Here is a 72,089-nt window from a genome sequence, read left to right as displayed (position 1 = left end):
TCTTATTTACCAAAAGGCTGATATCATCTGACAGTGACGTTCAGCCCTTATTAAAGTCCGTGCTGCTCAGAAGCCTCACACTGGATATGTGCACTTAGTTAATTATGTAAAGGGTTCCACTGACTTCAATCAAACTACACGGATGTGAAACTGCTTTGCTGTCAGTGGCCTGTATGCTAATACGCTCACAATCCACGCTGATCATGTTCACAAAGATAATAAAAGAAAAATATTTGCAGACTTTTACACCTCACTGAAAGATAATTTCACTAAGACAATGATGATAACTGTAATTTGTTTAATGTAGTGCAGCAAGGTATAGTGACAAAACCTGAAATTACATTTGTTTTCCAATTTTTTCATTATGTGTTTATTGGGATGGGTATCGAAGACCGGTTCTTGTTGAGAACCGGTTCCCACTGTTTCAATTCCTTGGAGTTGTTTGCCATTTTTACAAACGATTCTCTTATCGACTCCAGTCGCCCCGAATGACGTCACCACGTTGCGGAGCGTCATTTACCTGGCAGGAAACACGGCGCCAGCGGCTCAAAAGCTCAAAAGTTTGGTTATACTTTACGAGAACGGATGACAACAGGACAACTTGCAATACTTGCAAAGTAAATATTTCATTTAAGGGAGGAAACACTACGAACATGCAAAAGCATTTGCTCACAAAACACGCGATGACCTTAAATGAATGTCGTGTTTTTAATTCCGCTCAACTCGTGAATCTCAACCCAGCAGCAGCGGTAACGTTTGCACGTCCTCTCCCGTTAATGCAGCAGGTAAATAATCAACTAACAGTCCATATTATGTTAGCGCGATCTGCCTTATTACAAACCTGCCATTACTGTGCATTTAGTGACCATGATGAGAGACAGAGTCTGGCTCAGATGCTGGCAGCTCTCGCTGCAGTCTACCGGTAGCGTCTCCTTTCAGGCCAGGATAGACGAATGTCACCGAGCAGTGACTCAGTTTGTGGTCAAAGGCTTGCACCCATTTGCCACAGCAGATGCCCCGATTTCACTTTGGTAAGTGAATGTGTTTAATTGTAGGCAGGGACATTACTGGATATTCTTGTGTAATTGCTACAGAACAATTTATGTTATACTTTGTTATTGCTACAGAAGAATATTTATTTTATTATTTTACATTTACAATTTTATTTCCTGGGGACCCTGTGACACCCCATTGAAGAGCTGTAGGCTGGATCTCTTAAGATCTCACTGTTGGGTTTCTAAGGCCATACTCCTAAATTACTCCTAAATTTCTATCTTGTTCAAAGAGAAGATATAAAACAAAGTTCTGAGCTAATCGACCTTAGTGTTCTCCTTTTTAAAAAATAAGAATTGATAAGAGAATCGATAAAGAATCGAATCGTTAAACAGAATCGAAAATGGAATCGGAATCGTTAAAATCTTATCAATACCCATCCCTATGTGTTTAGAATGATGTTTTATGTAGGGCGGATGTTATTTATTCCCTCTTTTCGATTTTAAAGTCTTTAACTCTATATGTTGGTACATTTAAACCTTTTATCACTTGCATAAAATCAATATGATAAAACAGACAGACTCATGTCAGGAGAGAATCAGTAGCTTTTAATATCAGACGTGTTGTAATGTTGTGGTTTTTTCTTTTTTTTCAAAAATCATCAGTAATTGGAAGCATACGTCCTTATTTTAACATTTAATACCTGTAAATGCTGTTCCACCCTATAAGTAAAAACATTAGCACCCCCCAAAAACAAACTCATGATTGCAGATTTTTAAACCCACAGGAAAACGTGTGATTGTTTTCATTTCATTTAGCCATTTCAAAAAATTCAGAAATATTCAAAATCTCAGAAAATCGAAGGAGCAGAAAGCAGCATCGTGAGCAGGCTCAGGACAGTCATTGTATGCAGCAGCAGGACTGGGACAGTGAGAAACAGCTTAAAGCGTCTCCTGAGCTGCTCTATTCCCCTTACTGAATCACGATAACAATTCTGGCTCTCCTCCTCCTCCTCGTGTCCCCCTCTGCCCAAACCACCCACCAACAGGCAGGATAATGTGGTTTCCGCCAACAAACCCTGTCTGCAGTATTAATCAATTGGAAATGTGCTGCATTTCCTCTCTTCCTGAGACAAAAGCACGTTGATGTTTGTCTTTTCTTCTTTTTCCCTTCTTTCGCTAGCTGTAGCATAATATTGACTCTAACGAAGTACCTAGTGGAGCTACAAAATTATCTTGCAGTTAATAACTATGTTTTGGATTTTCCATTGAAGGATGGCCTCCCACCTCCCCCGACATGTCTATAATGTGTCTTTGACTATTTTTTACATTTATTTCTGACGTCCAATAAAGGATGAGTGCCAGTACCAGTATTGTAGCCCTAATAACCGTAAGTGGCTCTGCTATCAAATATGCTGGCACTCATTTAAACAAGGGCCACTATGAAATGTGTCCACATCAGTGGCTCCAAGATAGAGACCTAAGCGATCTATTTAAAAAGCAATCTATTTCTCGCTGTTGTGGAGATTGCACAGATTGACTGGGGGAGTCTGAACCTCAATGGAAGGCCCACTCGATCCACCCTCCACTTTTATCTCACAGCTCTTCTCCAACTCTCTGCTCTGGGCTGCTTATAAAGAAAAGGGGAGAAGGGGGAGCTTTTCCTGTAATGCATCCATTAAAAAAACAACCCAAAATGAGCTCAGCACTGATGAGAGCTTCTTATAAAGCCGCTGTGCTCACGTTTCATAGCAAACACCACGACTATAAACTCTTAACCAGAGAACAGAATTATTTTTTTTAAGATTAACATGGCCACAGCTTGAGAAGAAAATCATTTCAATAGTTGTCTCAACAATATATGAAATTAAATAAATCTATAATGCATACAAAGAAAATCAACTTTTAGTTTTTAGTTATGAATATTTCCTTTTTTCATTTTTGTCCACTGACAAGCTTTGAAAAGCTTTACACATCCAGAATAATCTTTATTTATCTTATATTGGGCTTCATTTGATCATCTAAAATAAGGCATCTTATCTTCAACCCTACACCAAAGTCTCTCTGGTTCTGATTAGCCACATGAGCCATCCATGCTTTCATTTTGCTATTTTATTTGCTCTTGTTGCTGATGGACCAGCAAAAATGCTGGTGAGAGACTTCAATTGTATCTCATCTACTTGTCATTTAGTCAAATATAGTTTCTGCATAAATAAAACAACTCTGGATTATTTTTGAGCAGAGAAACAGACAAAATGAGACGTATGCTGTAGATGTTGGTGAAGACTTGGAGCGCTCAAGTCTTGGGCTGCAGTCATCTGAGAAACCGATGAAGGTAAATTGAAAAAGAAAAAAAACAACAACTTTTAAAATAGTGAAGTGGTTTAGTCATTAATAATTTTGTATTCATTCCATTATTATTCATGCATTTCCTTTGAAATGAACTAAATTTTTAAAGCAATATTCTATCCTTACTGAACAATCCAAGTTTTACTTTTACCTGGCAACTTAAAAACAGGTGATTTTTTTATGTCACCCAATGTGATCCAATAGTTTTTTTCAATCTATTTTTAGCTTTATTAAGATCTCATAATCATCCCACAGATGTAATATTATCTACAGCTACTCTTAGTACCATTGATGTTAAGTTAGACTCTTTTTCTCTAATTGATCTTTCTAAGTTAACTTCAATAATTACTTCCTCCAAACCATCAACGTGTCTTTTAGACCCCATTCCTACAAAACTGCTCAAAGAAGTCCTGCCATTAATTAATTCTTCGATCTTAAATATGATCAACCTATCTCTAATGATCAGCTATGTACCACAGGCCTTCAAGCTGGCTGTAGTTAAACCTTTACTCAAAAAGCATCTCTAGACCCAGCAGTCTTAGCTAATTATAGGCCAATCTCCAACCTTCCTTTCATATCAAACATCCTTGAAAGAGTAGTTGTCAAACAGCTAACAGATCATCTGCAGAGGTTTATTTGAAGAGTTTCAGTCAGGTTTCAGAGCTCATCACAGCACAGAAACAGCTTTAGTGAAGGTTACAAATGATCTTCTTATGGCCTCTGACAGTGGACTCATCTCTGTGCTTGTCCTGCTAGACCTCAGTGCAGCGTTCGATACTGTCGACCATAATATCCTATTAGAGCGATTAGAACATGCTGTAGGTATTACAGGTACTGCACTGCAGTGGTTTGTATCATATCTATCTAATAGACTCCAATTTGTTCATGTAAATGGAGAGTCCTCTTCACACACTGAGGTTAATTATGGAGTTCCACAGGGTTCAGTGCTAGGACCAATTCTGTTTACATTATACATGCTTCCCTTAGGCAGCATCATTAGAAGACATAGCATACATTTTCACTGCTATGCAGATGACACCCAGCTCTATCTGTCCATGAAGCCAGATAACACACACCAATGAGTTAAACTGCAGGAATGTCTTAAAGACATAAAGACCTGGATGGCCGCTAACTTTCTACTTCTTAATTCAGATCAAACTGAGGTTATTGTACTCGGCCCTGAAAAGCTTAGAAATATGGTATCTAAGCAGATTCTTACTCTGGATGGCATTACCTTGGCCTCCAGTAACACTGTGAGGAACCTTGGAGTCATTTTTGACCAGGATATCAAACAATCAATCAATCAATCTTTATTTATAAAGCACTTTTCATACAGAAATGTAGCACAAAGTGCTTTACATGGTTAAAAGCACCCCACCCCACCCCGTCCTCCAACTCACTCCCCACACTCTCATTAACATAAACGATCATGGATACATACATACACACACACAAACACACACACACTTAAAGAGTAAAATTGGGCTGCGCACACATGAGCCAGGTGAGGAAACACTATCATGGGGAGCTGTCTGCACCGGGAGCCGGTCACAGACCGCAGCCTCCAGGCTGGGCACACAGCAGGAGGGAGGCAAAGGAGCCCCCCAGCCAGGCTGAGAGGACCCCCAGAGCCCCAGCAGCCCCGGTCGATCACAGCCCCGGTGCAGAGAGCCCCCTCCGAGGAAACACTGGAGATATGACCTAATAAGGATATATACAGGATAAAAAGATAAAATAAATAAGAACGGGATACAATATAAATATAAATATATTTATGAATATAAATAGAGTAAGAAGATAAAAAATGAATAACAATAAAATCAATAAATATTAGGTAAAGTCTAAATTAATAATAGAATAACAGGATAGAGTAAATAAGCATAAAATAAATAAACGTTAGGTAAAAGCTAAATTAAAAAGGTGGGTCTTGAGCCTGTTCTTAAAAACATGTACGTTCTCTGCGGCCCTGAGCTCCTCCGGCAGGCTGTTCCACAGACGAGGACCATACCACTGAAAAGCTGCCTCTCCGTGAGTATGTGTCCTGACTTTAGGGACAATCAAAAGGCCAGTGCCAGAGGACCTCAGGGTCCGCGAGGGTTCATATGGTAAAAGCAGATCTGAGAGAGCCAATGCAGGGATTCTAAAACCGGTGTAATGTGGGCCCGCCCTCTGGTCTTCATCAGCACACGAGCTGCCGAGTTTTGTAAAAGTTGTAAAGTTGAAATATTCTTCTTAGGAAGACCAGAGAGCAGGGCATTACAGTAATCAATACGACTGGTAATAAAAGCATGCATCAGCATCTCCGTGTTGGCCCGAGAGAGAATAGGGCGGACTCTTGCTATATTTTTTAGATGATAAAAAGATGTTGTTTTATTACAAGAAACTCACAGACCTGTCACAGGTTTAAACGAACTTAAAACACCTGAGTTTCCTAACGTGTTTGCAGCCTGTTATAATTCTAGACAAAGGGGAGTAGCAATTTTAATACATAAAAATGTTAATTTTACAGTACTTGATACAGTTATAGATCCAGAGGGTAGATTTCTAATCATTAAACTATCAATATTGAACAAAAAGCTATGTATTGTAAGTATATATGGTCCAAATGTTGATGAACCCTCATTCTTCCACGGATTTTTTAGTGCACTCTCTGAAAACCTTGTTGCACACTCATTCTTGGCGGTGACCTCAACCTTGGACTAAATGAAGACATGGATAGGCTCAACACAACAGGAACTCAGCGCAATTGGCAATCCACAAATATAATCAAACAGTATATGAGCAACTATGGTCTTTGCGATGCACGGCTCTCCTTTCACCCCACCAGTAAGGAATATTCTTTCTTCTCACATGTCCATCACTCCTACTTTCGTCTGGATTATTTTTTGGTCGGCAGCTCACTGCTGAGTGACATTTCAGACACTGAGATTCACCCTATAGCTGTCAGCGATCACGGTCCTGTATCTCTAACACTAATGCACAAGAATAATACTACGCAAAGTAAAAACTGTAGAGTTAATATATCACTGCTTAAAGATGAAGACTTTATTAAATATTTTAAAAAAGAGTGGACTTCATATTTAGACTTTAATGACACTCCCAGAACTTCAGCATCTGTTCTATGGGAAGCAGGGAAAGCTGTGATGAGAGGTAAAATAATTTCTTTCTCATCACACAAAAAGAAAAAAGAAAACAAAAATATTCAGGAATTAGAAAAAAACATCAAATCACTAGAAGAAGCCTACGTGTCCCACCAAGATCAGGAAACATTGAACAAAATACTCAAAACAAAACTAGAATTAAATGAAACTATTAATAAAAAAACACAATTCCTTGTACAAAGACTTTGCTTGCAGAATTTTGAACACAGTAACAAATCAGGTCGATTTCTAGCTAACCAGTTAAAAATAAAGAAAGAAAAAAACAACTATATGTGCTGTTCAAGATTAATCTGGGAACACAATATATGAACCGATACAAATAAACAACATTTTCAGGGATTTCTATAAAACGTTGTATTCACCACAAATAAACCCATCTAAAAAAGAAATTGATCAGAATTATTGGACACTCAAGCAATGGCACTGGATTCACCACTGACACCAGGTGAACTCCAGGAAGCCCTGATAAGTATGCCCAATAATAAGGCTCCAGGTCCAGACGGCTTTCCTGCAGAATTCTACAAAGAATTCTGGTCGATTCTAGCACCAGTTTTCTACAGAACGTTGTTGGAAATCAAAGAAAAGGGCAGACTTCTGTTTGAATTCTGCAAACATTAATCTCCTGCTAAAACCAGGCAAAGACCCTGTATATCCCTCAAGCTATCGTCCAATATCCCTTATAAATGTAGACCTTAAAATAATCTGCAAAGCTCTCTCAAAGAGACTAAAGAAAATAACCCCCCTCTTAATTCATCCTGACCAAACTGGTTTCATAAAAGGTCGGCACTCATCAACAAACACTCGTAGATTACTTAATTTAATAGACTACTCATACAATAAAAACATCGAAACCATAATATTATCTCTAGATGCAGAAAAAGCATTTGATAGAGTTAACTGGAAATTTTTATTCGCAACTTTACACAAATTTGGTTTTGGAAACTCTTTCATAAACTGGCTAAGAATATTATATAATTCCCCAACAGCTCGTATCAGAACAAATGACCAGATATCCTCCAGCTTCTGTCTCTTGAGGGGCACCAGACAGGGATGCCCACTCTCCCCTTCACTTTTTGCAATTTTTATCGAACCTCTAGCAGCAGCATTTAGACAGGCTACAACAATTAAGGGCATAAAATGTAAGAACATAGAACATAAAATCAGTCTCTATGCGGATGATGTGTTGCTTTTTCTGCAAAACACACAAACCAACCTCTCTGAGGTAATTACTCTAATAAACTGGTTTTCAAGAGTTTCAGATTATTCAATTAACTGGCCAAAATCTACAGTTCTTCCCATTAACTGCTCCTTCCATAATTCTTCCTCTGCCCCACTACAATCTGGAAATGTTAAATATTTAATGGATTGGATTTATATAGCGCTTTTCTAGGCACCCAAAGCGCTTTACAATACCACTATTCATTCACTCTCACATTCACACACTGGTGGAGGCAGCTACAGTTGTAGCCACAGCTGCCCTGGGGCAGACTGACAGAAGCGAGGCTGCCATATCGCACCATCGACCCCTCTGGCCAACACCAGTAGGCATATTTAAGTATTAATGTCTCTCCTAAGCTTTCAGACTTAACAAATTAAACCACATCCCACTTCTAAAGAAAGTAGAAGGCGATTTGACTAGATGGAAATCTTTACCCATATCACTCATGGGAAGGGTCGCCACTATAAAAATGATGATCTTGCCAAAAATAAATTACTTATTTTTGATGATCCCTAACAAACCATCACAAGATTGGTTCAGATCTCTGGATTCATATATTTCCAAATTCCTTTGGAAAGATAAACCCCCGCGTATCAGCTTAAAAACGCTACAAAGAACCAAGGATAGAGGAGGATTAGATCTGCCTAATTTTCACCAATACTTCTTAGCCAACAGGCTTCACTTCATCTCAGAATGGTTAAAATTAAAAATTAAAAATTAAACCATTACATGTGGAAACCATTTGAATACAAGCGCGCTGATCCACACAGGTATGCACACGGGTGTTCACTGTTCGTAGAGTTAAATTACACCTTTCTTGGCTGCTACTTCAAAGCACATTGTGCGCTGTCTGTCCTGCGTGCTGCACAACAACATTGAATATTTAGTATTTACTGCTGTTTACACTTAGCTAGATTAATGCGATGGTGTTGTATTTAGTATGTTGCTTTGGGTTTTTTTTGCTTGTTTTCTATTCTTTCTCTCTCAACAGGTGATCCAGGAGATTTTTTTTCCCCCTTTCTCACTGTCCCTCTCCCCTTCTGTTTTTCTTTTCCTTCCTCTTTCTCTCTCCTTTTCCTATCCCTCACTCATGTCTGTCCCGTCTGTAACAACTGAAAATAAAATAAAATAAATAATAAAAACAAAGGTCGATCAAATGGACCAATACGGCAATGCCACGATGATCCATTTGGCAAAATAAATCCATTGGGTATCCTTGTTGGTCTTCAGACAACAATTCTGATGGCTAAAGAACCAAATGGGACAGGCGAAGAAAAAAAAAAAGATGATAAAATCCAGTTTTGGTTACATGTTTAATATGTGGGATAAAACCAAGCTCAGAGTCAAAAATAACACCCAGGTTTTTCACTTGTAGCGAAGGACATAGTGAAAATGTCTGTAATTTAGACAGGAGTTTCTCTCTATGAGCCTCAGGACGACGATTAAAACTTCAGTTTTGTCCTGGTTAAGCTGTAAAAAGTTTTCTGCCATCCAAGATCTTATATCTAAAATACAGTTAAAAAGGGCATCCATTGGTCTGGTGTCATCAGGAGACACGGAGATGTACAGCTGCGTGTCATCAGCGTAACTGTGGAAGTTCACTCCATGCCTCCTGATGACACCGCCGAGAGGGAGCATATACAAATTAAAAAGTACAGGGCCTAGAACCGACCCTTGAGGCACACCTCATGTCATTCTATGGGTCTTAGAGGAGCATGTATCCATACTCACCATAAAAGTTCTGTCTGAGAGAGCTGTGGTTCACCCTAAATCCAGACTGGAATATCTCCAGGATCTGTTTATCATTCAAAAAGTCATTAATCTGATTAAAAACAAGTTTTTCTAAGATTTTACTTAAAAATGGTGAGTTGGATGCAGGTCTGTAGTTATTAAAATCATTACAATCCAAACTGCTCTTCTTCAGAAGGGGCCTCACCACCGCCGTTTTAAAGGCAGCAGGGAAGACACCCAACTGAAGAGAGCAATTCATCATGTATAAAAGCTCAGCCTCAAAAAATCCATAAAGTGTTTTAAAAAGTGAAGAAGGGATTGGATCTAAAAGACATGTGGTGAGTCTCACTGTGGAGAAAACTTTCTGAAGGTTCTCAGCATTAACCAGGACAAAGCTGTCCAGTGTCTCCTCAGGTACAATCGAGGCCTCAGATGTGTTTACAATCGTTTAGATAAAATATCAGATCTGATGGCGCTGATCTTTCCCCTGAAGTGGTCTGCAAACTGCTCACAGAGCGAGTCTGTGGGCTTCTTTGGGAGCTGTTAAAATCAGGGTTAAATAAATGATCTATGGTGGAAAAGAGGGCCTTGGGATTATTTTTGTTATTACTGATTATTTTGGCAAAGTATGAATTTCTTGAATTCCTTAATGTATTATTGTACATTTTAAGTTGCTTGCAAAGTATTTGATGGTTGATAGTATTTTTATTTTTCCTCCACCTCCTTTCTGCTGCCCTGAAATTTCTTTTGAGTGTTTTGATTTCTTCGTTTCTCCAGGGTGATGCATGTTTTACGTTAATCTTTTTGGTGGTGAGTGGAGCAACAGAGTCACGGCTTTTCTTCAGTTTGCTGTTAAAATGATTAAAAATCAAATCACAAGGTGCAGGTAAAATCACAGGGGGACATTCGTCTAAAACCCTGGTATAATTTGCAGCCACTTCAGAGGTTAGATAGCGCCGCCTCACAGTTCGCACCGAGGTCTCCCGCTGAATAAAACCGGTGATGTTAAAAAACACACAGTAGTGGTCAGAGACAGCCAAGCCAACAACAGAGGACACGCTGGTGGACAGCCCATGGGTGATGACCAGGTCCAGAGTGTGTCCTCTGTTGTGAGTCGGCTGCGTGACGTGCAGGTAAAATCCAAACAGTGAAGAATGTTTAAGAATTCTTTTGCTGCAGGGTCAGAAGGATTATCTATGTGCAGGTTAAAATCACCGGTTAAAATTATCATATTATATTCTGAATGTATGTTTGTTAAAAATTCTGAGAATTCCTTGATAAAAGCAGCGCTGTCTTTAGGTGGTCTATAAACTGTGACAGATAAAACTGGAGGGCTGCTGAAAACAATAGCATGGAATTCAAAAGTGGTAAAATGATCAAATAAAATTTGTTTTGTGGTGAGTGTGTTGTTGGCTAAAGATGCAGTCCCACCACCTCTCGTACCACTTCTAATAGAAAAAGAGAGGACGCTGAAGATATCTACCTATTCGGAACCATGATAACAGGATTCTTGCTGATTGGAGCTGGCTTGGCCCTGGCTTATCGGAGAATTAAGAGAGCGGAACCAGCTGTTCAAACCCCCCCAAGGCTGCCCGCTGGGATTGAAATGATGGGACAAGGCACGACCTCTCACAACGAACGCAGCATGGTTAACACCTTGGAGACGCTTACAGCTGCCGTGAAGACTCAAAATAACACCATTGAGCGTATGATGGGATACATCAGAGAGAGGCCTGCTCAAAATGAGACCCTTGAGCGAAGGTTGGATCACATCGCAGAACGGCTCACTGCAGTTGTGGGGTCTCAGAATCACAAGAATGACAACACCACGGACCAGAAGTTTGATACCATCATGAGGAGGCTCGCGGCTCTCCAACGGGAGATTGAGAGACCAGTGTCGGAGTGTTAAAGATCAGCTTTGAAATTCTCCTGAGCTGCTCGCATAAAAGAAAAATCAACGACATCAACATGCGGACACCACGGCGCTGCTCAGGCCCAAGGCTGGAGCCGAACAAAAACTCCCTGATAACGACTGTGTGATGACTCTTCTTCCCATTCCATGCAACGCCACCTGGGTTGGCTAGCATTAGCCTGATAGGGTGAAGGACACTTTCTCAGCTGAACTAAGGACACGCACACACATACACTTACACTGATAAGCACTCACACATCCCCCTCCCCTTCCAACGCCTTCGATGCTTGTTGCCTCCTGGGAACACGAGGCGGGTCTGAGCCCGCGCTGGAGAGTCGGCGCAGTGGCAGGATGGCTGCTGTGTTGCCTGGGATTACTCCTCACCCCCTACCCAACCCTGTTGCTGGTCACGTGCTCTATAATGTTGTACTGTGGACGTTTATGTGCTTTTCTGTGCAGAGGAGTTTTTTGTTTCCTCTTCTCATGCTGTCCTCCTGTAGCCCAGCATGAGAAGAGGTCTCTTTTTTTCCTCTTGTACTTTCCCATTGTAGTGTACATTTCAGTGTTTTTCTGTAATGCAACCGTTCTCTGACTTGTATCCCTATGTGATGTCTGTGTTGTGTGTGTAAGGTCGGGGGGCAGGTTCATTCCACTGCAGGGCAACCTGCTTGTGGCGAATAAACTTTGAACTTGAACTTGAACCCTGGGAGACACAGGCGGCTGAGCAGCCGGCTGAAACGGCCTATCCCTCTGCCACAGGTGGGGGTGGGCCCGGAGATAAAAGCACTCACCTGCAACTGACCAAGGAGGCTGAAGAGTTGGAGGAAGTCCAGCTTCAGCAGCTCAGTTTGCTGTTTGGGGATGTCATTGGTGCCGATGTAGATGATGAGCCGGTTGGCCTGTGAGTGGGATGCAAGGATGTTGGGAATTCTGTCCACTATGTCAACAACGGTGGCTCCCGGGAACGACAGCGTGAGCGCCCCCCTCATCCGCACATTCCTGACGATGGAATCCCCGAGGACCAACGTGGAGAGAGGAGGTGCTACCGGGGGCTGCTGGCCATCTGCGACGCCCGTGCCGCGGCACCAGGGATGTTCAAATTGAGATGCACCAGCCAGACCACGTGAGTGACAGGATCCAGGACATTGAATTTATTCTCCAGTACTACCGCACCGGAGGGGTGAGGGTGCGAGAGACGAATCCTCCTGGCCCCTCTGCAGCCACCGCGCATCTCAACCACGGTCCATGGCGCTGTTTGGAGTGGAGTGGAGCTGACCAGAGCCTTGGGTCTGGCCCCTAGTTGAAACCAGCAGTTCTCGACCATGACAGAAACACCAGCGACGCAAGTTGAGAGCCTGGGTTGACTGTTGGCGGGATCTTGGGACACAACAGCTGGGTGGTGCACTGTGTCGGCTAGCTCAGCGCTAGTAGCGGTGGTTTCAGCTTTGCCAAGGAGGATCGTGTCAAGTTCGTGTTCAGCCCCCTGGATTTGGTATAGCATGGATATCCTTTGTTTCAGCTCAATCACTTTTTGGCTCAGGTTGATGCAGCTTTCACAACTGGATGTTGAGGTAAGTGGTACCATTCTGAAATCTTGTACCGGTGACAAGATCTTGTTTTGGCTTCCCTTCATTGGCTTCCTGTTAAATCCAGAATTCAAAATCCTGCTCCTCACATACAAGGTCTTAAATAATCAGGCCCCATCTTATCTTAATGACCTTGTAGTACCATATCACCCTATTAGAGCACTTCGCTCTCACACTGCAGGCCTACTTGTTGTTCCTAGAGTATTTAAAAGTAGAATGGGAGGGAGAGCCTTCAGTTTTCAGGCCCCTCTTCTGTGGAACCTCTTTTAAGATTAGGCTTCAAACTTTCCTTTTTGCTAAAGCATATAGTTAGGGCTGGATCAGGTGACCCTGAATCCTCCCTTAGTTATGCTGTGATAGGCGTAAGGTGTTGGGGGATCCCTTTGATGCATTGAGTGTCTTCTTCAGTCACCTTTTTAACTTACTATGTTTATACACCTCTCAGCATTTAATCATCAGCTATCGTTAATATCTGGCTGGTTAATATCTGGCTGGTTAATATCCAGTGATGGGAATAACGGTGTTACTTTTTTCAGTAACGAGTAATCTAACTAATTACTATTCCTATCGTTGCAACACCATTACCGTTACTAACAAGAAAATGCGGTGCAGTCGCGTTACTATTTTTCAACAAACAGACGGTTGAAGCTGTCTTTAGCTTACTGCACCTTATTTCAGTTGCATGGAAGGAGCTGTAAGTAATCGACCAATCAAAAAATGATATGGCAACATGACATTTGGTTGTTTAGGAAGAGGGGGAAGTTTTAGGAGTGACGGCGAGAGAGAGAGATAGAGAGAGAGAGTGCAGAAAAAGAGAGAGAGAGAGTTTTGAGATATGAGACATTTGTGATGTTTAGCGTGTTTAGAGTGTGTAGTTAATGTGTAGTGTTGTGGATAGTTTTGTGTTGTCTGTCAGAACAATGCTGTCTCCAGCAGTCAACTCATTTTTTTTCGAGTGGCACAAATAATTTGTGCGGCATCTGCTTGAATGCAGAACAGAATATTTGTTCTGTAAATAGTTTGAAATGGTTATTTAAAAAAAAGGTAAAACTTGTGCATATGATTTTAAAATTGACAATTTATATTTGCATTTAACATTATGAAATATGATTCATTAAACATGTTTGTGGTTGTTACAGTAAAAAATATAACTTTTTCTACTCGGATTTTATGTTTTTTGTCTGATTTTAGATCAATTGTGTCAATACAGTTTGTCAAAATGAAAACATAACTGTAAATTCAGACACGTGAGGTTGTGCTGAAAAGAATGACACCAAACAAGGCAAAGTAAAGAGTTTTTAAAGGTGAAATGTAGAGAAAACATCAAAAGTAGTTAAAAATGGCCAATTATACCCTGGACCCCTGAGGGTTCAACATTTTTTTTAAAGTAACACAGTAGTAATTAATTACTTTTAGAATCTTGTAATTCAGTTACTAACTACTTTTTTGAAGAAGTAACTACTAACTATAATTAATTAGTTTTTCAAAGTAACTTGCCGAACACTGTTAATATCCACTGCGTGTCTGCCCCTCCCTGAGCCTGGTTCTGCTGGAGGTTTCTTCCTGTTAAAAGGGAGTTTTTCCTTCCCACTGTCGCCGAAGTGCTGCTCATAGGGGGTCATATGATCATATGATTGTTGGGATTTTCTTTCTTTCTCTGTATTATTGTTGGAGTTTCTGACAGAGCAGTAAAACATGGCATTAGGTGACTTCTGGAATTGTCTTTTTTTCTCCAGAATAATTTTCTCTTTCTTCAATTCAATTCAATTCAATTCAATTTTATTTATATAGCGCCAAATCACAACATAAGTCGCCTCAAGGTGCTTCATAGATACAGAGAAAAACCCAACAATCATATGACCCCCTATGAGCAAGCACTTTGGCAACAGTGGGAAGGAAAAACTCCCTTTTAACAGGAAGAAACCTCCGGCAGAACTAGGCTCAGGGAGGGGCGGGGCCATCTGCTGTGATTGGTTGGGGTTCAAAGTGTATTTTCAGTACAGTGCACCCTCCAAAGAAAATTAAAAAAATAAAATAAGCTAATCACCGAGTTACTAATGAGCTTATCCAGAGAATATTATATCTTTGTGATTAGTTTGACTAGAAGCCTTTCATACTGCATGCTGCTGAAGCCAATCTCAATCCAATTATTTCTGTTAAGACTGATGCATTCAAGTCAGCACAATTAATCACTGATGCAGGGAACATGTTTTCACAGCTCTATACAGCAGTTTTGTGCACGTGAACCTGTGATAGAACAAAAAATATATGTTTGATTTAAATAACCAGTTTAGTCCACGAGGTCAAAGGTGAGTGCAATGGTTTTTGTGACCTCGGGTAAGGACAGAGATGTCTATACTTGCATGTACTTCTTTGTGAGTGATTTAGACTGGATGTTTTTTTTTTCAGACTGTCTAATGGTGTGTGCTCTGGCTGTGTGCTCACTGTTGCAGTCAGTTCAACACTTTGCAGTCAAATCTTTCTGCTGATATGCTTTGTAAAAGTCATTACAAGAGAGCATTTCTGTAAAGTGTGTGACAAATAAAATTTGAATTTGAATTTGAATTTGAAAGTGAGGATGAAACGAAGTGGAGAGAAGCAAGTAGGAAGATTCAACAAACTGCTTCAGTCTTTATCACCTCATCCACTGTTTATGCGCATAAATACAGAAGCTAACAGTCAGGGCATTTTACATAAATCTTTATTTTTAACTGTGTCACAGCATTTGTGGATGTACTCAGTTGTCACGAAGCAGCTTCAGCTGACACCTGGAATGTGGAACATAACATGATGTTGGTCGTCAAGTTGGATCAGATTACTTCAAGTACAAATGACAAATGCTAAAAGATGTTTCAACACATGAAATAAAACAACTGAATGTGTAACTTAATGTGGCTTCTAGTGAATGCACTTTATACTGTAAGTATCAATCCGTTTGGTACAGGCCAAGCTGGCTTTTCATACAGGAGGATTAAATTAACTGAGGCAACACCACCAAACAACACCAGCTGCCTGGGAATACCAAAATAAAACCACTAAAGCAGTTAAAGGTCATATTTGACACCCAGACTGCACTGCATGGACTCGAAAACACTTCTGTTTGCTGATGAATGCAGGGTTTATAAAGGTAAGGTACATACATAGAAGGAAGATTTGAATTAAAGCTGGAAGTCTGCATATGCACTGAACAAACAAATTCATTTTAAACAGAGTTCAAAAGTTCACTGAAAGACACGATGGGCACAAGAGCAACTATCTTTTTGTAATGTAGTAACTAATAGCTGACAAATAATGTCAAATTTACAAGTAGAAAAAATAACTGTTTTAAGATTTTTTTTTCTTCTTCAAATAAATTAGGGAAGTCTGTGTATGTGGTTAATGTTTAGAATAATGCATCTTTCAACAATGTATGCAGTGCATGAGCTGATTCTCTGTTTCTGACAGTACTTAGATCTGTAACCTGCCCCATCTTCCAGCTGAGGAAAGAGCAGTAGTTAGAGTAGATCAACAACGGCTCCAAAAACCTTCCTGAGGACATAATCCCAGGACGTCCTACTGGAATGAGACATGGGTCCATCATGCCCATTTCATGCTTTCTCTCTCCACGCGTCAGAAGTTGCAGCACGGAGAGATGACATATTTAAAGCCAAGAAGTCACTAGTGAGCAAGGAAGGCATGAAGTACATTCTAGCGTCCTTCTATAGCAGAAATGATGAAGTAACGTCTTTAAACAGTGACGTCTGTTTAAATACTTTCCCGTGATTATTTCCATGGTACCTTAAATAAAATTTCTCCCTTTGCTGGTAGTGCAGCTTACTGCAACTTGTGCATCCTTTTCATGATTTGCTTCTCCAAAGCGTTAAATTGACACAGTGGACCAGCATGCCTATTAAATATTTCACCGAGATACTGGGTGGGACCCAGAATCTGAATCTTCAGTCTTCTAGTTCCGAATCCAAATCCTGGAAACTTGATCAAAAAGAATGGATGAAGGATCTTTGATATGTGATATTATGACTCTGGAAATGTGTCCATCAACAAATTATACTTTTTGAAAAACTGATGATACTGGGGAAAGTACAGATTTAATGTTTAAAGCAAAGTAACTCAAAATGGTCTGTACAGAGAGAACATCAGTGATCTAAGAAATATCTCACGTCTCCCCCCTTCAGAATCAAATTTTCCAGTGATTTCTGCAGAATCTCTTCCCTCTCATGCCTCACGACTGTGCTGTGTAAAACAATCTCACTCTCAGAGGACTGTCATTTTCTTTCCACATGTAAATGTCAGTCTCTTTTGACAGCCTCCCCACAGTTTTGGAAACTATTAAAACCGTACCTGAAACTCTGATCGTCAGTGATGAGCCTGGGATAAAGCAGAAGCTGATGTTTGATCTGTGATGGCAGCACATGTGGTCACAGTGGGATTTCCACTCTGAAAACATACTGTACATGTGTGAATGTGCACGAGAATATGAAGACTCTAAACAGGAGATTTCTTTTTTCTTTTTTGTCTGTTCTCACATCATAGATGCCGCTGGCAAAGTTATACAGGACACTGTCCGGTTCCAGAGTCAGGGAAGTATTTGCTTAGTATTTTGAATACAGTCACTGAACAGCTATAGACATACACAACACATTGTGCTGGACTTGTGTATATACTTTTGTCTAAGCGGTTTCACTAAAAGCTGTGAGGCAGTCAGTCCTTGAGTGTGTAGTTTAGCAATCTGACCACAGACATGTCTACGTGCTCTGTAGCATTTACATAAACCCAGACAGGTCTGTTGGCATCAGCGAACCTGTTTATTACAGTATGAAGCAGAGCACAAACACCCTCTCAGTGATAAACACATGCTCATTCATATACAGTCGACCCTATACTCACAGACCATCTGTTGCAGCTCACGAGAAAAATCTGAAGTTTTTATGGTGTGCAGATAAAGAAATTCTTGTTTTTCCTCCAAGCACAGCTTTCAAAGTAATGATTTCTGTCAAAAGTATTTCGTAAACAGACTGTCCTCACACAGGAGGTCTCAGGTTTCTAACCTGTGATTATACTTATAAGAGAATCTGACCCACACCATCATCTTTTCCTAAACATAAGAGAACAGTGAACAACAACAAAGGTTAGTGACTCCTATGTGTGAGTCAAACCCCAATATCGTGTCTGAAAATCCTTTTTTTTGTCAAAATCACGCAGAGCGGAGTTTGTTCTTTTAAACTGCACTACACTTATGCCTGGTTGCAATTTATGTCTATGTAATGAAACCTGTGGATTCAAATTTCAGAAGGTTATTGTTAATCAACTTTTGATTTGATTTTTATTGATTAGCATTCAAATATCTCAGTGAAGACAGAATAAAGATTCCCACAAAGCAAGAAAGCATGAGACAAGGCTAATCAAAAGGTATTGGCTGAAGCATTTGCTTATTACGCCAACCTTTTTAACAAAAGATCTTTTTGCATGCAGCTCCTGTACACAGGGCTCGAAGCAAAGAATAAAACAAAGCAAAAACAAAACAAACAAACAAACAAACAAACAAACAAAACTATCCACCTTAGATAAGTAACTACATCAAAGCAAAAGAATCAACTTGCCTGATTCCACTCAAGAACAGTCGCGTGGTGAACTTTAATCACTGCCACTGGACAGTCAAGCTTGAGCTCTAAGTGTATGTCCTTTCCTCTTCTTTCTTTGTGTTGGACACATGAACACAACAATGCACGCACATTGGATTTCTTTACTTAGTGATTTCATGAACATTATGCACTTCTTGCTGATTCCTGTGTCCAAAATACCACACATGGACTTAAATACCCCTTGACTACTGAATATGGCCCCACCTCTACACTTCTGAATCCCCACCTTGACATGTCGATTGCATTTGTGTGCCTTTATGACCCCAGGGACTCTTTTGCAAGGAGAAATTGCTTCTGGTACAGCAAGTCAAGATTAATCAGTCCTGAGCAGAAACCGCCAAAGAGCAGGAGCTTCAAAAGTGAGCTATCTGACATTTATAAGAGACATTTCTGCCGAGGTGGACAACCGACACAGAGCAGCCACCTCATGGACCAGCCATGTGCAAAGAGGTGGGATCTTTCGAACAGTGATACCAAAGGAACTGAAAATATCCACCTGTGAGGAAATTAAGCAGCATGTATAGTCTGGACACGAACCATCAAGAAGATGTTTTATTATTTTCCTCTCTTCAAGTGTTTTTTTTTTCTTCTATTTTATGTGTTGCGATCTTAGTGCAGTCTAAATGTGAATAGGTTTAGGAATCAACATAGATTGGACAGGAAAGTCATGGATTGTGTAAAATTTAAAGATTACGGGTTTTACATGTCATATCACAGTAACCTGTGATGTATTTGTGATGTATTAGCAGAGGAGCTATGAAGATAAATTTGCTGATAGGTATAGAGCTTTGGAACTGCAATGCATTCTGGGTAGCCACCACCATGTCAGAAACCAATAAGTAATAAAGAGAAGAACCCACTAGGAAAAGCTGGGAAAAAAACCCAAACAGAGAAGATCAGATGCATGATACGATACAGGGAGAAACAATGAGGCATAGCAGTGGGGGAGGGGCTTGTTACATGTTCTCGAAATCTATTTGCGACGAGCAACAAGACATTAAACAACGTCTTGATGCATTCTCAATCATCCAGGAAAGTAAATCTCCAAAGGTTGATTCTGTTCATCTGGACGTAGCGTTTTGTGGGAGAAACGTTTCGTCATCATTCAAGCGACTTCTTCAGTCTCAGCTGACTGCAGGTTTCAATCTTATAAACAGTGCATTTGCATAATGACTGAAACCAGCCCACTGAAGGAACAATGGGCTGGGAGGTCAGTTCCTTAATCTTAATTATGCAAATTCTCATGACCACTGATCAACAACCATTGATCAATAACCATGAGTCCCATTCACAGAGAGTTGGGAATGGCTGCAATCACAGCATTGTAAGATGGCGAAAGAGATGAGAGTCATGAGAATTTGTTCACCTCAATGCACCGCTTGGCCTCTGGAACCGGCCACCTGGAGAGGGGTTGGACTGTGTTCTAGTCTGGAGTTGACCTTGGCAGCAGGCAGGTATTCATGTATCCCCTCGGTTTGCTGCCTGTATCTTGGATTTATTTGCCAGTGGAAGAGATGATTGTTTCCATGTAGCTTTGGATCAGAGAATGGATCCTGACTGCAACAGTTCAGAGTACCCAACCTTCGTGGGATGCTCAGTTGTGATCCAGCTGGCAACTCTGATGTCCTACTGGGAGACTTCAGTGTTCACATGGGCATGGGACACTGTCATTATGGGCAATGGCCATAACGGCAGTGTGACCCTGGGAGGCGTTATCAAAAGGAACCCTGATCTGAATCCTAATGATTTTCCGTTATTGGAATTATGTGCAAATAACAGTTTGTCCGCGACAAACACCATGTGCAAACATAAGTGCACCAGGACATCCTAGGTCACAGGTCAATGACTGATTTTGTAATTGTATCATTGGATCTACGGCTTTAGGTTCTGGTGAAGAGAGAAGCTGAGCAGTCAACTGATCATTACCTGGTGGTGAGTTGCACGAGATGGCATGGGAGGACATTGGACAGACCTGGCACACCTAAACATATTGTGAGGGTGCACCGGAAATGCCTGGAAGACACCCCTGTCTGTGAGACCTTCAACTCCCGTCTCTGGCAGAGTTTCCACAGTATTCTAAGGGTGGCTGTAGCTCCTAAAAGCTCCTCTCAAATATTTGAAACATTTTTTTTAATCTGAAAAAAAAATATCAGTCAGTAACATTAAAAAAAAGAACTGATCTAAATTAATTTAACTGTCTCTCTTTGTGAGGACAGCGATTCCATTCCCAAGGTTTAACCATCACATCTAGGTGCCAAACATTTACCCTAACTCACATCTAATTATAACCCTAAGATCAGCTCTTCACCCTCAAATAATGGGCCTTTTGAATGGCTAAAACCTTCTAACTTTTACAAAAAAATGTTTTACTCTAATGTACTCAGAGCAGTACATTTATGCACTGCAACTTATGCACTGCACTCATAATCAAAATGACAAACATATATCTTAGAGGAAAGCTCATTCAAACCAACAAAGTTCTGAGAGTTGGAGAATTAGTCCCAAGTACATTGAAGCTGTGGTCTAATGCTTTATACCATGAACATGAGAAGTATCAGCAGTTTCCCAGTTCCACAGAATTTCTCTGCAGTATATACATGAACACTGTGTATGACTGTCCTCATTGTCAGCAGACTTTTGGGAGACCCAGATCAAACTGCCTCTAGCTCAGATTTTTTTGCTCTGAGATCAGATACAAAGGTAAAACAAGACACAGGAGAAATAAGCTAGCTAATCACACTCTGACTCATTGTAATACCTACAGCATCCTCTAATCTCTGCAGAGACTGATGAGCTCTGAAATTTTTCAAATAAACTACTCCTCTGTGTGGTGCCGCTGCAGAGGAGGTGGATACACCTGCACGGCAATCACCAATCACCAGCTTAAAGTCTGTGCTCTCTGACTGCTGTGGTAGTTGCTGTCAGAACGGTGAACTGCGAACTGAAAAGCTGCAGCCGGTGTGTACATTGCAACAGCTGTGAATAAAGATGCTGAAAAGCATACAAACGTGGACGGGTCTGCTGTGGTTCTGTTACACTCTGCAGATCATCAGTTAGCTGTTTTACAGCTACTCTTTCAAGAACATTTGAGATAAAAGGAAGGTTGGAGATGAGCTTTTAATGAGCTAAGACAGCAGGTCACCTAGTAATTAGAAGGTTGGATCCCTGGCTGAGCAATAAGCTACACTCTGAGTTGCTATGTGTTTATCAGAGTGTGAATGTTGCACTTTTAACCAGTCACATGTAGCCCAAGTCTACATTTCAACTCTGTTTTGTTAATTGTAGTAATTAATTGAATTAATTCTTTACTTACTCTCAGACCATTGGGTCTGCAGTTCAAAGAAGAAAAACTAAAACTTTCTTATGCAAATTTTCACATTAATTTAATGGAATAATCGATTACAACCTATCAGATTCTCCCATGCTTTACTAACACTTAGCATTTTCAACAGCTTTCAAATACAGTAAACTATATTAATCTTTAATCTTTTTACACATAACACGACCAAATCACATTTTCTTTCACACTTGACCAAGTGGTGCTACACTTTAAGGGCACCACAAGCGCATGGCACAACATAGAAGAGCCACCTCCACAGGACAAGACTCCGCAGTCCATCTGCATCTTAAGGATAAAGGACACTCTTTCGAGTGAAAATCATTTTTGTTTTTTTTAACATATATTTCTAGTTAAAGGAATTTAAGAGGCTTATCCCTCAAAACTGTAAATACAAAAAAGTTGCATAAAATAGTTTCCCACCACAGGAAATTTAGTTTGAGTGTCTTCATAGTTTTATTTTTGAAATACACCAATTTTTATACACTGCAGGAAAAACGAAAATGAATATTATAATGCAAATTTGCAAAAAAACAGCATATGTATCAAAAATAAACTATTTCCAACAGTGCAATTTGAGTCCTAAGCATCCCAGAAAGTATTCAGAAAAGCATAAAGTTAAACATAACTTTTAAAAATACCAGTACAGGCTTATAAGGTAAAAAACTACATTTCCGCGAAAATGACGTCACTTCCGGTTTCGGGCAGGTCGTGGCGGACATGCGATAGTTCGCGCTGATGTCTACTCCAACTTAGGAAGTGTTATGAACAGCTGATCGGATCGGCAAAGCGTGGAATATTATGTTTTTGTTGCTGCAAGCGCTTTTTATGCGATTTTTTGGTGTATGTGGAAGGAAACTGTGACCTAGGACAAGCTGATGGTATAAGATGTAAGTACAACTCCTTTCATATGCAAAAAGATTATTGCGCTAGCTTATGTGGTTCCGGTTCTACAGGGGTGCAACGATACTCGTATCGATATTTAACCGTTCGATACAGTGCTTTCGGTTCGGTACGCATATGTATGAACAATACAAAATTAGAATTTATTTTATCAACTTTCCTTCTGACGATGCTGTCTGTGTTGAGCGCTCAGTGGATCTGCGCTCGACAGTGCAGCCTAGGCGGAGTAGTCGAACGCAGATTCACTGAGCGCAGGGCAAGCTAGCGAGACAGAAGCTAAGCTCTCCTTGAAACATGGCAAATTGAACCTCCCCCACCCTCATTCAGATCTGGCGTTTGGAACTATTTTGGTTTTCATGTGACGTATGACCCTGAAGGTAAGCGAGTCATGGACTAAAGTAAAACAGTATGTTGGATGTGCCATGCAATGCTCAATTACATGGGTGGGAACTAGTGCGTTAGCGCAGTTAGCTCGTTAACGTGTTGGCCGTCCAGCCCCACGCACGGGGCGATCCGCGGTAGCTCGTTAACGGAGATTTGCCGTGTTGTGGCGTTAAGGTCATTTCAACGAGATTAACCTGAAAGCACTAGTGGGAACACAACGAATATGACTGCACATTTACGCCGACAGCATCCTAGTGCAAAGACAAAAACAACAAGCATGCTACTAACTTTAGCCGAGTCATTTAGACAGCTGTTAGCACATGATTCTCCTCATGCTGCTGAGAATATAGCCCAGAAGAAGCGGATAGTATAGCTTTTATTTTGGAAAGAGCCATTTCTCTGTAATAAACTCTCTTTTCCAAAGATGAGTGATTCCTCAATCAGATACAGGGCTCGCAATATCGCTAGCCCGACGTCCCGGGGCTAGCGATTTTTTCAGTCGGGCTACCAAAATCTATCTCTGCCCTGCCCGTCCGGCTATTGTAGGAAGGAAAAATATATGTCAATGCTTTTGCATTCTTTCAGAAATGTAGCTGGGTAATTATGTCATTGGCATCGGTGAGCCACTGTCAATATGTGACATATTGAAATCGCGTTTGAATTTGCGCTTGTTTTTTTGCTTTCACTTTGCAATCGCGTGAACTGTGTATAGAGAGCGACAGCACTGATCTGTGAGTGATGATAATTTGTGCACCAATTCCTCTGACATGGTCTTACCAATCGTTAGCTTACTATGCAAACATGACAAGTGAAATCTCCCGCAGCTTAAACATGTGAGAGGTTGATCGCGCAGAGAATCGCTGAGCTTTATGTGAGTGCGAGTGTAAAAGCAGCAGGATATATATTTCAGTTCTGCTGAGCCAAATAAGACAGGTCAGGGTGAAGAAGTGACAGCCAAAGAAAAGCTTACCACAAAACGGAAAAGTTATGACAAATCAGACTATAAGGCAAAAAGAAAGTGCAGCTTTATGGTTTCATGGACAAAATAATTTCTGTGGCTGCAATATGATGAGCTAAATAACCAGGGCTGCACATACGTGGTCCGCAGGTGCACATTCGCTGTCAAAATAAAAAACGCGCACAAGATAAGAAGTTGCAACGCGTGTTTGCGTACATAAGATTTTCAGGAGGAGGACAGACATTTGTTTAGAACTCTTAAAGATGTCGAAGAAGCTCCTTTAAGCAATTACTGTGATGTTCCTCCACCTCCAAACAAATGTCAGAAGGAGTCCGAACCACAAAAGAAGCAGGTATTCTCGGAAAAGTGGTTGCAGGAGGTGAGCTGGCTTCAAACAAATGATGAACGCACAGAGATGTGGTGCAGAATGTGCCGTGAAAATTTAATAAATGACAAATTAAAAAGGCATGAACATTTTTTTTTGTATCGAAAAAATATCGAACCATGACACCAAAGTATCGAACCGAACCGTGAATTTTGTGTATCGTTGCACCCCTAATAAACACACTAAAGCTTGATACAAGGATACAGGAGGAGCTCAAGGAGAGGACAATCATCAGCTTCTAATTCTGAATCGGTATTTCGTTTGAATGACCAGAAGCATACCAGGAAGTAGGTGTACTGAATTTTTCCCTTTAAATAATTTTATATTACACCTTTTAATTTTTCACATACGACGGCTCCAAACAAACCAAATCTGTCAAGGTTGTACGATGAAAAATCTTGTAAAAAATCCAGATTAAATATGCGGCTCCTCTGCTGTCCATTAGTCTGAGACCTTCTAGGAAGCTCACTGTGCCTTGTTTTTGTCATTGTGTAACTATTTCTGAATTTCTGCTGTGCCGAAGTTCAAAATTCCAACTGGAACTAAAATGACTTATTTTCTTCCTTATCTATTTTTGTAGCTTGTAAACATCTTTCTCACAGGTTAAAGACAAACAGATGGTTGGTGTTGCAAGTATTTTTCAGTGCAGTATTAATTAAAGCTTATAGCAGCTGATGCAACAGATTCACACTGACCTGCAATTAAGGAGAACACTTGAGAGTTTGAAGAGCTGGGGATATAGCAGCCTAACAAAGTGCTGCCAACTGCCATTAGAAATCCATCCCTCTCACTGGGATTTGTACTCATTAAAAGTTGCTTTGTGACATTTTGATTTAGATGGTTTTTTTCGCTCTTGTCTGTGTGCTTGTGTTTTTCTGGTGCTTGTGAAGTTCTCCTAAATGTGACGTTGGAGTAAGTCGACGAGCAAAATGTAAACACGAGAGGCTGGGTTTACCAGGTTATATACGGCCACGGTCTTTATGAACATAATGGCATGTTAAGTTAATAATAATCCGTCCTCTTTTTCGCTTGTCCAGAAGTGTGCAACAACTAACACGGGAAAAAGTACAGGTCAGTAGTCCATCACCAGGCAAATGCAGACAAACAACCACAAATCACAATGTCAAATTCAAAGAAGGGACAGAAGACTTACAGTTTCCAACCAGGAGACCCACATCTACAACCTGGAGCTTTGAGGTGACAGGGAAGGAAGCTCACACGGGGAAGGAAGAAGAAAAGAAAAATCCATACAGCACCTGCAACGCAGAAATATAAAAAAATGTACAGATACGTGAGAGTCTGTGTATGTGTCTTTGTCATGAAATCTTCTTGAAAATGAGGGTGTGAAGCTTCAATATCGCCCCCTGGAGCTACAGGCAGACAGAGCTATATCCAGGAGTTCCCTAAAGAGTACCAAAGACATAAGGCAGGGGTGTCGAACTCCAGGCCTCGAGGGCCGTGTCCTGCAGGTTTTAGATCTCACCCTGGGTCAACACACCTGAATCAAATGATTAGTTTATTACCAGGCCTCTGGAGAACTTCAAAACATGTTGAGGAGATAATTTAGCCATTTAAATCAGCTGGACACGTCTAAAACCTGCAGGACACCGGCCCTCGAGGCCTGGAGTTTGGCACCTGTGACCTAAGGCCTCACATCTGGGCAATAACTGCTTGTCCATTCCAGGTGGAGTCACTGCATGTAGTGAACCGTAATGACTAGTTTAGTGTAATTAAAAAGGAGGGGCAGGTCGCCGCACAGCACAGCCAGCAAAGCCACATGATCACATTATAAAATCTGCTGGAAAACCATCGGGACCAGAGGTTTCACTGTTTGGGAGATGCTGCAGGTTCATGACATTCAGACAATGAAAGAGGTGAACTCAGAGCCTCAGGCTGTTCATTTAGTTTTGGTAGATTTATATTGCTAAATTCTTCAGTGGCTGCTTTACATGAATTAATCTGTGATGCGTATACAGCTTCATCATAAAACTCTCTAAAAATAATTTTTTATTTGTTGTGGGTCATGATTAATGTTTCCAGTTGAATCCTTAAAATTAATAGAAAACAAAACTTTTTGCCACGTTTGAAGTTCTCCAAAAACAGCCTTTATAGCAGAAATTCTTATTAAAGATTTAATTGAACTCCAGTTTCAGTTTTCTCAGTGTGTTAATTATATGTTCGTCTGGTGAGGCAGCACACACAACTTCTAATGGTGGATTTTTTTATTTTACTTCTAAAACAAGCATTTTTTCATTAGCTTTTTTCTTATGTGAACAGTAAGACATTATTTTGTCCTAAATTATCAACTTTCCTGTTTCCCAAAGAATACATGTGAAATCAGTGGGGCGCCATGTTCCCTCAGTGAGCTGTCATACTCGTGAGTTTGAGGAAGTGAACACCCCTACTTGTAATTTAAAACAACAACTTCTTTTCAAGTTCTATTAACATCTAACTGTCCCAGCTGCTGTGTATAATCATCATAATTCTTTCTTGTAAATTACGTTTGTGTTTAAATCCTCTGACAGTTTTTAATTTCTCTCTTACTATTCGCTTGTTGTTCATTTATCTCAGTAGTCACCGCTAACAGCTCCCTGTTAATGTGTTCTCCTGCACCACCCTAAAAGAAAAATCACTCTTAGTTTCAGTTTTTTGGTGTTTAGCTGAAGAAAACAATCATTACACCAAGTAAAAAAGACATCCACACATGCACCATACTTTGTTCCTTCATCTATGATCAAACCAACAATTACAGTATCACCAAGCTATTACATGAAAAAGAGCAAACTGGAGCCACTTCCATTTGTGCAAATGGAAGTGGCTCCAGTTTGCACTGAGCTGAGAACATTGTGCAATACCACTGACATCACGTGCAATGAACAGATTTAATGCCTGTATTTTGATATTTTCGGTATGGGAGCATTTATTGGGACTTCACATTTCTTTCTACATTTCTTTACATTAGGACCATGCCACTTAATCCAGTCAGCCAAGCTGGTTTTTTATCTTTTAATCTGTCTAAAAATTTGACTTAGTCAGGGTCAAGCTGTTCCCAAATATAACTCACACTGAATTCTGTGTTTCAGTCTCCTATAAAAAGCAATCAATCCAAAGATCAAATGATCCTGTAAATAAGTTGCTTTCCCTGCCCCATCCTTGTGGACAAGTTCCTGCCATCCCTGTCTTAGGTTATCTTTCATTATTATTTTTTTGTACACTTTTTTTAATCCCCAGTAGGGAAATCACTCTCTCCATTTAACCCATTCGCTCAGTAGGGACAGTACCTTACTCAGGGTACCAAACGGCTACCTCAGGGCAAACACTCGCTATCCCCCCCCCCTTATTATACTCTCTATTTTCCTGCTTATGCTTATATTTACACCTAACAACAATTAATTCATGGTTTTTAATTTGGAATTGTGATTTCTTTTTATATAACATTATCAACACAAAACTTTTCTTAATACATTTCTACAGTTCTAATTTCATCCAAATTCCTAACAGTCCACTGAATCATCATTCCAATAATTGCACCTTACACTGTAAATTCCAGTACCTTACATAAATAAGTTAACTTGGCGAGGAACAATACAAGATTTTTAATAGTTTGTGTTAATTATACAGTGAAATTTTTAATGAGTGCTTACTGACTGTTAAGTGAAGACAGTTGTTTTACCAGTGGGAGGAAGTAATGCGCTAAACTATGCCTAGTCAGATGAAAAGATGCTGCTTAGTTATTTGGAAAGATGTGGATTTTAACCTTTTCTGAAGACCCTTTTTTTCCCAAAAACAGTAGGGTGAGTAATTGAACTAGGAAGAAGTGGGATTCCCTCCGTTTCTCAGCTGATAAATAAAGTTTATTAAAGAATTAAACCCCACTCCAGGAGACTGATTCCAGAGTTCAAGCCATCGAGGTGATCCCGACTATATGTTCCTGTCAGCCCTGTCAGCCAAATGCTGGCCCTTCTCCCACCAGAGAGGTGAAATTATATGTCCCAGCCACTAGCATCAGTCCACCATGGCCACCACTGCCCAACACATACTGCACATGTCCCTATGATGCTTCGTAGAAAGGTTGAGGCTTTTCCGAGTGGAAGAAAGGGTTGTTTCCCTGCACCTTCAGTCCAGGAAATGTGTCCTGACTGTCATCTGCACGTATGCACCAAGTGACAGTTCAGACTGCCCAGCCTCCTTGGAGTCGCTCAAGTGTTCTCCATCTGGTGACTTAGTGGTCCTACTGGGAGACTTATGTGGGCAATGACAGTGATACCTGGAGGGGCCTGAATGGCAGGAGCAGCCTGCCTGATCTGAACCTGAGTAGTGTTTGTTATTGGTTACGGGAGTCACAGTCTGTCCACAACAAAGGTGTGGATGCAAGGGAGTTGTTGCATGTCATGATGATAACCGCTGAACTAGATGATAGACACCAGTGTGTATCCTGTAGGAGGTGCTGTGGGAGTATGCGGTGTCTGTTGAGGTGGTCTGAGCATCTGACTAGGACACCTCCTGGGTGAGGGCGAGGGACATCTGTGATCCTCTGCTTAGGTTCTTGCCCGCATGATTACCCCTAACGCTCCCGGATAAGTGGAAGAAATTAATAATTGGATTGTCATTAGTTATTATTATCTCTTCCGCAGCGTGCCTTTGTCCTGTTTTTCTCCCATCACCTCTAACCAGTTCATCCATAATATACATCCCCGTACTTTGCACTAAACCTTTATATTTATTTTCATCTAGTTACCTTTAAAAAGGACTCGATGAAAGGAGCTTTTTATTTATCTCTATGAAAGCTCTCAGTTCACATATTCAATTTAACTCAGTTTCATTTATTCAGAACCAAATCACAACAACAGTGCCTCAAAGTGCTTTATATTGTAAAGACCCAACAGTAATACAAAAAAACACAGAAAATGTCAATGATCATATGACCCTCTGTGAGCAAGCGCTTTGGGAAGGAAACAGTGGGAAGGAAAAACCCCTTTCTAACCAGTGATGGTAAATTTGATTCTTTTACTGAATCGAGTTTTAATGAGTCACTCACCAAAGTGAATCGGATTTTTTGAGTCATTTGATTCACTGAGTCAGTCGACCAGAGAGTGCAAAAAATGTACATTTTCACTCAAACTTAATTTGTTTCTCTTTTCATGTAAATCTCACTGCTAAGATGAGTGATTAAAAAAAAACAATTATTTTATAGAGCAAAAAAAGAGCAAAAACATTTCTAAAATTAAGCAATTTCCTATCAAAATTGCTTAATAAACATTTATTTTGTTCATTTTTATTTTATTGGTATTTGCAGTCAGAATTATTGTCTAAAGGCGAAGAAAGATGCCCAACGGATTTACTTTACCAAATAGACCATCCCAGTCTTGCCATAATGGTCTATTTAATCACCTTTTATTGTTTATTTTATTTTCACTTGCTAAATATGGGACAGACTTGACTGGGGAAAAGAAAGGGGAGAAAGAAAGAGGGAAATAAAAACAGTGGGGAAGAGGGACGGGGATGAAGGGCAAAAAAACAACAACAACAACAACAACAACAACAACAACAACAACAACAACAACAACAACAACAACAACAACAAAATAAGCAGACAAAAAATACATATATCAATCACCTGGATCACCTGTTGAGAAATTTAAAAAAAGGAAAAGCAAGCAGAAGAAAAAAAAAGAGCAAGATAATAAACAACTCACAATGATCTATAACATCGTTACTATTTATAACAGCGCACAGTGTGCTTTGAGGTAGGAGCCAAAAAGGGTGTAGTTTGTGTGTGTGGGCACCCGTGTGTACACCTGTGAGCATGGATGTGCTTGTTTTTAAAAGGTTCCTTCATGTAATGATCTGCTAGAGCAGGGGTCGGCAACCTTTCTGATGACGAGTACCATCTAAAATTTCCTCAGAAGTCAAAGTGCCATATGATTGCATTAGCAATAATTTGAATAACGCTCTATATTAACAGTTACACACTATATAGAACCACTTTATAGAATTATAATTGTTCGCAGATGTTGGCAGCTGTCAGCGAATAGTTATCAGCTACTTTGAAACAAAAAAAAAAAAGAAACTTTTTATCCATAACAGCAAATGAACTGTACAACAGAAAATGCAAATGCTATTTATGGTCTCCTCACAACAGTGATAAGAAAAATAAACTGGGCCAATATGGCATGTTTGTTAATACACATGTTAATATGATCTCTGGTCTCACACTCCCACGAGTGTCCAGCATTCAGACGGCTACCTGAGAACACTCATGTGAGAGAAAATCTGCTCACACAGATATGTAGACATACATATACCAACAAGACAGCGTACATCACTGTCACAACAGTGTTTGTTTTCATTCAAAGGCTCTATGGCTTTAATACCTGGTGGGCCGGTCTCTAGTCAAAATGCCCGGGCCGATTTTTTGTCCCAGTCCAGCCCTGGGCATGACACGCAGTGAGTTAATCTGAGAAGGTGCATTAAAAAAAATAAATGGCCGGGCCAGCGGTGCACATCGCAAATTAGCTCGCATAGACACATTAGTTGTGCTGCTTCTTAATGACAGTATCTTAGCTAACAACCCCAACTACCAGATTCAACCTGTAATTGGCTAAAAATAACTATATTAAAATAGCTTCAGGAGCTGTCCACTCAGCGCAGCATCAGCACCACAGAAATACACGGACACATCCGTAGACTCGAGACAGAATTCACAAGGCGTTTTTGGGACTTTCAGGTGTTTGGACCAATGTTTTTTTTCTGATCAAACCAGAAATCTTTAATGAGCAGCTGGGTTTGTCTCACATTAACTGGCTGAGTTAATGCCAGTTAATGCAACATCTAAGGAGCTGGAATCGACAGCTGTGCGTGTTCATGGAGCTGCATGTTCACCTGCTGGACATCACTACCTGACAAGTTTAACTGTCTTCAGAACATTGCAGAGGCCTTATTGACAGTATTTGACTCTACATGTCTGTGTGAGCAGATTTTCTCTCACATGAGTCCTCAGGTAGCCTCTGAATGCTGGACACTGGGAGACCTGTGTCTCTGACTGGGAGACCAGAGATCACATTAACATGTGTGTCTCTGTATTAACAAACATGCCATGTTGGCTCAGTTTATTTTACTTATCATTGTTGTGAGGAGGCCATAGATAGCATTTGTATTTTCTGTCATACAGTCCATTTGCTGTTATGGATAAAAAGTTTCTTTTTTTTGTTCCGAAATAGCTGATAACTATTCACTGATAGCTTCCAACATCTGCCAACAAATATAATTCTATAAAGTGGTTCTATATAGTGTGAACTCCTGAGACTTCCGGAAGGAGAAACCAAGATGGACGTGTAGTTGGGAGCCTGGCAGCAAACTTTTCTAATTAACCCCCCAAATTCAAGAAGATAGACAATTATTCGTGATTCTTGACTGGGATGAGTGGGGGTACGAAGACGAGAAGTCACAAAAAGCGAGCAGCATACCAAGAATATAAAGAAATGGATAACTCTGATCAACGGCGGGACTCCGAGAGTGTTAGCGAAATGTTAAAAGACATCAAGATGGAGCTGCAATCATTTCGCACTGAAAGTAAACAAGATATGCTAAAAATGAGAGAAGAGTTGAGACAAGACGTGAGAGTTGAGTTGGCATTATTGAAAACAGAAGTCTATCAAAGCATCTCTGCAAATACTGAAAAAGCCAACACACTTGAGCGTAAATTGACAGAAGCAGAGACACGAATAGCGGAAGCGGAGAAATTAAATGCAGCCATGAAAGATGCTTTAATCAAAGTTATGGAAAACTACAAATCTATACAAAGAAAGATGACGGATTTGGAAGGACGATCCAGGAGGAATAATATTCGACTTTACGGAGTCCCGGAAGGAGTAGAAGGTGAATCGATGCCACAGTTCGTGGAAGATTTATTGAAAAAAGCTCTTTCATTGCCACAGGATATGAGACTACGGATACAACGAGCCCATAGAGTGTTGACGGGAAAACCGGGTCAATAATAATAAATTTTCAGGAATATATATGTAAGGAGGACATCTTGAAAAGAGCCTGGGCTGGCAAAGTGGAGTATGAAGGTCAGCATATATTATTTGACTATGATTATGCCACAGAGGTGGCCCAGAAAAGTCGGGAATATGGGAACATCAAAAGGGCATTGAAAGAAAAAGGCGTCAGATTCCAAACACCGCTTGACAAAATTCGTATCCATTGGGATACGGGTGTACGAACCTACGGCAGCGCAAGGGAGGCTGCGCTTGAGCTGAGAAAGAGAGGATACACTGTGCAGCTGCCAGGAGCAGATTCAACGGATTTGGGACCGGAGATGGAGCATCTTTCACGAGCAACACTGTGGCAGTGAATCGACACAGTAAGAGGATAATACAAGCTGCTCTCAAGACATGAAGATCTCATCTATGTCACTCAAGGTATCGATTATTTTTCCCACGGGGTTATTTAACTTTAGAACTGTGAGTCCTCAATTATTCTCTACCCTTTTCCCCTTTTTTTTTTTCTCTTCTTTTTTTTTTTTCCTTCCTCTTCCGAGAGTGACAATCTATTCCTAAGTGTGAGAACAACGATCAAAAAAGAGCACCTTACTGAATAGTTTAATACAAAATGGACTTCGCTGTGACTCTAAATATCGCTGCCAGAGATCGTTGGACTTTTGGATGTGTGAAACATTATGTATCACCGCCAAGGAGGGGCCCTCTGTGAAGAGACTTTCTCCTCAGCCTGCCAACGGGGATTCGGGGTGGGAAGCGTTCACCCCAACGTGGAAGTCGGGTGTTATAGGGTTTGTTTGTTTTTTCTTTTACTTATTTTGCACTGTTGTAATGGTATATGGTGGTTGGCCAAATGTCAAGGCCACAAGTTTTTTGTTGTCTGGAGAATTACGATCTACAATCGCGTGGATTATATGCCTTTTAATAATATAAAACTGGTGTCACTGAATGTGAATGGTCTGAATAACCCAATCAAAAGAAGTAAAGTGGTAACAAAACTCAAAAAAGAAAAGGCACAGGTAATATTCTTGCAGGAGACTCACCTGCCCCAACAGGAACATGAAAAATTGAAAAGATTTGGTTATAAAAACACCTATTACAATTCCTACAGACAAAGTCAGAAAAGAGGAGTAGCTATTTTAATAGCAAACTCTGTACAATTTGAATGCCACAAAGAAGTGTCTGATAAAGAGGGTAGATACTTACTAATTAAAGGGAAATTGGAAAATAAACTAGTTACCCTGGTTAATATCTACGCCCCACCAGGAAGTAAGAAAAGTGATTACAAAGATTTATTCAATTTAGTGACACAAGAATCTGAAGGTCTGGTGATATGTGCAGGGGATTACAATGTTGTGCTAAATCGGGATATTGACACTACCAGTGCTGCAACATGTAAACATCGTTTGTCTAATTTTATGAATACAATATTACAAGAGGTGGGACTGATTGGTGTATGGAGAACACGTAATCCTCAAACCAGGGACTACACCCACTATTCTGCCCCTCATGCCACATATTCAAGAATTGATTATTTTGTAATTAATATTGAAGAACTTCATAATGTTACAGATTGTAAAATAGGTGTGGCAGATGTCTCAGACCATAGTTTGATTAGTCTAGAAATCAGTCTCGATAATAGGAAAATATATACAGCATGGAGACTTAATTTGGGTATTTTAAATAGGGATGAACATGTTAAGAAAATTAAAGAAGATATAAAAATGTATATAGAAGACAATGATACCGGAGATGTGAGCCCAACTATACTTTGGGATGCATTAAAGGCAGTCTTAAGGGGAAAACTCATAGCCCTAACAGCAGCACACAAAAAAGCGACTAGCCCTATATAAAAATTTGACAGAAAAACTTAAACATCTGGAGAGGGAACATAAACTACTTAAAAATCCAGAAATTCTAGAAGAAATATCAGACATCAGAAACCAAATTGATGAATTACTAAAAGAAGAAGTAGAAAAAAAGGCTAGGTATATGCAACAAACCTATTACGAATCAGGGCCCAAAGCAACTAAAATACTTGCCAGTAGACTGCGTAAAAAGCAGGCATCAAGGATTATTGATAAAGTAAGAAACTTGGATAGTAACAAATTACATTATATGCCCAATGAGATAGAAAATGAATTTAAAAAATATTACACGAGACTGTATTCACAACCGGCAGCCGCAGACCTTGAGACAATAAAAAATTTTCTTGACCCGCTGGATCTGCCCTCCATAGGAGATACCCAAAACAAGTTACTGATTTCACAGATTACGGATAAGGAACTAGATACAGTTATTGCCGAACAGAAAACAAATAAAGCCCCAGGAAGCGATGGCTTTCAGGCTGAATTTTACAAAGTTTTCAAAGAAGAACTCAAGCCACTTCTTCTATCTTGCTTCAACTGGACTCTGAATCAGGGAATAGCTCCACCATCATGGGGAGAAGCTATTATAACAATTTTACCCAAAGAAGGAAAAAACAAAGAATATTGCAAGAATTATAGACCCATTTCCCTCCTAAATAACGACTATAAATTGTACGCTTCGATCATTAGCAAAAGACTCCAAAAATTTGTACCAGATCTGATAGAAGTGGATCAAACTGGATTTATCAAGGGACGTCAGGCACAGGACAATATAAGGAGAGTCCTTCACATTATTGACAATGCAGAAAAAACTAATATCGGTACTGTGTTAATTAGCTTAGATCAAGAAAAGGCATTTGATAGCGTGAGCTGGCTCTTCCTATTTGGAGTATTGGAAAAATTCGGGTTTAAGGACAGCTCAATACAATGTATAAGGACAATCTATAATCACCCTACAGCTAGAATCAAGGTGAATGGTAGTCTGACAGATAGAATTCGGCTATATAGAGGCACAAAACAGGGCTGTGTCTTGTCACCAATTCTTTTTGCTTTATATGTTGAGCCACTAGCACAAGCAGTGCGACAACATTCAAAGTTGGAGGGGGTATCCCTTGCTGGACAAAAACACTTTATTGGATTGTTTGCTGATGACGTTATTATTTTTCTACGAAACCCTGACAAGTGCTTCCCAATTTTGATGCAACTATTCCATACCTTTGAATACTTATCAGGCTATAAAATTAATGTATCCAAAACACAAATTCTATCATTCAATTATATACCCTCCCAAAAGATCAGAGACGAATACAAATTAAATTGGCACTCGAACAACATGAAATATTTGGGCGTAACCTTGACAAAATCATTATCAGATATGGCGGACATAAACTATAATCAGGTGGAGGGCAACATTAGAAAAGATCTAGAACGGTGGTCGGCAACACCTACAAACTTCTACTCAAGAATCCAAATAATAAAGATGAATGTTCTCCCAAGACTGTTATACATGTTTCAGTCACTCCCACTTCCTATATCTCAAAAAAAATTCAAAATATGGGACAAGATGATATCAAGGTTTATTTGGGGTGGGAAGAAGCCCAGAATAAGACTAACAACACTGCAACTCCCGAAGCGCAAGGGAGGGATGGCCTTGCCGAACCTAAGGGAATACTTCTATGCAGCCCAATTCAGACCACTTGCTGGTTGGTGTAGACCAGAATATGAGGCAAGATGGAAGGAAATTGAGAAAGAAATCGAGGGAAACAACATTCAAATTTTTATCTCTGACAAACATTTAATGACAAAGAATAAAAGTGGAATGAATCAAATTGTGAAATTTACATTAGACATATGGCACACAGTAATAGAAAAATGTCAGTTAAAAGAACAATTATTTATACTCAGATGGTTTAGACATGATAAAAATTTCAAGCCAGGACAATTGGACCAAACATTCAAACAGTGGGAACTAAAAGGGATTACAGCAGTTTGTACCCTTATGAAAAACGGAAGACTAATGAGTTTCCAACAACTAAAAAACAAATACAAATTGGAAAATAGAGATTTCTTTAGATATTTGCAAGTTAGGGACTACTGCGCAAAACAAATAAAATCTGACTGGCTTGGGAAACCACTGGAGGTTGTCGGAAAAGTAAAAGATTGCTATGAACATAAACAATTTAAAACCATTTCCACCTTCTATAGGTCATTAGAAGAAAATAGACAAGATTCAACACTCTATATTAAAAAGAAATGGGAAGTTGAACTGACCATAAAAATAACAGAGAAAGAATGGCTCAATATGTGTGAATTGCAACACAGTACAACTAATTCGCCGTTGTGGAGGGAATTTTGTTGGAAAAATTTGACACGTTTTTTCATTACACCCAAAATAAAAAGCAAACTGACCTCAAGTTTACAAAATTGTTGGAGATTGTGTGGAGAAATGTAAAGTGTGCATGTTAGTCCCCATAGGGAAATAGTTCCTCTGCATTTAACCCATTCACCCAGTGAAGCAGTGGGCAGCCGCCAGTGCAGCGCCCGGGGAGCAGTGTGTAGGGACGGTACCTTGCTCAGGGGTACCTCAGGGTAGCCGTTCAGTGGAGTCGAACCCCCGACCTTCCGATCATGGGGCCACCACTCTACCTACTGAGCTATCCCTGCCCTTACTGAGCTATCCCTGCCCTTAGAAGCGGATCATTCTCATGTATTCTGGAAGTGCATTAAAATTAAAAAGTATTGGGAAGACTTAAAAATGAATATGGATAATATTTTGAGTTATACATTCCCAAATACTTGCCAAGTGATGTATCTAGGAAACATAAAAGAACACATACAAAAAGAGGACGTGTATTTAGTCAAAATAATTCTGGCCGCAACAAAAAAAGCAATTACAAAGAAGTGGTTACACCCAGATCCTCCCACCCAGCGGGATTGGATCAGTATTGTAGAGGATATCTCAGAGATGGAAAAAATAACACTCAACATTAGACTGATGGGAGGTAAATACGACAGACTATGGAGGAAGTGGAAAACATTCAGAAGTGACACAAATGAAATAACATAATAGGTTTTCTTTTTTTTCTGCAACGTGATAAATGGAAAAAGATATGTAAACTCCAGACTCTATGTTTGTTTATATGTATGTTTGTTTGTTATTTTCTTTATTGTATGTCCACAATGTTAACCTAATAAAAATCAAAGTAAAAAAAAATATATATATACACTCAACAAAAATATAAACGCAACACCTTTGTTACTGCTCCCATTCCCCATGGGATGGACGTAGAGACCTAAAATTCATTCCAGATACACAATATAACCATCCCTCCCAAACAGTGGTCACAAATCAGTCCAAATGTGTGGTAGTGGGCACATCTGCTATATTGAGATAATCCATCCCACCTCACAGGTGTGCCACATCAGGATGCTGATCTGACATCATGAGTAGTGCACAGGTGTACCTCAGACTGCCCACAACAAAAGGCCACCCTGGAATGTGCAGTTTTTTGCGCTATTGGGGGTCTGGGGACCCAGAACCGGTCAGTATCTGGTGTGACCACCATTTGCCTCATGCAGTGCAACACATCGTCGCATGGAGTCTATCAGATTGTCAATTGTGGCCTGTGGAATGTTGGTCCACTCCACTTCAATGGCTGTGCGAGGTTGTTGGATATTCGTGGGAACTGGTACACGCTGTCGTATACGCCGGTCAAGCACATCCCGAACATGCTCAATGGGTGACATGTCCGGTGAGTATGCTGGCCATGCAAGAACTGGGACATTCTCAGCTGCCATCTGCCCTGAACAATGTGAACCATGATTCATCCGTGAAGCGCACACCTCTCCAACGTGCCAGACGCCATCGAATGTGAGCATTTGCCCACACAAGTCTGTTACGGCGACGAGCTGGAGTCAGGTCAAGACCCCGATGAGGACGACGGGCATGCAGTTGAGCGTCCCTGAGACGGTTTCTGACAGTTTGTGCAGAAATTGTTTGGTTGTGCAAACCAATTGTTCCAGCAGCTGTCTGGGTGGCTGGTCTCAGACGATCTTGGAGGTGAACCTGCTGGATGTGGAGGTCCTGGGCTGGTGTGGTTACACGAGGTCTGCGGTTGTGAGGCCGGTTGGATGTGCTGCCATATTCTCTGAAACGCCTGTGGAGACGGCTTATGGTTGAGAAATGAACATTCAATGCACGGGCGACAGATCTGGTTGACATTCCTGCTGTCAGCATGCCAATTGCACGCTCCCTCATTGCTTGTGGCATCTGTGGCATTTTGCTGTGAGACAAAACTGCACATTCCAGGGTGGCCTTTTGTTGTGGGCAGTCTGAGGTACACCTGTGCACTACTCATGATGTCAGATCAGCATCCTGATGTGGCACACCTGTGAGGTGGGATGGATTATCTCAATATGGCAGATGTGCCCACTACCACACATTTGGACTGATTTGTGACCACTGTTTGGGAGGGATGGTTATATTGTGTATCTGGAATGAATTTTAGGTCTCTACGTCCATCCCATGGGGAATGGGAGCAGTAACAAAGGTGTTGCGTTTATATTTTTGTTGAGTGTATATATAGTGTGAAACTGTTAATACAGAGTTATTCAAATTATTGCTAATGCAATCATACAGCACACTGACTTCTGAGGAAATTTTAGATGCACTCGTCATCAGAAAGGTTGCCGACCCATGTCTTACAGTTTGTTTCAGTCTTTCCTAAATTACTCCAAATGTCCCTGTGTCCTCCTTTTCCTTTCCCTAGGTAAAGCTACCAGCCTTTTTTCTCAAGACTCATATGATTTGCACACAGTGGTGTTTCAGTTGCAGGACCAGACTTCAAGTTCTTGATATTTAATGATCTTAAAATTATTAATAAACTAATGGATTAATAATTAATCCATTCTAGTGTAAATAGCTTTCACAGGTTACTCCAGCCCTTTAAATCTAACAGACTCTTGAGGCCTATTTTTCAGGTCCCAAAAATGAACCCAGTTAATTACCAAGTGCACCGACTAAGAAAGGCGCTGCAATAACAGGTGTGGCTGGTAGGACTGGTGCGGCAAGCCTACTCAGGCTGTTCTTATCAGAGGTGGCAGGGAGACACCTAGACTGTGAGGTGGTTAGAACTGGGGGACCCCTCTCATGTACATTGGTTCCATCTGAACTCTGCATTGCCTGCTAGGTAACACTCATAGGATCAAAGATTAGGACTTAAAACAGAGAGTTGATCTAACTCCCTGTACTGGGGTGCTGGTCCTGCAGAGTGACACACTCTTTGTTATTTGGACATATAACTCTTGATGCTCTGCCACTATTCAGAAAAAACAAACAACTGAGGCTATCTGTAAAGAATATTAAAAACCACAGTATCACTGTAGTCATATTAAAACAGAACTTGGGCAGAGTATTGATTAAGTAGACACCATGAATATAAATTATGCACACTGATAATCCTGGAAAGTGTTTCAGTAAAGGATGAGCAAAGGTCACATGCATTAATACAATTTTTACACTTACATTATAGCATCAAAATATAGTATAGAAGGCATCTACAATCTATTTGTTAAAAGAAGACGAAGAGACCCCATTGAATACTGATATTATTTCATTTCAGTGCTTTTGCTGCCATTGGTTACAATGTTTCATTCTGCAGTGTTTCTCTCAATTTGCTTATGTGCACAGTTTTTCAGCAACATTAACTTTCCCATCTTACATAATAATTGGGAATGCCTACCTACTCTCATGGACATCATCAGATTTTCAGCCAACCCACAAGTCTGTGGATTTGAAATTTAATTTGCCTAATGCTGCATTGTGCACACTTGATCTAATCATTGGGCATTAACAAATGTTTACTGTTATGCTGTTTCCAACCCCAATATCATAATAATATGGAAATTGATAATTATTCTGTCATACACACAGCTTCCAGCAGACATGGCTTTATTGAATACCTCAGAAGGATGTGGGTATCTTTCAGAAACAATTTACCTAATATTGCTTTTCTCCCCTCAGATTATTTGTGTGGGCCAGGGGCAATATTAGATTGAAATGTTAGAGTATTGGGTTTGAAAAGGGTTAGGGCTGCAGCTGGATGTTAAATTATGTCACAGCGAGTTGACTTCACATCACAGGGTTGAAGTCAGTGCACGATAGACAGTCCGCACAGTGCCTTTTTATTACTCCAAAGCCTCATGTTCAGGAAAACTGGAAAAAGTGTTAAGTTTTATATTGCGTTATGTACATAGTACCAGTAGACTAAGACAGTTGCCACAACACAAAGTCTGGCAGAAATAGGGTCAGGGAGGAGTAGCTATCTGCCCCAGTCAGCTAGAGGCTGAAGGCAAAGAGAGGAGAGACATGACAGAAAAATGGGTTTTGTCAGTTAATATGCTAGCCATAAGCTTTTCATCATGGAAATGAGTCTGAAAGCCATGAAACTCAACTGGTTAATCTCCCGTTACAGGTTATCTTCTCATGCACCTCTTGACATTTTGAAGATTGTGTTCATGTAAACAAACAAAAAAAAGTTTTAATGCACTACAGAAATATATTTCAGGACATTACAACATAATCTCCAAAAGTTGATTCTGTTCATCTGGACGTAGCGTTTTGTGGGAGAAACATTTCGTCACTCATCCAGGTGACTTCTTCAGTCTGAGCTGACTGCAGGCTTCCCCAATCTTATAAACACACTCTAAAAAGTAATTCATCAGGCCTTTTACCACCACTTGATAAAATCCATGGTTGCAAGTTAAAAAAAAAAATCAAATTTACTGATTAAGATAGACGTTCTAAGTTGCAAATTTTATTTTTTGGGTTGTGTTGAATTAATAATTTTGGTAATTACATCAAATTAATTTTGTATGTAATATTAAATTAAATCCCAATATTAATGTGTTCAAAACAAAATCCAAGTTGCAATTACTCAAAGAAATTGAGTAATTGCAACTTGAAATCAGAGGTTACAATTGTTAGGATGCCTGGGTCGTCGACCCAGGGTTTTTGAGTTTTTGATATTATTTATACTTCCTAGTTTTTGGTTTCTTTGAGTTCCGTCTTATGGCTTATGTCTCTGTCGTCTTTAGTTGCTCTGTCTCCCCTATCACCTGCATCCCCTTGTCTAGTTCGCGTCTATGTGTATCTTAAGTTCCTATATCCCCGTGTTCAGTCAGTGTTTGTGTCTGCCCTGTTCCCACGTCTCTGTTCCCTTTGTAGTGCCTGCATGTGAGTCTGTGTCTTTGTTCAGTCTGTGTTATGTGTTTCCTGTTTTACTTTGAAGGTCTCTGTCTTCTCTCAGTGTGTTCAGTTTATGCTTCTTTGGTCTCGTCAGTTCTGATTTGCCCCAGCTGTGTTTCCCTCCTGTTACCCATTCCCTGATTGCTCCCTCTGTGTATTTAAGCCCTGTGTTTCTCTGTGTCCGTGTCGCGATCTACCGTTTTCCTAGCTGTGTGTTCTGTCATTCCTCCTGGTGTAAGTTTATTTAGATTTTTTCCAGTTATGTTATATTTGAGTTTAACATTAAAGTTGTTTTGAGTTCACATCTGTCTCCGGAGTCTGCACCTTGGGTCCTATTCCTGGAGGGCCCGAGGAGCCCGTTCAGCCACCTGTCTCCGCTGGAGGGCCCGAGGAGCCCGTTCAGCCACCTGTCTCGTCAGCTGGAGGGCCCGAGGAGCCCGTTCAGCCTTCTGCCACGTCAGCTGGAGGGCCCGAGGAGCCCGTTCAGCCACCTGTCTCCGCTGGAGGGCCCGAGGAGCCCGTTCAGCCACCTGTCTCGTCAGCTGGAGGGCCCGAGGAGCCCGTTCAGCCTTCTGCCACGTCAGCTGGAGGGCCCGAGGAGCCTGTTCAGCCTTCTGCCACGTCAGCTGGAGGGCCCGAGGAGCCTGTTCAGCCTCCTGCCACGTCAGCTGGAGGGCCCGAGGAGCCTGTTCAGCCTCCTGCCACGTCAGCTGGAGGGCCCGAGGAGCCTGTTCAGCCTTCTGCCACGTCAGCTGGAGGGCCCGAGGAGCCTGTTCAGCCTTCTGCCACGTCAGCTGGAGGGCCCGAGGAGCCTGTTCAGCCTTCTGCCTCTGCTACGCCTGGTCCAGCCTCTGCCTCTGCTACGCCTGGTCCAGCTTCTGCCTCTGCTACGCCTGGTCCAGCTTCTGCCTCTGCAACGCCTGGTCCAGCTTCTGCCTCTGCTCCGCCTGGTCCGGCCTCCGAGTCTGCAGCTCCGCCTGGTCCGGCCTCCGAGTCTGCAGCTCCGCCTGGTCCGGCCTCCGAGTCTGCAGCTCCGCCTGGTCCGGCCTCCGAGTCTGCAGCTCCGCCTGGTCCGGCCTCCGAGTCTGCAGCTTCGCCTGGTCCGGCCTCAGCCTCTGCAGCAGCCTCTGTTCCTGCTTCGCCTCAGCCTGGTCCGGCTTTGGCCTCTGCAGCTCCGCCTGGTCCAGTCTCCGAGTGTTCAGCTTCGTCTGCTCCTGAGGTCTTCATGCTGTTTGTTCCTGCACGTCCCGTCTGGCCTGCTCATCCTGCATGTTCTGTCCGGCCGATGACTGGACGTCGTTGCCGTCTTGGACAGCCCTCTGAACTACGCCGCCGTCATGGACGGCCCCCTGAACTACTCCGCCACCAGTGCCTCCCGCCCGGCCAGGCTCCTGACCTGCTCGGTCGCCGTCGCTGCCTCCCGCCCGGCCAGCCGGCCTCCTGATCTGCTCTGTCGCCACCGGCGCCTTCTGCCTGGCCGGCCTCCTGAACTGTTTTCTGGGCTCTTGGGCCGTCAGCCTCCGGGCCGCCCCCCTGAACTGCCCGGGTTTGGACTATTGTACTGTCAGCCTCCGGGCCGGCCCCCTGAACTTTTTGTGAACTGTTTTTCCTGGCTGCCTGCGCCTGTCATGAGCCTGTTTTTTGTTCTGTTGCTTTCCGGGCTCCAGTGTTTGCACTTTTTTTTTTTTTTTTTTTTTTTTTTTTTTTCTGGCTCAATGTGTTTCATTTGTTTCGAGCCCTCCATCCTGTTTCCCCCGCCGCCCACCCTGGTTGGGTTGTTTTTGGTTTTGATGTTTTGGTTTGGGCTGTCTGGAAGCCAGCCCTTAAGGGGGGGTACTGTTAGGATGCCTGGGTCGTCGACCCAGGGTTTTTGAGTTTTTGATATTATTTATACTTCCTAGTTTTTGGTTTCTTTGAGTTCCATCTTATGGCATATGTCTCTGTCGTCTTTAGTTGCTCTGTCTCCCCTATCACCTGCATCCCCTTGTCTAGTTCGCGTCTATGTGTATCTTAAGTTCCTATATCCCCGTGTTCAGTCAGTGTTTGTGTCTGCCCTGTTCCCACGTCTCTGTTCCCTTTGTAGTGCCTGCATGTGAGTCTGTGTCTTTGTTCAGTCTGTGTTATGTGTTTCCTGTTTTACTTTGAAGGTCTCTGTCTTCTCTCAGTGTGTTCAGTTTATTCTTCTTTGGTCTCGTCAGTTCTGATTTGCCCCAGCTGTGTTTCCCTCCTGTTACCCATTCCCTGATTGCTCCCTCTGTGTATTTAAGCCCTGTGTTTCTCTGTGTCTGTGTCGTGATCTACCGTTTTCCTAGCTGTGTGTTCTGTCATTCCTCCTGGTGTAAGTTTATTTTGATTTTTTCCAGTTATGTTATATTTGAGTTTAACATTAAAGTTGTTTTGAGTTCACATCTGTCTCCGGAGTCTGCACCTTGGGTCCTATTCCTGCCTGCACACAGCCACACCTAACAACAATGGAGAAAATATAAGTTATTTTTTCTCCCTTTTTTTTTTTTTTTTTTTTTCTCCATTCAAGTTCCCTCCCCTACCCACTTAACGTACCCGGTCAATTTCACATATTAATATTGTGCTTGCATGGCTTGCAAGCTTATGTAAAAGAAATTTCAAGGTAAGTAACATTTAATTTACAATTAACAGTTCTACTAAAACAAAGCATTTGTGTTAGTCACATTGGTGGATTTGTGTACGATGTTATGCTGATGCAGTTGAGGAAATATGCGCTACCACATGTAGCTAATGCTAGCCATTCTAAACTTTAGCACAGGAGTGGATAAGACTTATAGTTTCATTTGACAAAAGTCTTTAGATAGAGAGTGCTGCTGTGGCTAGGAAAAGCATGGTTGAAGTTTTGCTACACAATGCAATCTAATTTCGATCAGAAATTATGACCTTTTTTAGGCTGACTTTTTTTTTTTTAATTTCTTTTTAGCCAAAATTAGAAGCCTTTAAGCTGTGAATAGCTTTGTCAGAGGGATAACCATAGAAACTTTTTTTTCTGTCTGGCTCACTTATTTTATGTCTTTATAAAACTTGCATAACAAGACGCCATAAATAATATTACATTTTATTGTGGTTACTATTGTGGTACAGCTTAAAGTAAGTATTGTTCTTGATCTTAAAAGTTGTATCTATCTTACTTTTTCTAACACATCAGGTTGTGTGAAATATTGTTAATGTGATTCCGACAGCATCATTCTGGCATAGGCTATGCGAACCTACCTACTTGACATTAAGACTTTACGTAAGCAGTTTGTACATAGTATGATTATCTAGGGTCATTAGTAGTTTGTTAAATTAGTACACATTTTTACAAAATGGGCTGGGTGTGCGAAATGTGTACATTTGAAACCACTACAAAAACAGGGCTGCTAAAACATTATAGATTATGCCATGGTTATGGAGGGGGATGTCTCCCATGTCTTCACCAAGATTGTTTTTGTTCCTTCAAAACTTGGGGTAGCCTTAGATCACATTTATCAAGAAATCAGTCTCAGGAAACTCAGGAACGAGTCAGATCTGCAGAAACTCTGTCTTTCACTTGCCGGTGTTGTAGCACCAGTGCAATCTCCACAGAAAAATATTTTTTTGAGCACCTTGGTCGACATTTGAAAAAACACGAAACTGTCATTTGTGTATTTAAAAACTGCAATTTCAGCACTAATGTTTATGGAACATTTGCCTCCCACAGAAGCTGAAAGCATACTCCTCATTCACTGCAAGACTTCAAGGAAAACCTGTTAAAAAGGTATGCGTGTTCTTCAAACACAGAAGATTTTAGTAATATGGATGTTCAGGATGGGGAATTATCGATTACTAATGATGGTCAAGGTAACGATGATGATGTGAGAGGTCTACCAAATATCGTTGAAAAAAACATGGCATTATTGTTTCTAAAACTGGAGAGCAAATTTAACGTATCTAACAAGTGTATTGATGAGATTATTGAGGAATTACACTTTATCACCGAAACAGCATCACCCTCAAAATAAATTTTAGTCCTGTCTGAGGAAGAACGATTGTGAGATAGATGAATCTGTTGTGTCAGATATGGTGACAGAGCTTTGTTAGGCCAACCCCTTGACCTCCACCTTGTGTAGTGGTGGTCCACTTTCTTCTGCCTACAAGAGAAGAGCGAAAAACTCACTTATCGCTCCACAAAGCAGCGAATAGCATCATACTTAGCCCCACAATGTGGCTAAGGAACTACACACTCACACGGTTATAGAGTCGGACTCTTTGAAACTTACTTGGTGTTTCTTATTGCGTGTAGCATTAGCCTCGAATCCCGTTGATCGTCATTCATCGAGGAGAAAAGACAGACAGCTAATCCACCGGCCCGATGACGAATTCTCACGTCTCAGGACTTTACTGCAGGACGCTGACGTCAGTCTTCCAGCGTGTCTCTTCTCCCCCGGGTTAATGTCGACTCCAGGGATCCAGCTTGGAATGACCAATTAATGAAAGGTTTGTAGCATAAACCTATTCGCTGGAATGTTCAAGACGATTCAGTTACACAGCAAAAAGCACCAAGCAGGCAAAGTTCTTTATGTTTCTCGTGCACGGGAGAGAACTGGACAAACGCCCTTGTTTCACTTGACCCCAGTTGCTCTCGTCCGCTCCCTCGTAACACTGCTCTTTTATTGAGGTTACATGAATATACATAGGTTCATTAACATATAACATATACATACAAACAAAGAGTACCTTACCTGAGCGTTGTGTAAGTGTGTGTGTGTGTGTGTGTGTGTGGGGGGGGGGGGGGGATCAGAGTGTGACCCCATAAACGACTTCCCTAAACCTGCTGGTGTGGAAGTCCAGCAGTTCATCTAAACAAAAGGCACTTAGAGTAAAACAGATATAAATATGTTTTATCCACAACGAGACAGTTCAGGTGGGCGGCGGCGAGGAAGGCGGCGGCGGCCAGTGAGCAGTTCTGGTGGGCGGCTGCGAGGAAGACGGCGGCGGCCCCTGAGGAGGTCCGGCGGGCGGCCACGCCGGCAATGACGTCCAGAACGTGGCTTGGGCGACGGCGTGGCAGCTGCAGGACCAGGCAAAGCAGAAGCTGAAGCTGAGGCTGGACCAGGCAAAGCAGAAGCTGAAGCTGAGGCTGGACCAGGCAAAGCAGAAGCTGAAGCTGAGGCTGGACCAGGCAAAGCAGAAGCTGAAGCTGAGGCTGGACCAGGCGAAGCAGAAGCTGAGGCTGGACCAGGCGAAGCAGAAGCTGAGGCTGGACCAGGCGAAGCAGAAGCTGAGGCTGGAACAGGCGAAGCAGAAGCTGAGGCTGAGGCTTGACCAGGCGACGGCATGGGAGCCGGGGGTGATGGAGCAACAGCTGTAGAGCCAGCAGGCGCGGAAGCCCCTGGCTGGGGAGCAGCCAGGCCAGCGGGCGCGGAAACCCCTGACTGAGGAGCGGCCGGGCCAGCGGGCGTGGAAACCCCTGGCTCAGGAGCGGGAGAGCTCACAGCTGGCTCTGGATGCTGTGGCTGCAGGTCAGGGAACTGAACAGGGTGGTGACTGGACTACAGAAGACTGGACTACAGAAGACTGGACTACAGACGGCGGGAGAATGGGCGACTGAGCTACAGGCGGCCGGACGGGAGGCGACTGGACTGACTGGACGGGAGGCGACTGGACTGACTGGACGGGGGCAGACTGGACTGACTAGACAGGGGACTGGAGGACAGAAGACTGAACTGGAGGGGACTGGAGGACAGGAAACTGAACTAGAGTAGACTGGAGGACAGGAGGAGACTGGACTACAGGGGACTGGAGTGAAGGCTGAACAGCAGGTGAGTGAACTGACTGGACTGAGGAGACTAATGGATAAACAGAGGTCGGTGAGGCTAATGGCTGAGCTGAGGTTGGTACGGCTAATGGCTGAGCTAAAGACTGAGCTAGTGAGGGGGATAAAGCTGCAGCTTGGGCTAGTAAGGCTGGTGCCTGAGCAGGGGACAGGTCAGCTAGCCTTACTAGAGATAGTGCTAGGGGATGGAAAGCTGAGTGAGGAGATGGACGGGCTGGCGAATTAGCAGGTGGACAAGTTAGCTCTTCCGTGCCTCCGGGACGTGAGGGCGCTGGCTGGAGAGCCTCAGCCGAGCCTCTAGGGGAGTCAGGTCGGATCCTGGCTGCCCTCAGCCTGGGCGCTGGGACAGGCGCGTGAGGTGGCTGGACACCAGTCACCCCCACCCGAGAAACAGGAACGGGTATGGAGGTAGACTGGGTCGCATCTGCCCTCCTCCTGGGAGCTGGCACTAGTGTGGGTATAGGCTGACTGACGGGAGTGGAGATAATGACTGGGTGAGTGATACTGACAGGTTTGGGCGCATGAGTATTTTCAACAGTGGCCAGAGCTGATGAAACCGGAACAGGCTGACAGGTGGACGAAGGAGCAGGCTCAGATAAAACGGCCCTAGAGTGAGCAGGCCTAGGGTTTGCATACACACGGACTGTAACAGATTTATCGGAGATTGCTCTGGCCTTTCTGCCATCACCATTTACAGTCTTGAGTTGAACTGTCTCCGGAGGTGTTGAAGTGCGGGGATTGTCCTTAATGAATCCCAGCTCAGAGGGAGCAGAGCAGAAAAAGTCTTCCCAGTTCACATCATCCTCTAGGAGGGAAACTCCCCATGAATCAGAAGTGAGTGTACTGTGCGTGTTAAGGGAGTAATCAGATGAAGGGTGTGGAAAACAGTCACTGGCACTCACCACCGGGAGTTGCTGAAAATGGTCCATATTATGGCGGCGTGTGCGCCACTATCTCAGGGAAGAGGAAGGGGCCGGGGTAAACAGCGGAGCCTCTGGCGCGGTTGCCTCTGTTGAGCCGAGGTGGGAGGCGTAGCCGCTGTGCCGTGGCGAAGGTTGAGGTCCGGCGAATGAGGCGGCGGGTGTGTGAGCAAGGAGCGGAGCGGCGAGAGAGGGAGCGGCCGAAGCGCAACGTGAAACATCCACTCTCCGCGGCAAATGCTCCGGTGCAGGTGAGGCAGCAGGTGGGGGAACGCGGCGTCTCCGAGGCCCGCCCAGAGCCAGGCGAGTCCCCTCAAAGACGTGCTCTCCCTCCACAAAGAGCCGCTGTTTTCCCCTGAGCTCCTCTGCCCAACGGGAAAGCGCTGCCTCCTGCCGCTCGTAGAGGTCCGAGTCCGCTGGGTTCCAATCATGTCTTCGTGGCACGGGTCGTGTTGTTTGGAGGCGAGGAAGAAGGAACCCAAACGCAGGACTCGCAGGTAGGTGAAGACTGGTGAAGGTTTATTATAAGGAGTGGATGAACAGAGGGTGAATGGACACTGACTGGCTGGGTCACTGAATGGCTGACTGAACTGAGAGAACACACGGGAAGGACAACATCACACCAACATCAACATCAATGACACGACAAAGAACTGGTGAACCCGAGGAACTTAAATAAACAGGTTGAATGATGGCAATGATTGGAAACGGGTGAGTACAGGGCTGAACATAATCTGACTAATGACACAAGAGACAAGCTGACACGGGGAAAAAAAAAACAGGAAGTGAGAACATTGATGTGGCAACATAACCTAATGTGACAAAACTGAAAACACTGGGTCACCGACCCAGGAACCCTGACAATTATCAGTTTAAAGCAAGTTTATCTCTAATGCTTCAAAAACAACAGGTTTCTTTTAAAGATAATCTTGAAGTCTGACATTTGCTTGGAATAATGGTTGCAGTTTCCTATAGCAGAGTATTTAACTGGTCCAGCTTTTCACAAGTGACTCATTTAAAGAGTATGGGGGAAAAAACAATCAGTAATAGTGGGCCATTTTGATGTTGTCCATTTTACTATTGTGGTTCATACAGATTTAGTTGTTCCTCTTTAACTAATGTATTAGAGCATTCATTAATGCAATATAGCTAATTGTCTGCAAGATTTAATGCTTCTGTTTGTGTCATCTACAGATAAAGGAAGAGTTCAAGAGAATAACCACTGTAAGCCTGGAATCAACGTTTATGGCTAAACTGGACCATTGCACCCCAAAACTGATGGATGCCGTTTCATCAAGGGGAGGAGCTAAAGGAGTGAGAATCAGGCAGATCAAGGACATGCTTCTTGAGGTATGATAACTATTTAGACTTTGTGTTGCACTTTGTGTTGGCTTTGAAGTGCACTTTGTTGGCAGTCACCCATGTACAGTGGGGCAAAAAAGTATTTAGTCAGCCACCGATTGTGCAAGTTCCCCCACCTAAAATGATGACAGAGGTCAGTAATTTGCACCAGAGGTACACTTCAACTGTGAGAGACAGAATGTGAAAAAAAAATCCATGAATCAACATGGTAGGATTTGTAAAGAATTTATTCGTAAATCAGGGTGGAAAATAAGTATTTGGTCAATAACAAAAATACAACTCAATACTTTGTAACATAACCTTTGTTGGCAATAACAGAGGTCAAACGTTTACTATAGGTCTTTACCAGGTTTGCACACATAGTAGCTGGTATTTTGGCCCATTCCTCCATGCAGATCTTCTCGAGAGCAGTGATGTTTTGGGGCTGTCGCCGAGCAACACGGACTTTCAACTCCCGCCACAGATTTTCTATGGGGTTGAGGTCTGGAGACTGGCTAGGCCACTCCAGGACTTTCAAATGCTTCTTACGGAGCCACTCCTTTGTTGCCCGGGCGGTGTGTTTTGGATCATTGTCATGTTGGAAGACCCAGCCTCGTTTCATCTTCAAAGTTCTCACTGATGGAAGGAGGTTTTGGCTCAAAATCTCACGATACATGGCCCCATTCATTCTGTCCTTAACACGGATCAGTCGTCCTGTCCCCTTGGCAGAAAAACAGCCCCATAGCATGATGTTTCCACCCCCATGCTTCACAGTAGGTATGGTGTTCTTGGGATGCAACTCAGTATTCTTCTTCCTCCAAACACGACAAGTTGAGTTTATACCAAAAAGTTCTACTTTGGTTTCATCTGACCACATGACATTCTCCCAATCCTCTGCTGTATCATCCATGTGCTCTCTGGCAAACTTCAGACGGGCCTGGACATGCACTGGCTTCAGCAGCGGAACACGTCTGGCACTGCGGGATTTGATTCCCTGCCGTTGTAGTGTGTTACTGATGGTGACCTTTGTTACTTTGGTCCCAGCTCTCTGCAGGTCATTCACCAGGTCCCCCCGTGTGGTTCTGGGATCTTTGCTCACCGTTCTCATGATCATTTTGACCCCACGGGATGAGATCTTGCGTGGATCCCCAGATGGAGGGAGATTATCAGTGGTCTTGTATGTCTTCCATTTTCTGATGATTGCTCCCACAGTTGATTTTTTCACACCAAGCTGCTTGCCTATTGTAGATTCACTCTTCCCAATCTGGTGCAGGTCTACAATACTTTTCCTGGTGTCCTTCGAAAGCTCTTTGGTCTTGGCCATGGCGGAGTTTGGAGTCTGACTGTTTGAGGCTGTGGACAGGTGTCTTTTATACAGATGATGAGTTCAAACAGGTGCCATTCATACAGGTAACGAGTGGGGGACAGAAAAGCTTCTTACAGAAGACGTTTCAGGTCTGTGAGAGCCAGAGATCTTCCATGTTTGAGGTGACCAAATACTTATTTTCCACCCTGATTTACGAATAAATTCTTTACAAATCCTACCATGTGAATTCATGGATTTTTTTTTCACATTCTGTCTCTCACAGTTGAAGTGTACCTCTGGTGCAAATTACTGACCTCTGTCATCATTTTAAGTGGGGGAACTTGCACAATCGGTGGCTGACTAAATACTTTTTTGCCCCACTGTAGTTTATACTCATACTTCATCTATTTATTTTCATGAATAGCACAATACAATCAAAATAGAGAAGTAGCCATCCGCTGCCCTATCACATACCTTGGAGAGAAGGAAGAAAACCTTTTCATGGAGTTTGGTGTAAGTAATTCAGCATCTTAAACACAAATAAATCCACACTGATCACAGTGTAAATTTGTAAATATTTTACACTTAAGGTCACACCCTGACCAATAATATCATAGCAATGGCCTATTTGGCTTAGGTGTTGGGCATGGCAAAAGGCTCCTTGAACAATTCAACTAATGATTGTAGCGTCTTGATGCATGCTCGATCATCCAGGAAAGTAAATCTCCAAAAGTTGATTCTGTTCATCTGGACGTAGCATTTTGTGGGAGAAACATTTCATCACTCATCCAAGTGACTTCTTCAGTCTCAGCTGACTGCAGGTTTCCCCGATCTTATAAACAGTACATTTACACAATGAATGAAACCAGCCCACTTCAGTTCGAAACGTTTCTCCCACAAAACGCTACGTCCAGATGAACAGAATCAACTTTTGGAGATAATGATTGTAGCGTTTCACTTAATCATTTCAGCTAATCCAATATGTCAAAGCTAATAATTATTTATATGTTCAATTTGAGTTTATTGTTTTCCTTAGTTTTACATTCTAAATTGATGACCAAACCTGGCAGCTAAGCACCCACAGTGACTGCCAGCAGGCAGATCCTGAACTTCATCAGGTAACAAAATGATGAACGGTCAGGCTGCAGCCTCCGTTTCCACTTGTTCTTGCAGTCACCTTAACAATCGCTTTAAAGTCCCTTTGTGCTGGTTTTCATCTTTGCTTTGTGCTGTTGGCTTTGCGTTACATTAGATAACAGGTTAACCACTGGACTAGTCAATGACTGCTGAATGGATTCTATGATGTTACGAGCAGCATAATGTTCTCAGTTCTTCAGCCAGCAGACAAGGGTCAGTTTTGACCCATGTGGATCACATTTCTTGCTCATACTGCTCCTGTATTCTTATCTGGCTATTGAGTTTTAGTTAAGTAAGTCAGTATTTCTGCACTGTATCTTTAAGCTGAGTAGAAACTAGTCAAGGCTGCACATTCAGCTTGAAATGTTTAGTTCATATCTACAAGAACACACTATGAATGCAACTGATAAAGAATAATATTAACCCCCCCCCTGTTTAGCTGTTTTCCTGAAAGCACATTTTTTGGAATACACATTAGTTAGTGATTTGGACACATTTTCATCCTTCATATATCAGCAGCCAAAGTCACAACAGACAAAACTGAACATCTTCTGGGAACTGTCAAAGACTACACAGGGCTTATTGTTCTGTTGTTTCTGAGTAAACACAGGCTAGCCGTCACAGAGGAGTTGACAAACACTTTCTAAATTCCGTTCAGTGCACTTCCCACATGCAGTATCTGCAGTTAAACAAATCCTTGGTTGGGTAAGGAACAATATCTGATTGATTAGATGAGTTTAGGCCAAATTGCATGCACAGTTTAATGTGAGATACTGTTCATGGCAAACATAAATCTTTCTGAGATTTTTCATTATATATATATCTACTTAGCTCTTTGAAACACAGGCAACAGGGGAAACCTTCTGGCTTTGCTTTGATTTTATATCTGGGCTTTCATAATAAATATTATATAGACTCTAAAAACATTATAAAAACTGTATATATGCACTCCTAGATCTATTTTTTTTGTTCAGTTTCCTTTACTTTTACTGGCTTTTACACTCAGACATTTTTTACACTGGCTTTTACACTCAGACACACATTCCCTTTGTTCTTGTCATGATCTGTGCGAGTGTCTGGGTTTTTCTCAGTGTGGCCCTGCCATCCAGGTCCTTCGGGGGCCTTCAGGGCGGGGTTTCCAGTTCTCACCTGCTGTGGCCACTTGCAAGCCATCAAACCGCAATAAGCTGACCAGTATTTAAAACCAGCGCTGACTTCCACTCTTTGCCAGACTGTCTGCTACCCCATGGTGGTAGCTTGGGAACTTGGGAACTCGGGACAATTACTCACCTCACCTGCAGTAGCCTCACGGACACTAGACTTTCCAGATTGCTCATCTAAAAAGAGTCTGCTGGCTCTGCTCTGTCTCCTGGAAACACTCATGGAAGCCACATCTGCCTAACCTTCTGCCCACCACTCACCTCGGGATCACTCAACATGCCTTCTTCTCTCTTTCTTGGACACTCGCTTGGCTACCCTCCCCAGGCCTTCGTTCTACCAGCCTGACAAGTAAGCACTTTCTCAGTTATCATCCGTCCCCTGGCTGTTATTTCCTGTTCCTCCTCTTATCTCCCTCTTATTCTGCTTTCAGTGGCTGTGACACCTGAGAAACTCACCTAAGTCCCCTACCCCAGTTCTCCTTCTGAAACAAAGCTTTGTTTACTGAGTAAACCTGTTGGTTCATTGAGTCTGATTTTGGGTCCTGTCCACACACTGGCCTTGTGACCTGTGACAGTTCTGGTATGTCAGGCAGTGTTTACAATAGTATTCTGCTTCCCTTCTATCTTTCCTATGGTGTTGTCCTCCTGTGATCAGCTATAAACCACCTGTACTGACTAAATCTCCTCCTTACAAGGGAGAAACATCCAACATAGTAAAAATTTGACATATTAATTGTCTTTATAAAGAGACTGTTCAGATTTGTCTAGTCACCTGTTATTTTTGCCTTGAGTATGTAATTTTATTGTAACCAGCAGATCATCATGACGGACCGGTACAGCTTCCACATCACTTGCAGACTGGGGGAGCCAGGGATCGAACCACCAACCTTCCAATCAGAAGAGGGCCTGCTCTGCCTCCTGAGCTACAACCACCCTCCTGTCCACTTGGGGCAGGAACTCATCCCTGACCTGCAGTGGGCACTCCACAATTTTCTGAAGCTGCTACATTGAGCTGCAGCTGCAAGGTGGTTGGTGTCTGTCGTAGTGTTAACTGTCAGAGAAGTGTTTGAGGTTTTTAAAGCAGTTGTGATGTTTAATAGTGGAGCAGATGAAAGGCAGATTAGAGATTTTTACACTGTGATAAGTATAAAGCATCATAAAAGCCGTTAAATTGTTTATTTATATGTTGTGGACTATGAGTAATGTTCCCATTAGAATGCTTTATAGATTAAATAGTTGTTTTCTTTCTTTATTTAGGTTTAACTGATTAGTTAAACCTCTGGGTAGCTCCCCAACTGGGTCTAGAGAGTATTTTAAATTCAGGGAATTTAAAATAGAAAGTAGCTCGTCCACAGAAGGACTGGTAGCTCCCCTTACGATAAGGGTTCAGATCGCGCGAACAGGTGTGAAATGTATGTGTTTAGTTAGTTTGTTTGTTTGCTTGTTTTAATCAATTTTAAATCATGCTTTTTATTTGTTTTTGTTTCTAATGTCTCTGTAAAGCACTTTGAATCACCTTGTTGTTGAATTGTGCTATACAAATAAATTTGCCTTGCCTTGCCTTAGTAAGAAATTCCCCAGCTTCATTACCATGTTCAAAGTTCTCCAACTTTGAACATGGTATCATCAAAAATTTTCTTCTCTCATTAATTGTTTTATTTAATTCTGTTTTTGGTTTTTTTCAGGTTGCTAATTATAAGTTCTTGTGGCAAGGCAGCAAATGCAGATTCTAGTGATAGGATTTTTTGTTCCATACATTACTACCTTTCCTGTTTCCCATAGAACACATGGTGATATTCCAGGTAGGTCATTATTATCTAAATACACTGCCCATGCGCTGTGTCCTGGCTGTAGCTCAGGAGGTAAGCAGGTTACCTGCTAATCAGAAGGTTGGTGGGTTGAACCCTGGCTGCTCCAGCCTACATGCCAAATATCCTTGGGCAAGATACTAACCCCTAATTTGCTCTCTGATGCATCCATCTGAGTGTGAATGGTGGACAGAAAAAGCATCAAAAAAGTGTTTGTGTGAATCAGGCAAGATGTGTAAAGCACAGTGAGTGGAAAAGACCTATACAAGAACCAGTCCATTTACCTTTTGAAGAAGTTGTTCTTTCAGTGATGATGCATTAAATCTCCAGCTCCTAACTGGTGGTGTGACTCTTTTCTGTGTCAGGGAGATGGATATGATCACTGACAATGATAGGATGAATCTGAGTGTCTGTGTATGTATCTGCCCTGTGTATTGGTGTGTATATGACTGTTCTGTATGTATGTTCATGTGATGAACTGCAGTATTGTAGGCAGAGCATACATAATGCTGAGTGCAGAAGAAGAGAAATGACGTGAAGGGAGTAAGGCAGTGCAGCCACCAAGAAAACATTTTGGGTGACCTAAAATCATCAACGACAACAACAACAACACTACACTGATAAACAGGCATAAATTGTTCTACTCCATTAAATTAGTGGAAAAGAGGTGATCTCTATCTGCACAACATCTCTTTTCCCTTTTTACACTTGACTTAATACAACCATGGAGTGATGTTTTGGTCGCATTAAAACTGCCCATTGACGTTCAGCTTTTCAACCACAATAAATACAACATAGAAGGTAGGATGTCACATGAGTTAAGAAAGCTTCCAGATGCGTCTCCGACAGCATCACCATCAACACGGGAGCGCCACAGGGATGTGTACTCTCGCCACTTCAAAACTATTCTGAAGTTTGCTGACGACACAGTGGTGTTGGGCGCCATTTCAAACAATGATGAGGCAGCCTACATGAATGAAGTGAAGAATCTGGCATTGTGGTGCCAGGACAACCACCTCCAGCTGAACGTCGGCAAGTCCAAGGAGCTGGTGGTGGACTTCAAAAGGAGTCAGCACAGAGACTACAAGCCCATTATCATCGATGGAGCTCCAGTGGAGAGGGTGCAGTCCTTCAAGTATCTTGGTGTCCACATCTCCTCAGACCTGACATGGTCTGCAGACATTCAGGTCCAGTTCAAAAAGGCTAGGCAGCGCCTATACCACCTACAACAGGTGGGGAAGTTCGGGGTCTCTCCAGTTTCTATGCAGGCACTGTGGAGAACGCTGCTGCAGGGCTGTTCTCCCCTCCCTACAGGACATTTACACCTCCTGGACATTTACAGCAGGAGATGCTGGACTAGAGCAGCTCAGGTATTGAAAGACCTGCCCCATCCCGGCAAAGATCTGTTCAAACTTCTGCAAACAGGCAGAAGGTTCTGCAGCATCGGGGCTAAAACAGAGGCTCAAGAGGAGCTTCTATCCTCAGTCCATGTGATTTCCTGAGGTCACATGGCCCAGGATGTGAGTGGGCGTTAAGGCATCTGGGAAGGATCTCAAAACTGGATTATAGATGGCAGACAGTAGGTGTCGTAAGGTTCAAGGTTCTTTATTTGTCACATGCATAGTTATACAAGTATGACATACAGTGAAATGTAGCCTGACACGCTCCTCGACATGTGCAAAAAAATTGGGGGGGGTGTAGAGGAAGAACATATATATATATATATATATATATATATATATATATATACACACATTGGGTGAATGTGCAGTAGTAGCAGCAAGCAGGTGAATTCTGTACATTAATATGAAGAGACATCTGACTATTTTACAGAATAGACAATATAAACATATTTAAAATTAAAATTAAAGGAATTTGAAATGTACATTGTGCCTTGGTTTAGTGTCTGGAAGAGTCCTGTCTTCCAGACAGGACTGTGAGAGGGCGGATGTGTGTGTTTAGGGCCCGGATGGCTTAGCGATAGAAGCTCCTCTTGAGTCTCTCTGTCCTTGCCCGGAAGATGCGGAACCTTCTACCAGATTGCAGAAGTTGGAACAGTTTGTTGCCAGGATGGGACGGGTCCTTCAGTATCTGCGTTGCTCTAGTCCGGCATCTCCTGGTGTAGGTGTCCTGAAGCGGGGGGAGAGCAATCCTGCAGCAGCGTTCTGCTGTACAGATCACTCTCTGGAGAGCTTTTTGGTCCTTCACACAGCTGTTCCCAAACCACGATGTCATGTTCTGTGTGAGGATGCTCTCCACAGCGCCTGTATAGAAAATCCTGAGGATCTTTGGAGAGACCCTGAACTTCCTCAGTTGTCGTAGGTGATACAGGCGCTGCCTAGCCTTTTTGGTCTGGACCTGAATGTGGGCAGCCCATGTCAGGTCTGAGGAGATGTGAACACCAAGATACTTGAAGGACTGCACCCTCTCCACTGGAGCTCCATTGATGATAATGGGCTTGTAGTCTCTGTGCTGACCCCTTCTGAAGTCCACCACCAGCTCCTTGGTCTTGCCGACGTTCAGCTGGAGGTGGTTGTCCTGGCACCATGATGCCAGATTCTTCACTTCATCCATGTAGGCCGCCTGATCGTTGTTGGAGATGGCACCCAACACCACTGTGTCGTCAGCAAACTTCACAATGGTGTTGGAGCCATGGGTGGCCACACAGTCTGAAGTGTAGAGGGAGTAGAGCAGTGGCGAGAGGACACATCCCTGAGGTGCTCCTGTGTTGATGGTGATGCACACAGACGGCTGTGGAGTCCCAGATCCCTGAGCTTTGTGAACAGTCTGCAGGGCACTATTGTGTTAAACACTGAACTGTAATCAACAAACAGCATTCGCACATAGTTACCCTGTTTCTTGTCCACGTGGCTGAGAGTGGTGTGTAGGATGTGGGCGATGGCATCCTCTGTGGATCTGTTGGATCTGTAGGCGAACTGCAGCGGATCTGTGGTGTCTGGGATGGAGGAGGAGATGATGTTCTTCAGCAGCCTCTCAAACACCTTCATTACTACCGAGGTCAGTGCAACTGGCCGGTAATCGTTCAGGGATGAGGGTTTGCTGTTCTTGGGCACAGGGATGATGGTGGATCTTTTGAAGCATGTGGGGACCACAGACTTCGCCAGGGACTCGTTGAAGATGTAAGTGAACACACCTGCTAGCTGGTCAGCACAGCAGCGCAGCAGACGGCCGGTGATGCCGTCTGGCCCCGCCGCTTTCCTTGTGTTCACTCTCCTCAATGCCGCTCGGACGTCATGCTCCGCGATGCTGGTCACTGGTCTCTCGCTGATGACATCACTGTCCTCGGTAGTCAGGCGGTAGATAGTCAGGTGGTAGATAGCATTAGCCGCCTGGCTAACCTCGAAACAGGCGTAGAACTGATTCAGCTCGTTGGTGAATGCAGAGTCGGCATTGATCGGCGCAGTGTCCCTGGCTTTGTAGTCCGTAATGGTGCGTAGTCCGTGCCACATACTCCGTGTGTCGCCCTGGTGGAAGCGGGACTCCACACATTCCCGGTACCGGCGTTTGGCATCTCTCACCGCGCTCCGCACGCCGTATGAGGCCGCTTTGTAGGCGCTCATATCGGCAGTGGCGAGACCCGCGTTGTAGGAGGCGGTCCTGGCGTTTACTGCAGTGCGGATCGATCTGTCCATCCACGGTTTCTGGTTTGGGAATGTGGTGACTCTCGCAGTGGGGATAATCTCCTCCGCTAGCATATTGACGAAGCATACTGCTACTTCCGTAAAGTCGTTGATGTCGACTGCGCATGCTCTGAACATGTCCCAGTCAACGTCATTGAGTGCGTCCTGTAGCATAGCTTCTGATTGGGCAGTCCACCGTTTTACCTCCCTCGTGGTTACTTCTTCCCTCCGTATGCTTTGTTTTATACTGGGGAATGAGGAAGATGGCGCTGTGGTCAGACTTCCCAAAAGCCAGGTGTGAGACAGCTTTGTAGCCCTGCTTGTATGGCGTGTAGCAGTGATCCAAAATTCGATCCCCTCTCATTGGACACGAGACATGCTGGTAAAAGTTTGCCATGACTTGTCTGAGGTTCGCTTTGTTAAAGTCTCCTGCTACAATGAGGGCTGCGCCCGGGTCCTTGTTTTGAAGCGAGCTCAGCACATCATGTAATTCGGACAGGAAGGGTCGGGTTTAAAAGTGTCCAAGATTAGTTGTGGAACCTTGGCACCGATGTTTACAAGTGATCCGCTGTCGTAAACTATAAGACTAGAGGATTTTGGGATGTAAACCAGAGCAAAAAATAAGTAAAAAACAAGAAAAGTAGATAGTCGGAGCGGAGCGGTCAGGAAGGCGTCTGGACGTGGCCGCGCCATCTTGGAGCTTCGTAAGCCACCGCCTCTGTTCAAAGATGGTCGTTCACAGTGGACATAGATGGCTTTCACTTCTCTTTCAAACCATCTGTCTAATCTGCCCATAATGTGAACGTTGGCATCCTCACAGTGACCTTTGACCTTTAGATGCAGATGGACAGCCGGGTCTTGTCTCGTGGAGGTGGCTCTTCTATGTTGTGCCATGCGCATATACTTTTTATGAAGTGACCAAATAGCCACTTCATAAAAAGTGGCTATTTGGTCTCTCTAATGTAGAGGTCTGGGCATTCCTTCCTGCACTGTACAGCATGCACCACATTGTTAAGTTTGTGTTTTGGAGTTTTGTCTTTGGGATGAACCAGTGTCTGAGTGTGTTGCTGGGTCTGAAATGCACCGGGATGTCGTACTTGGAGAAAACTCTCCTCAGTTTCTCTGATACACCAGCTACATAGGGGATGACAATGTTGTTGCGTTTGTCTTTCTGATCCTCCCTCGTTGGTGTCTGATCTTCTTTTCTGTGCCTCTTTGCTGACTTGATGGAAGCTCAGTTAGGATAACCGCATGTTTTAAGAGCTCCCTTTACATGTGTTCTTTTTCCCTTCAGTCTTTCTAAGCCTGAAGGGAAAAAGAAGGAACACAGGCCAAAAAAGAATATTTTAATAAATTATTTTACGACAATAAAAATAATATTAAGGGTACGTGGAATATTCTTTTTTTAAAGTAGTGGGGTAATAAATATTTTTCTTATTAAAGTAAGTAGGCAAATTTAAGGATATATAAGGTTGTAAGTGATATGAATGAAGTGGTAAATGAATTTAATTCTTTTTTTTTTTAAATATCGGACCTAACCTGGCAAACTTAATTAGAAAACAGGATGATTCAGAATGGAATGACGAATGGAAAGGAGATAGCAGAGTGCTAAAGTTTATGTTTTTAGGGGATATCACTGAAAAATAAATTATAGCTATTGTAGCAAAGTTTAAAAATAAGACTTCCACTGACTGTGATGGGTTAGACATGGTCATAGTAAAAAAGACTTTGGATTGTATAATCAAAACTCTCTGCCATTTTCATTCGAAAGACTAAAAATATAACAAACGTTATCCCCCTTTATAAATCAGGAGACAGACATAGTTTCAGTAATTATAAACTAGTATCATTGCTGTCACAGTTTTCTAAAGTGCTTGAAAAACTATTTGAACAAAGATTTGATAGTTTCATTGAAAAACATCAGCTTTTAAGTGACAGTAAGTATGGATTTCCACAAAACAGATCAACAGCAACTGAATACTACTGAAGACATTTCATCAGCAACACATTATAATTTTTTTTTCAAAGCTTTTGACACTCTGCAACACTCCATCTTGATTTCCAAGTTAACCCTTTAAGACCTACCATAGAACCAAGTCTGCCAGAGCCTATAGTATATTTTTACATGTTGTAGTGCCATTTTTGGGAGCATTTCAAGTTGCCATACATCAATACAACCATTACAGCCTAGATTTTAACAATATGTATGCATTAAGTGCATAGTAACTACATAAATTGCAAAAAAGTGCAATAAACTACAAAAAAATTGAAAATCATTTTTGGTTTTTTAACATATATTTCTAGTTAGAGAAATTTAAGAGGCTTATCCCTCAAAACTGTAAATACAAAAAAGTTGCACAAAATAGTTTCCCACCATAGGAAATTTATTTTGAGTGTCTTCATAGTTTGATTTTTGAAATACACCAATTTTTATACACTGCAGGAAAAACGAAAATAAATATTATAATGCAAATTTGCAAAAAAGCAGCATATGCATCAAAATAAACTATTTCCAGCAGTGCAATATGAGTCCTAGGCATCCCAGAAACGACACAGAAAGTCATAAAGTCAAAGATAACTTTTAAAAAGAGCAGTATAGGCCCATGAGGCCCTGATGGTTAAAAAACAAACAAAAAAACATTTCCGCGAAAATGACGTCACTTCCGGTTTCGGGCAGGTCACGGCGGACATGCGATAGTTCGTGCTGACATCTATTCCAACGTAGGAAGTGTTACGAACAGCTGATCGGATCGGCAAAACATGTTTCTGGAATATTATGTTTTTGTTACTGCAAGCGCTTTTTATGCAGTTTTTGCAAAGCCATATGTGGAAGGAAACTGTGACCTAGGACAAGCTGATGGCATAAGATGTAAGTACAACTCCTGCGGCTTCATATGCAAAAAAGATTATTGCGCTAGCTTACGTGGTTGCAGTGCTACCTGGATTTAAAAGTAGTTGCGCAAAACAGAGCGTGCCCGCTCCGACCGGCTTTAAAGGGTTAAGTAGTTATGGTGTGAGAGGAATTGTATTGAACTGGTTAAGAAGTTACTTAATAAGATAATAGGTTTCAGTATGTGCTGTATTTAAGTAATTCATCTGAAAGAATTAAAATAGAATGTGGGGTCCCTCAAGGTTCTGTTTTAGGAACAAAACATTTAAATTCATATATAAACAACATTTGTGACGTGTCAGAAATGTTAAATTTTGTTTTGTTTGCAGACGACACAAATTTTGTTTTGTTCTGGAATAAATTTGAAAGAATTGGTTAAAATTATGGTTATTGAAATGAAAAAACTAAAAAAATGGTTTAATGTAAACAAGTTATCGCTGAATTTGGCAAAAACAAAGTTTATGATATTTGGAAATCGTGTAGAGGGGGGAAGAGGTAGTATTATTATGACACCAGTTAACATCCAGGGAGTGGACATTGAGATAGTGGACTCGTATAGGTACCTGGGTGTTCACCTGAATAATAAACTAGACCTGAGCCACAACACTGATGCTCTTTACAGGAAGGGTCAGAGCAAACTCTACCTGTTGAGGCGGCTGAGGTCATTTGAATTGATATACCTTTATTAGTCCCACAAGGGGAAATTTCATAAGGCTGCCAACCTATTGCACGCAATGGCAGCGCCATCTTACCCTCCCTCCGACCATACATACATTACACAAAACATCACATGGGGAATACAGGTCAGAGAGGTATAACAATGGAAAATGCACCACATGAGGAAAGATAAGGAGAAAAAAATAACTCCTCCCAGACTGAGCTCCAACAGGGAGATCAGTTTGAGAACAGAAAAAAACATCTCTGCACATGAAAAAACTCTTAATACACCAAAGAAACACATGACAAGTAACAGGGGTGAGTAAAGGGTGAGAGACAGCCGATTTAGACAGTACTGCAGCCTGTGCGCTGGTCTCCTTGATCCACCGTCAGCATCGGAAGGGAATAAGCGTCGAAGGCGTTTGGAAAGGGAGGGGGGATGAGTGTGTGCATATCAGTGTATATGTATGTGTGTGTGTGTGTCCAGAGTTCAGCTGAGACAGTGTCCTTCGCCCTGCCAGGCTAAGTAAACAGTCTTCCAGCCAACCCAGGTGGCCTTGCATGGAATGGAAAGAACAGACTAAACACAGTCGTTATCAGGGTGTTGTTGTTCAGCTCCAGCCTTGCGACCGCAGCTGGCGCCGAGAGGATATCCACATGAAGTGATGGTGGTTTTTACTTTAGTGCGAACAGCTCATATGAATTTCAAAGCTGTTCTACAGTCCAACACTGGTCTCTCAATCCATACTTACGTTCTGTGATGTTGTCATTTCTTGTGCTCAAGGAGCCGATTTCAGAGAACTCACAGCAGTGTGCCTCCCCGAGATGTCATCCAATTTGCGCCCAGAGATGTTATTCCGAGCTAGCCCTTCCGAGATGTATCCAGTATCCATGTATTCTGAGTATTCACAGCAGCCTCCCCCATCGTTCCAATCCTTGTGGGGTTTGAAGAGCCGGAAAAATACATATGCGACTAATTTAAAACCATTATACTTATTACAGAAGTGAGCAGTACGAATTATGCATAATGTTAAATATAGAGAACAGGCAAATAGTTTGTTTATAAAATCAAAATTATAAAAACTAGAAGATATAGTGAAATTACAGACATGAATTATTATGTTTAGGGCACAACATAAAATATTGCCTCTTAAGTTACAAAGATTATTTGTACTGTGTTCAGAAAATGGGGAGAGTAGAAGGAAGTTTTATTTTAAGCATCGGTTTGCTCGGACCACACAAAGACAAATGTGTCCAACAGTCATAAGTATAAGAATGTGGAATTCTCTCCATGATAATCTTAAGGTTTGCACAAATATTTTTCAATTTAAAATGTGCTATAAGAATAAAATGATAAAACAATATGGAGAAGATGAAAATAACAGGAGCTAACTGTAGAAAGAATGATCTTTTTCATTTATAATTAGTGGTGTTGCTCATTGTTGAGTATGATGTTTTGTTTGTGAAAATTCAGCTATTTTTATGTGGAATCTGAGACGCTATGGTATTTTCAAGGCAGGAGTAAAAAGATAGTTGCTAAGGCTAAGTTTGAAAGTGCCATGTTTGCATGGTGCTTTGCCTTCTTTATGCAATTATCCTGTTTGGACTACTGATAAAAACAGGAAAAATGACTTCTCTGGAGCATTGGTCTAAACAGAAAAAATGTGTAAAACCAAACTTGCTTTAGCAGCACTGTGTTCCAGTCCCCTTTGGAGTCACTGTGAGCTGTTTTTCTTTTCTTTTACTGGTAACACCAGTAGCCTGCCTCAATTAGTATCCCACAGGCTGTGAGTGAAAGCATAAAGCCTCTTATTCTAATCTGTTCACAGTGGGTGAGTTAGTAAAAAGATGATTTCTTCATGGTGGCATGGTGCTGTGACAAAATCTCATCCACTGCTTGACAAAATGTCCGTGCACTGTTTTTCCCCACATCTATCATGATCACCATATTAATTCTTTCATTTCACAGGTAATAAAGTTTAGTCCAGTGTCACAGTATGACATCCCAACTTTAACAATAATAGTGTTAATAGTGCTGTCCCTGGGAAGAGGAATTCAAATGTATGGAGGTCATTTACTGGGGAAAATAGAAGAAAAGCTTTGTAGATAAAATAGCACCATGGAATGGCCTGGCTATTGATGGGTGACTTCCTATTTTAATTGTATAATTATACTAAAATTATACAATGAATTATAATTGATTAATTATACACTGTAGGACCATCTAAACTACAATAAACAGCAATGATAATATAGAGACTAAATCGGGAACAGATAGTAATACTATGAAAATTATACACCGTGTTGTAATAACACCTGAAAACTGAGAAAGGGTGCAGTCAGCTGGGGAACATAAATAGCACATGATTAATTAACAAACAGACTAAATCAGCAAGGCTAGCCAGATTAGTCAGAGCAAGATTATCCACTGTGGCTACAGCAGCAGACCACGAATGCATCAGGCCAACACAGGATTAAAGACAAAGCCAAACATTCAAAGGTCAGGAATAGACTCCCAGGTGCTTTATTATGTCAATGAAGAAATACAAAAAGGCTTTGGAGAAGGTAATTTCTCTTTCAGAGATAAGAAAATAGCCTGTGATGGCCTTATGCTTCTCAGGTAGGCGTCACATTACTTGACTCCTAGGTACTTAAGCAGAAATCACAGTGTAGGTAGGCAGAGAAAATCTCATAGGCCTTGGGTGAGATTAATCTAGGTTCTGAAATGCATATGTTGACCAATATAGGCCATTAAATACACCACTGTTTGATTATACACAACTGGATGAAATGTTAAAGACACTAGGACTGTCATTAACAAGAAGGAGAGAAGATAAGCCCGAGCTTACTTTAGCACTTACAGTTTGATTGCCAGCTAGTTCAGTTGAATTTTATTTATACAGCGCCAAATCACAACAACAGTCGTCTCAAGGTGCTTTATACTGTAAGGTAGACCCTACGATAATACATACAGAGAAAAACCCAACAATCATATGACCCCTATGAGCAAGCACTTTGGCGACAGTGGGAAGGAAAAACTCCCTTTTAACAGGAAGAAACCTCCAGCAGAACCAGGCTCAGGAGGGGCGGGGCCATCTGCTGCGACCGGTTGGGGTGAGAGAACGAAGACAGGATAAAAGACATGCTGTGGAAGAGAGACAGAGATTAATAACAGATATGATTCAATGCAGAGAGGTCTGTTAACACATAGTGAATGAAGAAGAAACACCCAGTGCATCATGGGAATCCCCCGGCAGCCTACGTCTATTGCAGCATAACTAAGGGAGGATTCAGGGTCACCTGGTCCAGCCCTAACTATATGCTTTAGCAAAAAGGAAAGTTTGAAGCCTAATCTTGAAAGTAGAGATAGTGTCTGTCTCCTGAATCCAAACTGGAAGCTGGTTCCACAGAAGAGGGGCCTGAAAACTGGAGGCTCTGCCTCCCATTCTACTTTTAAATACTCTAGGAACAACAAGTAGGCCTGCAGAGCGAGAGCGAAGTTGTCAGGGCTCTGTGTGCGGGCAGGCGGAGGGGAGGATCCAAGCGCAGGACTCCAACACAGAATTGTAAATCAAAACATCAGCTTTATTGCTGGCATGAAAACAAAACATAAACAGCGCAAAGGTACTGAACACTAGAATGCTGCCACACAAGCATAATCTGAGGGGACAACACGACACTGAGCACGGAAAACACAGGGCTTATATACACAGGGTGGTAATCAGGGAATGGGCAACAGGAGGAAGACACAGCTGGGAGAGATCAGGGCTAACGAGACGGGGAAGCTAAGCTGCACACACTAACATAAGACAAAGACTTTCACAATAAGACAGGAAACAAGAACCCACTAAACAAAGATGCAGACACCACACAGAGACAGACTAGACACTGAACAGAAACTGCAATACACATGAGAACCCAAAACCTAAGAACTGATACCTCACCAAGAATAACTGAAACAGATCTATAATGATAATAATAATAAACAAAGCACCAGAACATCAGAAAATAATCCATAATGCAAAAATAAACCAAAATATAAGAAACTCAAAATGCTGGGTCAACACTGACCCAGAACCGTGACAGAAGTGCTGTAATAGGGTGATATGGTACTACAAGGTCATTAAGATAAGATGGGGCCTGATTATTTAAGACCTTGTATGTGAGGAGCAGGATTTTGAATTCTGGATTTAACAGGAAGCCAAAACAGGAGAAATATGCTCTATGCTCTATAACTTTGGGATCCAAAATGTGATACCATAACAAAACCCTGTCATAGCCTCATGCAATACTGGAACAAATAAGACATTTTGAGAATTGAGAAAAAAATTAGAAACATTAGAGGTTCTAAAAATTATGCAAAGAGACCCTATAAATAGATCCTATTTGAACTGGATAATTGGGTAAGCTCGACTAGTTTCCTTTCTTAGATTAATAGGACTATGAAGATACTCCCTAGCAGAGTAGCTAACTTACCTCCTCCCTCTCTGTATTAACATTGTCTTATTTTGTTGGTTTGCTGATATTGCTTATTTCTTGGTTCTGAAAATAACTTTTGCTTTTTTGGACATCTCTAGTTAGAAGGTCGGGCAGAAATGGAGATGACAGAGGGGGTTTTGTTAGGGCATGGACACACATCAGGGCCCTCCCTCAGCAATGAGAGGGGACATACTCCTTACAGGGACCTGAATAGCGTAGGGTCCTGCAGGGCTCATTACTATGTGTCAAGGCTGTGTGCAGGCAGGCACTGAAACTGAATGAGTTGGAATTACGCCATAAAGAGAGACAATGCCCCAAAATTAAACAATATTATGAAATAAATTTGTTATACTTACAGGAGATTGAAAAAAAGTTTGTCTTTGTTAAGCAAAAATATTACAAAGCTGGTCCTAAAGTGTAAAAAATTCTTGCTAGAAGGCTGCAAAAAGAAAGAGCAGATATTACAGTATCTGAAATTAAGGACCCAGGATCCGGAGCCATGCTTTCTAAACAAGAGGATTTGCTAGAGAAGTACTATAGGAACTTTGTCCATTTTGGCCAAAAGGTTGGAGAAAAGGCTTCCGCATCTTATACATACAGACCACGATAATATTAGGCGCTCACTACATATTCTACAGCATATCTCACAGAATAAACTTAATGGTGAGCCTTGACGCGGAGAAGGCCTTTGACTCAGTAAACTGGGCTTTATTATACAAAGTTCTGGAACGAATGGAGTTTCATCATGATTTTATTCACGTTATTCGAACTTTGCATGAGAAACCATTTTCTATCTCAGTCTATTACTACACACCGTGGCTCGAGGCAGGGATGCCCCCTTTCACCACTCCTCTTCGTTTTGTATATAGAACGGCTTGCACAATGGCTAAGACAGACAGATAACATTATGGTCCTCTCCATTTATGTGGATACCTGTAAAGTTGCATTATATGCGGACGATGTTTTGATATATATTTCTAACCTCTTTGATGGGACTTTTAAAAATTGGGTTTCAAAGGGGTTGACAACTTTCTACTCGCTCATACATAATAAACAGGTTAAGGATTTTGAAAATCGGAAGACAGATTTTCAGCCTAATAATTTAGACTATTTTAGATATACCCAGTTGAGGAACTATCTCCAGCTAAACATCCTAAGCAAAACAGATCTAGATGATCCCGTTTTAATAATTTTTTGGAAACTTACAAAAACACCTTACTTAAGGGTATGATTGGTAAATTATACAAAGGGCTTTTACCCAGGAAACCCCAATCTACTGTTTATATTAAAGAAAGGTGGGAAAAAGAAGGTGACATTGCAATAGAAAATGAATGGCTGATTGGCATGTAAATCGATATGGAAATGTATGAACTCTAATATGTGGCGGGATTACAGTTGGAAAAGTCTGATGCATTTTTTTTATAACACCAAACCAGATGACACATTGGCACACGGGTGCCCTCGGCTGTTGGAGAAGGTGTGGGGCACAGGAGATGGGGCACTGGCACATATTCTGGGATTGCTCAAAGATCAAGCCCTTTTGGCACAAGGTCCACAAAGCCTTAATTACCATATTTAAGGCAAATAATATACCTTTACAATTCTCTACTACATTTCTAACTAATCTCGATAATCTGAAGGGTATGATAAATAAATATATTTTATGATCCTTGTGGCAGCTGCCAAAAAAGCAGTTACAAGATGCTGGCTCCTTCCCGCGCCCCCCACAACATCAGATTGGATGGACACTGTGAATGAGATTTATGTAATGGAATCAATCACATTCTCAATTCGTCTTAAGAAGAATGTTTTTGCCAAGCGATGGTGCGAGTGGGTCAATTTTATTAAGCATCTTCAACCGGACTTTGTTGAAATTTCATCTGTTTAGAGACTTAAGTGCTGTGTTTTATTTCTTGCTGAGTTTTATGTATGACATTGTTGCCTTCTCTCCCCCTGCATTTTTTTTCTTTTGTTTGTTTGTTTGTTTCCTGTGTGTTTGTTTGTCTGTTTTCTGATTGTTTCGTTCTCAAAATATAAAAAGTTCAAAGTGGGCCATTTCTGGATATTTTGTTTTTGATGTATCATGTGTTATACTCCACTTTTTTTGTGGAAAAAAAAGTTATATTTCTTCAGTCAAAGCAACAGTCACATCTGTCATAATATGAGTAGTGAGGAGCTAACGTTGCAGATGCAGTGGAAGAGGGAGGTTTTTAACTAAAGGTTAGCCCTTTGTTGAGGTGATAAGTAAAGAATGTAACTAAAGTGAGTTAGTATAACTAAACTCACTTGGGAACTGAAATCCAACAAAGCAGGAACCACACTAACACCAGGGCGCTGAACAAAGGTGTCAGTTTTGGCCGGCGGTCATAGGTTCTGTCCAATAATATGACGCGAGACTGGAGTAAAAGACATCCATGGATTGGCACTTTACTAAAGAAGGAGCATGATAACAGCACAAAACACTAACTACAACTAAACAAAATGGCTTCCTTTTATACTTTACCTTTTCAGGTGAGCATCTGGAATAGCCCAAGTATGGGGGTTAACTAATCAAAATGAACACATAACCCTCCACACAAACAAACATACAATAACATTAAAGCACATCACAAACATATACATATTTCCAACACATACTATAAACAAACCAATAACATAAGCTTCACCCATTTCTATCTAAATTAAAACCCTCTTTAACCACACTCCCTAACCCGGCACACTGGTCTGCTCCAAGAGCTCTTAAACAGGTGATTGAGCCGCTTTCACTCTTTTGCTCCACATCCTGCAAGAAGCAACCAGGACAGGTGAGTACCTTTGCAAGTTCTCATTTCACACATGTTTAGGTTATTGATAAATGATTAACTGCAAGCAGCTCTAACTTTGGCTCTTCTCCGACACGGGTAGGATGGCCAGTCCCACTGTCTCTTTTCTGTTACAAGCTGTCAATTTAATCGTATGTCAAATAACCTAATAAAAGACTCCATAAGAACTAATGTGTTTTCTTTATTACCCTATTTTAAATTCCCAATCCAACAATTTATTATTAACAATACCAACCAGGTAATGGAACCCCTGGTCTCCCTTACAAAAGGACTAAGGGCTTCTGAGAGAATATATACACAGGAGGGTGATTAGAGGAAGTGGAGACACATGGGAACACAGGAGGAAATTAGGATTAAAGAGACAACATAACACACACTAGACAAGAGACTATCACAATAAAACAGGAAACATTAATACTGACAGGTTTGAAATGGTTAGGCTCCTTGGTACTTGATCCATTAAAGAATTCATCCATAAGATAGGGACCTTCTCCAGACTAAGGACCTGTTGCTTTGCTTTTCTGGTCTTCAGCTTCTTGATTTTTTTTCTTTTCTTGAGCTTCTTTTGCTCCTTTCTCATCTGGTCAGCAGTCAAGGAGAGGAGTGATAAAGGGCTAAAGCTGTGTTTCAGAAAAAGTGAGGAAAAATCACATTTGTTTTGATTTGTGGGTAGAACTATTCAAGTAACACTAGAACTTCAGCATAATACTTCTTTCAGTTTAAGTGATCAGGGTGGGGCAGCGCCATTGGTGACAGGGAGAGGTGGGGAGTGTGGAACAGTCTCAGGTGGTGTGAAGAGGTAGAGTATGCATCCTTAATGCTTGCTTACAGTAAGTTCAAGGTTTTATTGTGTCTTGTGTGGCAGTATACTCAGTGAAGGTGGGGAGGACAGATGACTGGGAAGCATGATCATAGTCCCCAGATTTGACAAAAGGGGAGCTGTGAGTGGTGAGCTAGAGACACGCCACAAACAGAGCTGCACTCTGCATCAATATTTTGTTTAGAAAGCTTTAAGGTAGGAGTTTTTAACACCAGCGTTTACTGACCTGAAATTTTGAAAAAGGGTAGCTATCGGAGATCATTTATGAGTCCTCTGATTCATTCACTAGTAGTTATTATTACCACTACTCCATTTTGGGTGGATGGAGGACAGTTAGTGAATCAAGAAGTTCGGAGGATTAGTGGAGTATGAATGTGTCTGAATGGAAAGCACTTCTGTAGAAAAAGCATAGTGCTTGGAGACGAGGTGGAGCAGCTGACGTCATGGTGTAAGGCCAATAACCTCCTCCTCAACACTTCAGAAACCAAAGAACTCATAATAGACTTCAGAAGGAAAAAGGCAGAGATCCAACCACTATTCATTAATGGGGACTGTGTAGAAAGGGTGGCAAGCTTCCGCTTCCTGGGAGTCAATATAGAGGAAAACCTTTCCTGGAGTGTGAACACCTCCGAGCTGCTGAAAAAGGCCCAACAGAGACTGTACCTCCTGAGAATTCTCAGGAGGAATAACATCACACAGACTGCTGGTGTCCTTCTACAGAGCCACCACTGAGTGTTCTAACTTACTGCATATGTATTTGGTACACTAGCTGCACAGGGGCTCAGAGGAAAGCACTCCAAGGGATCATTAACACCGCCCAAAAGATCACTGGCTGCCCTCTCCCCACACTGGAAGTTCTACACAATGCCCACTGTTTTAAAAAGGCCCAAAACATCATAAAAGACACCTCACATCCTGGCCACTCCCTGTTTGAACTGCTGCCCTCAGGCAGACTGTACAGGGCAATCAGCGCAAGGACTAATAGACTCAAACACAGTTGTTATCCAGCTGCAATAACACATCTGAATACAAGACTGACCAACAGTGAAATAAAGGTCTGATGGTAGTGAGCTGGTATGATAGATTGGTTTGGAGACAGTGGCTCTGACAGAAAGACAGGAGGCGAGCTGAAGATGCTCATATCTTCATGGGATGTAAGCATCATGGACAGGACTAGAAATGAGTACAAGAGGCAGACAAAGTTAGAGAGGCAAGGCCGAGATGGTTTGGTCATCTGTAGAGGAGAGATACGTTGGACAAAGAATATGGAAGATAAAGCTGCCAGGCAGAAGGAAAGGAAAAGAGCCTGACTTGGTTTTTGCCCTTCTGGTTTTGCCTTGCTTTTGTATCGCTTATTGTTGCTCTGCAGAGTGGTGTTTTTCTGCAGGGTAATCTGTGTGGCGCAGTTAATTACAAACTTTTACGTAATGACTTATTCCACTGTGTAACCTTCAAATGCTTTAAAGTATGAGAGTGTGGTTTTTGTGTTCCTAAGTGTGAAAAACATGGTCAAACAAGCTGAAAAATAGGTTGTTTCTGCTTGTCTCAAATCGTCCTTGATGAAAATATAATGAACTGCTGGGTACTGAGATGGCATTCATCTCACTCAAATGCATC

Source organism: Rhamphochromis longiceps, linkage group LG9 (genome assembly GCF_057381845.1).
Source record: "Rhamphochromis longiceps isolate RC_006_pf linkage group LG9, R_longiceps_female_GT1.1, whole genome shotgun sequence".
Lineage (NCBI taxonomy): Eukaryota > Metazoa > Chordata > Actinopteri > Cichliformes > Cichlidae > Rhamphochromis > Rhamphochromis longiceps.
Note: the sequence above shows the minus strand (reverse complement) of the source record.